Source organism: Hakea prostrata, chromosome 8, assembly GCF_041222555.1.
Source record: "Hakea prostrata isolate BN-2017 chromosome 8, UWA_Hpros_2, whole genome shotgun sequence".
Lineage (NCBI taxonomy): Eukaryota > Viridiplantae > Streptophyta > Magnoliopsida > Proteales > Proteaceae > Hakea > Hakea prostrata.
The window spans coordinates 41,864,336-41,934,613 of NC_142607.1; the positions used below are offsets into that span (position 1 = coordinate 41,864,336).

A 70,278-nucleotide genomic window follows, 5' to 3' on the forward strand; every position below is an offset into this window, starting at 1 on the left:
CCAAAATAAAAAAAAAATTTTTGGGGGAAAAAAAAAAAAATTTCTTCAAAAAAACAAACATAAAAAAAAAAAAAAAAGAAAATATATTAGATACAAAGAAGAAAGACAAGATGAGTTCAATCAGAAGTCATTCATTCAATTGAGTGTATTACATATTTATAGTAGAAGGAACATCTACTCTGATATGGAAATACAATATATGATTCTTGCACACAATAAAGATATTCTTGATATGGAAAGATAGATTGCCGCCCAAGATAGAAGGTACATAGAATGGAAATATTGACTGCCAATATTGTGTAATGAGATGGTTGTGATCTTCACCAATATTGCATCCTGAGGTAATTGAGATCTTCAATTGGAAGTACAATCTCTTTGGGGTAATGGACATCCATAATAAATATTATTTATAACACTCCCCCTTGGATGTCCATCAATAGATAATGTACCGTTAAAACCTTACTAAGAAAAACCTGTGGGAAAAAAATCTTAGTGAAGGAAAAAGAGTATACATATCTAAATAATACGATTGGTAGGCTCATTAAAAACCTACCGGGAAAACCCAGTGGGACAAAACCTTGGTTAAGGGAAAAAGAGTGCAAGCACGTATTTTACTCCCCCGATGATAACATCATTGAGTATCTTTGAATACGTACATTCCATTATCATATACCAACTTCTCAACATTTGAAGTAGGCAACGCCTCAATAAATAAACGTCAAGTTATCACTTGAGCGAATTCAATGAACATAGATTTCACCATTTCATTGAAGATCAAGAGTTGTAAGTTGATATCCACATTCATAAATATCCGCATCTGCAAAACTAGTAAGTTGATATCCACATTCATAAAATAATATCATGTCAATAATTTCGAATATACTAAAATATATGTTTTATAACATTTCGGTGTCTTCGTATTGGAGAATAAATAAATCTTGTTAATACACTTATAGAAAATGCTACATTCGATTGTGTATTATCAGCAAGATACATTAATGCCCCAATTGCACTAAGATATGGTACTTCAGGACCAAGAAATCTCCATGTTTTCTTGGGTGAAATGAATCTTCTTTATATTGAGCGATCTCACAACCATGGGGTACACAATGGATGTATTTTATCTAGATAAAATATCTTCAAAATATTTTCTATATAAGTTGATTGATGAACGAATATTCATTCGTCAAATGCTCAATTACAAATCAAGACAAAACATTGTCTCAAGATTTCATTCAACTTTCTTAAAATAATCTATGCTTTGAAACTCTGGAGTTTGATGATATTTAAATCATCATCATATATACTTACTAAAATTAGATCCATATCCTTTAATAAAGGCACAATAATAAATTGGATCATTTTTATGCTTTTCATTTAGTAAATATCCACTAAGGAGATTACCATATATGCCTTGATAATCTTTGAAGCCTTATTGAACAAACTTCCTAGGAATTTTTATATGCTGGTCATTTTGAATCCTTGAGGATTTTCATATATATTTCACACTCGAGTGAGCCATATAAATAGGCTGTAATAATATTCATTAGACGCATGTCAAAATTTTCATATCTGCCAGTTAATAAGATATCTGAAGGTAATTGCATCCACCACAAGAGAACATGTTTCCATGTAATCAATGCCAGGCATCTGCGAAAATTCTTGTGCCATAATTCATACTTTATATATCACGATTTCATTATTTTTCTCATTTCATTTTATGAGAAAACTCAATTGTACCCAAGGCTTTATACCTTGGATGTTGGACTACGGGTCCAAAAACTTTAATTTTCAAGCGAATTCAATCCGCGAATTGCGTCTCTACATTTTGGCCAATCATTTCTTGATTTATATTCATCAACAAATTTATATTCAAGATCCTCGTCTTGATGTATTATTTCAACAATAACATAATATGCAAAAATGTTGTCGACAACTTTATCTTTTGGTTCCATCTTTTTCTGCAATGACATAACTAATCGAGATCTCTTCATTATTTTCAGGTACTGAACCTCTTGGGTTTCATAGAAAGTTATGTCTTGGGATTTTCATAATCAATTGTCTCCATTTTATGATCATTTTGATCATTTGCTCCTTTCTTTTTCTAGGATTTTATCCTTAGAACCGATTGATCTTCCACATTTAAAACGTGGTTTAATTTCATTTGCCTGATAGATTGTCCTTGGGACATCAATTCTAATTGGAGCATTTAATTGGAATATGAGATTTAGTAACTCTTAGCAGTCAAGCAAATCGGCAATTGATTCACAATATTTATTGCATTATCCTTTGAACTTCAAATTCACGGTGCTCGGTCGAGGATCTAATGAGATAGTGATAATGCATTACAATCAATCTCTTTTTCCAATTGTTTATTCTCTCCCCCTCATGTTGGAAAAACTAATTCATTAAATAAATCTCCTATCATTGGCAATATATTGCATTATATAAGGAGATTTATATCCAACATATATTCCCAACTTTATTTGGGAACTCATCTTTGTCTTATGTGGTGGAGCAATTAGAACATAAGCCGCACATCCAAAAATTTTAAGATGAGAAATATTTGGCTCGACCATAAGCCAATTGTAATAGGGAGAATTTATGACAACATTTTGGCCCGATGCGTACAAATGATGCTTTGTTCTCATAAACAATGGTTTAGCAATTAATTGGAGACAATTAATAAATAATTTTACCAAACCATTTTGGATATAAACATGAGTAACAGGCTATTCAACTGTGATCTCAGTTGTTATACAATAATCATAAAGCCTGAGATGTAAATTCACGACATTATCAAGACAAACTGTCTTTATCTTATAATTCATAAATTATGCTCTTAATCTCATTATTTGAGCAAACAATCTGCAAACACCAAATTGCGAGTTCATAATGAACATACATGTGACCACTTTATAGATGCATCTATTAAAATCATATATTATCTGAATGGTCCACATGATGGGTGAATGGGCCCATACATTTCACCCTCTATACGTTTCAAAAACGTAGAATGTTCAATCTCAACTTTAGCTGGTGAATATTAATAATAAATATTTCTTGAGAACAAACAATACAAGAAAATTCACTTAATTGAAGAATCTTACGGTTCTTCAATGGATGACAATTGAATTTTCAATAATTTTTCGCATCATACTTGATCCGGTATGGTCCAACCGGTCATGCTAAATAATAAAATTATTGGAATCAATGTTCATTTGATTTACCCAAGCATGTGTTTCAACCATGCGATATTCGTGTAGTACAAATTGGGAAAAATATCTAATAACTTTGTATAGATATTTACTTATACCATTATTTGTAGTCTCAATCGATAATAATTTTGGCAAATAGCTTTGAAACTTAATAAGTTTCTTTGAGACTTACTACAAAATAATGAATTATTTATAACCAATTTTATCTCCCGAGATAATAATAGATTAGCTCTTCCGGAGCTTCCAATCAATGTTGTACTACCGATTTTATATGAACATTGGCTTCAGTATCATCAAATAAGAGAAATATGTATATTTTTCTCTCAGTATAATATGCGTCACAGCATATAAGAGAATATTCACATTCTTCATCAAAATGAAACAAAATATATTAAAAGATATATAGAAAGTCAATAAAAAAAAATTTATAGAAGAAAAAGATTAAATTTAAGATAAACTAACATATGAGATGAGATTTGAAGAGAAAAGAATTACATAATCAAATCTTCAACTATTATCTTCAAAGAAGTTTGCAGCATCTAGATATGTAGTACATGTGAGGCCATCAAAATCATTCCTTTTATAGGCAAAAATTGCTCAAGTATCATGATTTTGGAAAATCTAATTTATCTCCACATTATTTTTATTTCTTTAATTAAGGCTTGACAAAGCTTAATTAAATATTGTGGAGTATGATAGATACATGTCTAATAGCTTTCATACCAAATCGGTAAAAAATATTATCTTCACTTCTTGAATTGTTATATTGAGAATCCTTATTATTCTCTTATTTACTTCCATAATAATGACGGTAATTATTCCGTCTTTTGCCTCATCCTCTTCCACAGTCATGACCATAATTTTAATTTTGCCTTCTTTCAGGCATATCATGAATTGTTGCATTCACTTCAGGGAATGGAACAGAACCAATAAGACGAGCTTCATGACTTTTCATTAATAGTCCATTATTTTACTCAGCCACAAATAGGCATGATATCATTCAGAGTATTTCTTAAAACTCCTTTTACAATATTACTATTGTAACAACAAATCTGAAACTTGAAAATTTGCTGGGATATTTTCATGAATAATATTTTCTCCTTATAATTTCAAAAGAGAATTAATTTCAAAAACTACAGAACTGTATTTATTTACAGTTTCAAATCTTGCAACTTCATGTGCATCTGTAGAACTGTATTTATTTACAGTTTCAAATCTTGCAACTTCAAGTGCATCTGCAGAACTGTACTTATTTACAGTTTCAAATCTTGCAACTTCATGTGCATCTGCAAAACTGTATTTATTTACAGTTTCAAATCTTGCAACTTCATGTGCACGGAGGTATTTATTTATAGTTTCAAATCTTGCAACTTCATGTGCATCGTAGAACTATAAACAATACAATTTCAAATCTTGGAACTTCAGATACATTTAACAATCTTTGTGGTGCAAAGCTAGCAGCCACTATATACAATAAATAAAACCACAATCATTAAAGCAACATAATATCTTATTATTTGATTGATTCTTATATTCAATAAAACACATACCTTTTATCATGATGCACTTACATTTCAAGATGGACAAGGTAAACTCCATTGTTTACAAAAACGTGCGAGGAGATCGATCATTATTTTCACTTTGGAATAGAAAACATAATGATACATTGTCTGCTGTCTTTCTTCTCAAAAGCAATACTTCGAGCGGATTCGTTCTTGAGCGGAATCGTGTGATAACGTATTATAAAATAAAGAGAAAATATATTAGATACAAAGAAGAAAGACAAGATGAGTTCAATCAGAAGTCATTCATTCAATTGAGTGTATTACATATTTATAGTAGAAGGAACATCTACTCTGATATGGAAATACAATATATGATTCTTGCACACAATAAAGATATTCTTGATATGGAAAGATAGATTGCCGCCCAAGATAGAAGGTACATAGAATGGAAATATTGACTGCCAATATTGTGTAATGAGATGGTTGTGATTTTCACCAATATTGCATCCTGAGGTAATTGAGATCTTCAATTGGAAGTACAATCTCTTTGGGGTAATGGACATCCATAATAAATAAAAATCGGAAAGTAACCAAACAGGCCCTTAAGAAACGTGAGCAAGCATTTCCATATAATAGTAGGACAAAAGAGACTAAACAACATCTGAACCGTCCGTTTCTTCCAAGTGGGAAATATTGAGCAAAGCAAGAAATCTAAGACTGCGAGGCTTTCTAAGGTGATGACGTAGTAGTACTACGTAATGAGCCTGACGTCACGTGCGTTTGGATGATTCTTCCACTCAATGATTAATTAAAATTAATGCAATTTGTTTATAAATAAGAAGCTTCATTAATTTTCTAATCTGCCTAGTTGGATCTGCTCCCTTATCCCTCTTGTATATATGTACAGTGGTTGAGACTCAGACAGACAAAAAGAAACAGCCCAGTCTTGACTCTTCAGAGAGTAGCCATTCAAATGGATTCTCTGCCCTCAAATAGAAAACCAGCTTCTGCTCGGGAGAAGGCGATAGAAGAACTAGTTCAAGGTCGTGAATTTGCAGCTCAGCTTCAACTTGTTCTCCATGATCAAGTCACTGGAACTTTTCCTGAATCAACGGCAAAGGACCTGGTGACTAAGATGCTGAGATCTTTCACAGAGTCTCTCTCAATCTTAGGTTACACAGAACCCAGCAAGGTTTCTGCTGTGACTTCGCCAGGTTGTCGGAAGCAGCTGAAGAAGCAACAGGAAAGGAGGTGACTCTTTCTATCCATTGCAGATTTTCTAGCGTTGGGTGCTAAACAACTTCATATGTTGCGTCTGTTGGTCGTCCCCACCTCGTCGTTTCATTGTGGAGCAGTCTCTTGTTCTCGCCAGGCAGATCTCCTGGAGCTCTTTTATATAAATTTACTTTTGTTTCAATAAAAAAAATATATATATTTCAGTGATTAGTAACTAATTAGCGAGTTAATTAATCAGGAGGATTTTCTTTTGCGGGGGACCACGGAGATATATATATATGCCTTTTTTGAACTTTGCTGCTATCCTTTGATTTACCAAAATTGGTTACTTTTGATGTATTGATTTTTATTTTGTAACATATAATTAGGTTCTTTTAAGCGAAATTTCTTGATTTGTAGAATGACTAGAATCATGCAAGAGACATGGACAGAAATCACTTATGTTCTTGCTGAAGATGGTTATGCTTGGCGAAAGTATGGACAGAAAGAGATCCTTAATGCCAAACATCTCAGGTATTCAATTTCCTTATATTAATGTGGCTGTGTACTGTGTCTTTGGGGGGAACAAGAAAAAGCATTACCAGGTTTCCATGAATTAACTCCAAACCTATATCGTATCCTTTATAATGGCACATCATGAATCAGGGCAAATTCACTCTAATAACATTTGATAACACTGTTGAGTCATTAGAGAGGATCCAAACTAGCTCTCTGAGTGGAACAAACCCTATTTTGAAATGTTAGGTCATTACATTTGATTTGATTGAAAGGCAATAAGCTAATGAAATATTCTGATGATGCACAGATGCTACTATAGATGTAGCTACAGGTTCGAACAAGGTTGTCAAGCAAGGAAACAAGTACAAAAAACAGAAGATGAGCCACCAAGGTTCTGGACCAAATACATGGGTCACCACACTTGCCATGATATCCTCAAGGCTACATTGAGGTTGGATTCTACTGCTGAAGAGGGTGTTCTACTCAGTTTTAAATTAAACACCACAACTAAACAACGACCTTCTTCCTTCTCATCATCCTTGCCTTCACCCAATGTCTTTCACCAGCTCCACTACAAAAAATCCACTATTCCCTTAATAAGAGAAGAAGGATTCAAACCAATCTTACCTCCTGAATGTCTTTCACCAGCACAAGATCTAGATACCAAATTCAAATCCTCAATAAATCCTCCATCGGCATTTCCTTCAACATCGAAGTGGGGCCTTGAAGATCTAGTTTCAGGGAATACCAGCAGCAGCTGCAGTTTTGATATGGATATGGACTTGATTGACCTTGTTTGTCTCAATAGTTTATTTTACGATGCAGAGCAGTTTTAGCTTAACTCTGTGTTCTCTCACAGCCTAAAGTTCTTTTTTTCCCTGCTCCCCCAATTTTTATTTTAGTTCAATTTAAGTAATTCTGTCCCATACTGGGTTCTCATTGTGGTAGAATGTTTTTCACGGAACAATTTCTCAATGGTGACGGTCTTGATTAATACCCTTGAATACGAGAGTATTTGGTCATCGTTGCCGTTGCCATTGCCAGAGAAGGAGCGGTTTATCACAAAATTCCTACGATTTGGGATTCCCAAATTTTCTTGATGATGCGTCACAGTTATAATCCTGGTTCTGACTAAGCCCCCTCGATCTGCCAGACGATAAGTCCTGCAAGAAAGGTTAAACACGGGCCGGCTCGAATGCCGAGCAGCTGTCTCCGATGGCTAAGTCATATAGTGAACAGATTAAAATCTTGTGCAAGAGCTACACAAGGGTATGTTCAGAATGTATTGGATGCTTAACGGAGGGGCGAATCATTGCTTTTTTATTTTATGTATTACCTTTTCTAGATTTGGTAAGTTTACCCGATGAGGGCTGTTGTTTTTCCTGAGATTGTGCCTCCTTGTCGTTGGTCCCGCTCAATCATTCTTTGAGTTGACCTTCCATCTTAAGTGTTGTTGCCATATAAGTCCAGCGTAAGTAACGCCCTGTCTTAGCCGGTTGGTAACTGTCCCGAACGAGCGTCAGGTTCAGCCCTAACCCGGGCTTAAATAAGTCGGGTAGAAACCTCCCGTGTCACTTGAAGAGGTCGATTTTTCCACGGTGATGAAAAAAGTCCGATTTAATCCAGAAGAAAATCGCAAGAGGGTAGGTAGCTCGAAGAACAAGAGGGGTTTAGTAGACGAAATCGGTTGTACGTTCAACGAAATAGGGTTTTGAATATGATGAGAGGAAGGTTTTCATCGATTTTGATAAGGGGTTTTTAATGTAAATTTAGAAACGTGTAAAACAAATGTGAAAAAAATTACGATCACACCCCGCATAGTTAACAGTGGCCGTCCGATTTCAATTTGCCACATGTCGCATTCGTAGCAGTGCACAATTGGATATCCGCTCTGCCACAAATAAAAATCCGCCTCTTTATGTATATTTGGGACCAAAAATCAAACAGTATCTGACCGTATATTTTCCTAGTAACAAAATTTTATAATCCAGGGCTTACGCAATAGGCCTGACGTCATGTAGCTTATCCTTATCCATCCTCACAGCACGTGCGTTTACCAAATTAATCCCCACCTGCTTCCACCTGCTTTCCTGGGTGTATCGCTTCTGTTGACTCTGTGGCTCAATTATATATAAGAAGGGTAGAGAGAACACAGAACACACACAGAGGTTCAGAAAACAGAGGAGCCTCATTTAGTTAAGAATTAAATGGAATCTTCTATCTCTGCCGGAAATCTAGCTTCTGCTCGAGAAGAAGTGGTAGGAGAACTAGTTCGGGGCCAAGAATTTGCTGCTCAGCTTAAACTGGTCCTTCATCATCAACTCACTGGAACTCCTGATGCATCTGCCACCACGGAGGCAGAGGATCTGGTTGCTAGGATATTAAGATCCTTCAGTGAGGCTCTTTCTTTACTGAATTACACCCACTCCGGCAAAGTTTCTCCGACTGCGCCGCCGCCGCCTTCTTCTCGGAATCAACATGGGAAGCCATCTAAGAGAAGGTAGGTGATCTTGCTTTGTTCCACAGGTTTTTGCTGTGCTTGAGTTATAATACCATTTGTTGATTGATTGATGATGGTTTCTTGATTTATAGAAAACTAGAAGAAACCTGGACCAGGATCACATCTGAGCCAATTGCAGACGGTTATAGTTGGCGAAAATATGGTCAGAAACATATCCTCAATGCCAAACATTTAAGGTACTTAAATAAGGGTTTCAAGAGTTCTACTTGTGATAATTAAAAGCGAATGAAACTGCTATAAGCTGATAATCAAATTCTTCTGATGTACAGGTGCTACTACAGGTGCACCAACAGATTCGATCAAGGTTGTCAAGCAACCAAACAAGTTCAGAGAACTGAAGATGAGACACCAATGTTCTGGACTAAATATGTAGGTCATCACACTTGCCAAGACATCCTCAAGCTCTCCATGGACATGGATTCTGCAGATGAAGAGGGTTTTCTAATCAACTTTCAATCAAACATCACAACCAAACAAGACCCTCTTTTCCCCTCAACCTTTCCTTCAGGTGAAGCAGAAAACGAGAAATCCTGTCACTCAAAAGAAGAACAAGAATGCATCCCATCTTCAGGGGATAGCAGCAGCTCTTCCGGTACCTTTGATATGGATTTCGATCTGATAGATTTTGTTTATCTCAATGATGTATTTTATGATGACGAGCTTTTTAGCCACTAAAATGAAGGAAAGATCAAGGTTCCCAATTGGGATCAGTTAGACCCAAGAATATCTCGCATAAAAAATGAAGACTACAATCTCTCTTCTGCGAATTTTAAGATTTTAGTAACAAATATTTACAGATTACAATTTCACAACAGAAACAAAGCTATACTCAGGGGGAGGAGTCATAGGGAAGGCACAATCACATACACTCATGATCAGGATGCAATCACTCTCATCCTAAAATTATTCAGAAAAGAAAATGCAGAAGGTGCAAGTTTATATTCAATTGAATTTTTAATCCAAATTTGATGCAACATATATATATAAAAAAAAGATTCTTGGGATTTTGCTATTCTTACCAAGTAAGATCTTTGCTGTTCAATTCATCTGAGAACCTGTTTCAGAATTTGGGTTCTCAGTTTCTATCGGTGAACTCCTTGGATATGGTCGCTTCGATTTTGGGTCTTTCATGTTTCATCCGGTGTTATATTTTTCTCATTTTAGGAGATTTGGAGTTTCTGATAGTGGAGAAACCACTTAGTAACTCAGAAGCTCACAGTCGATCACCCGATCCGATTTAGGGGAAATTCAATTGAATATAGTTGAGAGAATGAATTCCCCCATAATGGTTATAGAAAACTTTGAGTGTATCATCATTTTCAGAACAAAGATGCACTAGCTACGAAAGATTCAGTGAGACAGTGAGTAGAAGATTTTTGGCAAGATAAATTGAATTTCAAATCGAAAATGCTAGCTTAGTTGGAGCATTGTGAACAGTACCACTGATAACCTTAACAACAAAACATCAGAAAAAGAAAAAGAAAATTAAGACAGTAAAGTTGATCAAAGAAATTAAGATTGAAGTGTCAGCCATACCGAAAGCATAGTAATTGATGGTCATAAAGCAACATTATCAGGCATAACCTATTTTTTGGCGCAACCCAATCTCAAGCATTAATCGTTGAGTGTCCTTAAAAATGGAAGGGAAAGATTTTTGGGTTTTGAGAATTGTGATTATAGATGAAATATAGGCTAAGTAGAGAGAACCCACACAGTAGGAGAGAAGAGGCATGGAATCCCCAATTCGAGTTCGATGGAGTCGATCATCTCGCATTGAAGAAGAATCCTCCTCTGCTTTTTGGCGTTGTGGGTAATGAAAGGATAAGACCAATCAGATTTATCTCCAGTAGGGGATGAGGGGGAAGAGGGGATCGTGTGGTGGTTGTCGGAGGTGGTGGGCGCTTTTTGGCACGAGGCAGAAAGAAGATGTGGGGGATAATGTCATTTTACTATCCAAAGGGTATTTGGATAATTTGTATTTTTAATTAAATGGAACAAGGGCATTTAGATTATTTTGTTCATCACTTAACATAAAATCTTAAATGTGTATAACTTGTAATTTTACCAATAAATGCCCTGTAATTTGGAAGATAATATTATTAGTTGATAGTAGGTACCGTAGACTGAATTGGTTGGAGAATTCGCCATTTAGTTGAACTCAAAAATACCTAGCGCATTGGAACCTCGAGGGGTAGCTCAGTTGACAAAAGACCAACGCTTCCACATAGGAGGTCAGAGTTTGAATCCTTGGTGCGGGTTTGAACCCTTATCACAATTTCTTCCAATTGTTTATGACTCTAAATATTTTCATTTGTACTTCTAGAATTTGTATTCGGTACATAATTATTCGGTCATTTTAGATAAGATTATTTCAAACCTTCTTATTTGTAGTCTTGAATTTGATGTTTAATTTATTAATTGAGATTAGTCTTGAAGAAAATCTCTTCCTCCAAAATAAGCAATATGACAAGATGTATTTTTTTTTAACAATAATATACTCATGAGCATATGGGTACATGTTCACCACTCTCAGAAAGAGAAAACTCTCTCTTATACAATGTATCTAGTTATTATAACTATATTATTGTAATATAGTCATATAGAGAATTGTTCCTTATTATTATTATTAATTTCTTGGGTTAAATAAAATTGTCCTTGATTGAATTCACCATTTTTTCCTTTCTCTAGGTAGTTAAGTGTGAACTCGAATCTTGTCGATTTGTGTGACCTAATTAATATTAGCAAGTTGCAGTTAGTCGACCGCATCCTTAATTATTACATAAAGGCATAAATCTTATCTTTCTTCCACAGTTCAACCCACCATAGGATTTCAATATAATATAGTGGGACCAAGAGACTAAACAACATCTGAACCGTACGCTTTCTCCAGTGGAAAAATCTCAGAGACTTCTGCGAGGCTTGCTAAGGTGACGATGCAGTGCTACGTAATGAGTCCTGCGTCACGTGAACTTCTTAAACATGACGATTTTTCCATTAAAAGATTAATTAAAAAATTTGATGGAATTTGTTTATCATTGATTTTCAAATCTCCCCAGCTGGATCTGCTCGCTTGTCCCACTTTCCTATCCATCGAGGTTGAGAAAGAGAGAAAGAGATCTGGAGATCTCTTCACCAAGAGATCTGGAGATCAGTCTTCAGAGAGTAGCCATTAAAAATGGATTCTCTGCCTCCCTTCACTGGAAAACCAGTTTCTGCTATGGAGAAGGGCGATGGAAAAATATTGATGTACTTGGTTGGTAAATGTTCATCACTCTTACCTTAATTTAAGAGATAGTTGGGCTCCTCGGCTGTAACTCGTTCTCTTGATTGAATGAAGTTTATTACCCAAAAAAAAAAAAAAACTCATTAAAATAATAATAATTTAATTCATTATATAGTAAATGGGCTTTCTAACAAAATGGTAGCAGCGGACAAAGTGCCGGCATTCATTATGAAGATAAAGCATGGATTAACTTAATTATTACCTTTTCTTATTAATCTACTTATTTAATATATATTATTTTAACTGAATTCGCTATTCTTTCTCGATGCTATAACGTATTCTTGACTTGAGAAAACTAGAGCTAGAGGAACTAGAAGGCGGTAGAGGCAGAGTTGGAGGAATTGAAAATGGCAAAGGGAATAGTGAATGCTTCGTATTTCTTTGCTTCATGGAATATTCAAGTTAACTTCGCACTTAGTTTGGAAATCATTCACTTTTGGCTACCCCACAATCTGGAGTTGTTCTTATTAATTGTGACGGATCCTATGCGAAAATTTTGGTATAATAGAGACGGACTCTAATGATGATGTTGTATTTGTTGCTGCTGGTAAAATAAAGAACATATCTATTGTTTAAAATGAGATGATTGCCTTTAAAACTGATTTACTTTTTGCTTCTCAAAGGGAATTACCAATGTTATCATTCAATCTGATTCGTTGGTGGCCGTTAACTTTATTTTGGGAACCTATTAGACTCATTGATCCGCCTTTGGCATCCTTGAAGACATTCTTCATTTGAAAAGTTCTTTTAATAACTGTATAATTCGTCGTGGAGTTAGGGAGACTAAAGATATATTGATTTACTTGTAGGGCTTCTTAATGTTGAGCAAATAATTGATTTTGACCTTGGCATACTTCCTAACCGCCTTGCCCTCTTCGTTCATGAAAAGAAACAAGGTTGGCATTTCTACAAAATGTAATACCCTTTATATTCAATATAAGTTTCATTTTCTCCAAAAGGAAAAATTGTTTAGATTTTTATATAAAAAATAAATATAAAACTAGGGCTGCAACAAGGTCAAGTTAGGCTGGGCTTTTGTAGTCCCAAGCCCTACTCTATATATTCTAATCTAAGCTCACTTTTTCCCTGACCCTAATTCAGGACTAAAGATTATTATTCATGACCCTAAGTCCTACAGGATTAAGCTAAGCTCATTCTTGCTCTGATTGGCCTTGTCCCTGACCTTGATTAGTCATGTCCTTAGAGGCTCGCCCTTGGACCTAGTCAAGACCATAATATTTTGGTCAGGGCAACATTTTGAGCCCAAACCCTATTTAGGCTTAGGTGGGCTTAGGCTAATCAGGGCCGCACCAGTGCCAAACTTGCACCCCTATATAAAACTATTTATTGTACATATTATTAAAATCTATTGGATCCAAAAAAAAAAAAAAATTTCCTTAATTAATTCACCACTCTTCAACCAAAAAGTTGAATTCACCATTTTTTTTCTTTTCTTTCTTGTAAGTAGTCGAAGGATTTTTGTTCATGCTTGCATGGATGTCGTCGACGCAGCAGCAGGCAACATGTGTATTGAAAATAAACCAACGACTCAAATATATTTAACTTTTAAGATTCTTCATTATTTGCGATTAAGTACCCTTTATTGAAACTAAATTTACAAAAGAGTCCAAAATTTGGGCGAAAGCAGAAAACAACGATTTTGCTTTCATGGGAACAGACAACCACATTCTAGTTTGTCATCCACCTTTACAAATGAAACTCAAGAGCCCAAATTTTCAATTTCATTAAAACTCAAAAAATATACAAGTTTTGCAATTGATTTTTCAGATTTTCAATGTAGACCTGATTGCAAACTCGAATGTAGTTTTTAATATTTTTCTTAATTTGCAATAAGATACTTTTAATTTAAACTAAATTTACACTTGAGCAAAACTGGAAAACATAAACCATAACCCTTTCTTCCGTCTCCGGTAATCAGTCCATCTTCCTCATCGGCATAACCGCTATTCGGATGATTTTGCTTTCCTTGACTCCACGATTGATCTCTTTCTGACATGGTATTGTTCGCTTTTGATCGATGCCTCTCCTGTATTTTTACATCTTTTATTTTTTTGTATTTATGAAATTTATGTTTAGATTCTTAAGCTTGAATTCCAGTTTTTTTTTATTTTTATTCTTCATCGGCCATCGGTCATTTTGATAATCTTGTTCTCTTCAATAGTATTTATTTTAAGTAAAGAAACCGAACAAATTCAGAAATCCTGCATGGTTCCTTGAATATTTTTGTTGGGTATCTTGCTGCCTGCAAGGTACGATATCCACACCGACAGCGAACAAAAATCCGTAATCTAATGCGAACGGTGGAAATTGGAAAACTAAAATTTAATTATACTAACAAGTTGCAGGTAGCTTTAATGACGTCATGAATTATTAAGTTTATATATATCTCATTGTTTTTCACCCGCACCATTTTAAAACACGTGAGTTTGACTAAAAGAAGGGAAAAGGAAAGTGCCCTAGCATTTCAATATAATACAGTGGGACCAAGAGACTAAACAACATCTGAACCGTACGTTTCTTTCAAGGGGGAAATATCGAACAGAGCAAAAATCTCGGACTGCGAAGCTTTGTAAGGTGATGATGCAGTACAACCTAATGAGCCTGACGTCACGTGGGTTTCCCAACCTCGGTGATTCTTCTACTCAATGATTAATTAAAAATTAATGTAATTTGTTTATAACTAAGAAGCTTCATTAATTTTCTAATCTACCTAGTTGGATCTTCACCCATATCCCTATATGTACAGTGGTTGAGACAGACAAAAAGAAAGAGCCATTCAAATGGATTCTCTGCCCTCAAATAGAAAACCAGCTGCTTCTGCTCGGGAGAAGGCGATAGAAGAACTAGTTCAAGGTCGTGAATTTGCAGCTCAGCTTCAACTTGTTCTCCATGATCAAGTCAGTACTGGAACTGCTCCTGAATCAACGGCAAAGGATCTGGTAACTAAGATGCTGAGATCTTTCACAGATGCTCTCTCAATCCTCGGTTACAAAGAGCCCAACAAGGTTTCTGCTGCAACTTTGCCGGATTGTCGGAAGCAGCTGAAGAAACAACAGGAAACGAGGTGACTCTTTCTATCCATGGCAGATTTTCTAGCTTTGGGTGCTAAACGACTTCATATGTTGTGTGTCTAGTGGTCGTCACCACCTCGTTTCATTGCGAATCAGTTTCTTGTTCTGGCCAGCAGATCTCCTGGAGCTCTTTTATATAAATTCTCTTGTTTCAATAAAAAAAAAATTCCAGTGATTAGTAATTAATTAGCGAGTTAAATAATCAGGAGGTTTTTCTTTTGCCGGGGACCACGGAGATATATATGCCTTTTTTGAACTTTGCTGCTATCCTTTGATTTACCAAAAAAGGTTACTTTCTGTGTTTCAGCTATGATGTATTGTTTTTATTTTGTAACATATAATTAGGTTCCTAAAAGCGAAATTTCTTGATTTGTAGAATCATGCAAGAGACATGGACAGAAATTACTTATGTTCTTGCTGAAGATGGTTATGGTTGGCGAAAATATGGACAGAAAGAGATCCTTAATGCCAAACATCTCAGGTATTCAATTTCCTTATATTAATGTGGCTGTGTACTGTGTCTTTGGGGGAACAAGAAAAAGCATTACCAGGTTTCCATGAACTTAACTCCAAACCAAGATCGTATCCTTGTACAATGGTACATCATGAATCACACCGATGAATACACTTTCATGTGGGTCTCATAGCAGATTCCCAGATCTTTCTTTCAACCCACAAAGACCCAGACGAACAGTCATAAAAATACAATAATTCATTTGCATTTTGGATTCACACTCCCTTTGATATTCCATTTATTTGATGGAAGGTTGGAGGTAATCCGAGTGGAAATCAGGCCAAATTCACTCTAATGACATTTAATAACACTGTTGATGATTATTAAATGTCATTAGAGAGGATCCAAACTAGCTCTCTGAGTGGAACAAACCCTATTTTGAAATGTTAGGTCATTAAATTTGATTTGATTGAAAGGCAATAAGCTAATGAAATATTCTGATGATGCACAGATGCTACTATAGATGTAGCTACAGGTTCGAACAAGGTTGTCAAGCAAGGAAACAAGTACAGAAAACAGAAGATGAGCCACCAAGGTTTTGGACCAAATACATGGGTCATCACACTTGCCATGATATCCTCAAGGCCACATTGGGGTTGGATTCTACTGCTGAAGAGGGTGTTCTACTCAGTTTTAAATTAAACACCACAACTGAACAAGGACCTTCTTCCTTCTCATCATTCTTGCCTTCACCCGGTGTCTTTCACCAGCACTACAAAAAATCCACTACTCCCTCAATAGGAGAAGAAGGATTCAAGCCAGTGTTACCACCTCAATGTCTTTCACCAGCACAAGATCATAATACCAAATTCAAATCCTCAATGAATCCTCCACTGGCGTTGCCTTCAACATCGAAGTCGGGCCTTGAAGATCTAGTTTCAGGGAGTAGCAGCAGCGGCAGCTTTGACATGGATATGGACTTGACTGACCTTGTTTGTCTCAATAGTGCATTTTATGATTTAGAGCAGTTTTAGCTTAACCTCTCTGTGTTCTCTCACAGCCTAAAGTTCTTTTTTTCCATACTCTCCCAATTTTTTTTCTTCCTCTTTTTGGATCAATTAAGTAATTCTGTCCCATAGTGGGTTCTCATTGTGTAGAATGCTTTTCTCATATAATAGCTAGAGTCTAACTATATAATTGAATTTTGAACCCGAATTTGATGCAAGATCTATAAAAACTTTAATCATTTTCTTTTTTTGGTCAACAAACTTTATTCATCTTATTCACTGATTTAGATTTACTTCAATGGTATTCCATGACATTAAATTCATTATCTGGAAACAAATCAGTTGAACTAGTTGAGATTGATCATGAGTTTGAGACACAATTGTTTATTGTAATTTGAAATTCTCAAATTGTCGTTCTCCAGTAACTACGATTCATCCTGAACAAGGTTTCTGGATAAGTGCTTTGTATCTTGAATTTGAATTTGATTTCACTACATACAATCTTTCTAAAAAACCAATATGATATAAATGTATTAATTTTCTTGTAATTTAGAAAAGGGAAATTTCAAAGGGCACCTTAAAGATAATTGGGGAAAAGTAAAGACATTTCAAAACTATGCCAAATTGGCAATGACCCCCCGAAAATGTCTCTTAAATTTGCATAACAATGCACCCTGTTAGCAAATTCCGTTTAGTCAGGATAAGATAACTTTATAATGTTGCACCTAATTAAATAGAATCCTAAGTTTCATCTTCTTACTTCCTCCTTTTTTCATCATAATATATAGAAGGTGACTGTCAATTTGGCATAGTTTTGTTGTCTCTATAGCTTTCGCCAATTATGTCAATGTGTTCCTAAAATTCTCTTAAAAAAATATATATTTATCCTCATGCTACATTTTTTTTTAATACTTTGATAAAAGGAAAATTTGTTGAATAATTAAGTCTATAGCAATGGAATCTGTTATATATAGCTGAATGATCCAATGAAGGGCAATGGACAGAATTTCGATGTTTCATCCAAAATAGCTACTTTGCCAAGGAATTAAGTAGTGCTGCATTTCCATTAGCTGGTACATATTCTGATGGTCACCATTCTTGAATGAGAAAACTGTTCTTCTCTTTGCCCTCTCGCGCAAGATGCGATTCTTGGAAAAATAAAGGGATCGGATCAACTTTGATGTCTTGGAGCTCCTTTTGGTCCTTGCGGGGGGGCCACCCCGAACGCGGCTATCCACACTCTTTGCTGCACTACCGACTTTCATTATCACTAGCAATTCTCCCATCTTTTATGATGAGTTATGAAGTATGTTATTGACTCAAGAAATTTGATTTAGAGATGAACTAACAACTGTTGATTCTTCTTCTCCAATGATAAACATGACTACTAGCCAACCCACCCCCATTAGGCCTTCGTGTCAGCCGTACAGGGGGCGTTTTTATCCACGAGGTAGATTTGGTTGTGGTCATTTTTCTCCTCATCGTGGCTCTCCTACACATCAGCCACTTTATCAGATTGGCAACCGTCTTATCTCTCAGATTTGTGATAACAATTACGAGGATGAGTTGCACCATGATTGAATGAGATATAAGAGAAGGCATGGCATCAGAAGGCTGAGAAGATACTACAACGGAGGATATAGAGAGAAGAGAAGATGAACAATGATTAAATGTGGTTCGTTTTGACAGTCTGTCTCTCCATAACATAAAAGTAATTTCTCTCTATTATTCCTTGAAGATCGAGATGATATTATTGGGGTTTTGTGACCAAATTGCTTGAGAATTCGTGATTTAATTATATTTAGAAAAATGTCCTTGATCTACATGTGAAATGAGGGTTTGAACCCTTACTATAGTTTCTTTTGGATATTTGTGACCTCGAATTATTCTTACTTGTAATGCTAGAATTTTTATTGTAACTGCCTATTGCCTTTTCTTAAGATAAGATCATATAAACTCTTATTATTTATAGTCCTTTCAAGTTTTATTAATTGTGATTGGTTTTGAACTAGATTTCCATACTTGTGTTTTGTGTCCCGAATTTGAGTTTGATTTCATTCTATACAATTTCTTTCTCTAAAAAAAAATGACAGAAATATATTGTTATAATTAAAAACAATATATATATTCGTTGGCATGAGAGTAAATGTTCACCACTCTTGGAAAGAGAGAACTTTCTCTCGTTCAAATAAATTAAAATCCTAAATTTGCTTAGTTTCATATTACCAATGCTTTCATATTAATTATTTGCTTAATTCCATTTTACCAATGTTTTCATATTATTTAATGGTTTGGATTCGTTTGAGACACGCCATGTGAGAAGCAAGAAAGAATTCATAAGAAGAAAAAAAATCGAAATTTTGTCCTCCATTGAATTCATCAGTTTTTCTTTCCTTCTAGTAGTTAAGTGTGAATGGAAGCTAAGATAATCATTGTTAGGTCAACTTAATTTGAAACAGACTCCAATCTTATCGATTTGTGCGACAATTAATATTAGCAAATTACAATTAGTGTTAATGACCTCGTTATTTATTATGACTAATTATATAATATCTTATCTTCCTTCAACCCTCACATCTGAACGGTACGTTAATCTCTTCCAAGTGGAAACATCTCGAGGAAAGCCAAACCATGATGCAGCGCTACGTAATGAGCCTGACGTAAGATGGGTTTCCCAGCCATGATGATTCTTCCACTCAAAGATTAATTAAAAGGTTAATAAAATTTGTTTATGATTAAAGAGTTTATTAGTTTTCTAATACGCCTAGTTGGATAATTGGATCTGCTCCCTTGTCCTTCTATATGTACAGAGGTTGAAACAAAGAGAAAGAAAAAGCTAAGTGGCCATTAAAATGGATTCTCTGCCCAGAAAACCAGTTTCTGCTCGAGAGAAGGCAATAGAAGAACTAGTCCAAGGTCATGAATCTGCAGCTCAGCTTCAACTTGTTCTCCATGATCAACTACTCACTGGAACTGCTCATGAATCAACAACGACACCAAGAGATCTGGTAACTAAGACGCTGAGATCTTTCACAGAGGCTCTCTCTATCCTGGGTTACACAGAGCCCAGCAAGATTTCTGCTGCGACTTCACCATCTCGAAAACTGCTTAAGAAGCAACCGAAAATGAGGTGACCCTTTCTATCCATTAGTGCTTATCCTTAAGCTCTGGAATCTAGTGATTAGTAATTAATTAGTCAATTTTTTTGGTAAAATTAATTAGTCACTTAATCAGGGGCATATTCCGGGGGACCACGAGATGTATATATTTTTGCCTTTTTTGATCTTTGCTGCTATCCTCTGAGTTACCATAATTGGTTAATTCTTATGTTTCGGCTTTGGTGTTTTGATTTTTTGATTTGTAACATATAAATAGGTTTCCTTGTGTGGAATTTTTTGATTCACAGAAACATGCAGGAGACATGGACAAAAATTACTAGTGAGCTTATTGAAGATGGTTATGCTTGGCGAAAATATGGACAAAAAGAGATCCTCAAGGCCAAACATCTCAGGTATTCAATTTCTTCAATATTGTGATTGTGTGTTTTTGTGGAGCAACAAAAAGAAAAGATTATTAGGTTTTAATGCATGAAGAAATATTATTGTTGTGGGTTTCATAGCAGATTCCGAGATCTTTCTTTCGATCTAAGCTATCAATCTCCGCCAACGCACAATCAAAGAAATAAAATTATTCATTTTTATCTTGGATTCACACACCCCTCGGTGTTTTGAGCTTTCCGGAGTCTTTTAATATTCCTCTCTTTTTTCCTTTTTCTGTTTTTGTTCTTTATTTAATGGAAGGCTGGTGCTAGGAAGTGGATGAAATCCATATCCATTCTAATGACATTTAATAACACCATGGACGGTGGTGCCTACACTTATCAATGAACAGTTTGGATTATTAAATGTCATTGGAGAGGATCCAGGCTAGTTCATCAGGTCGACAGGACTCTATTTGGAAAATTTTGCTCATTCTGTTTATTTGATTGAAAGGCAATAAGCTAATGAAATATTTTGATGATGTACAGATGCTACTACAGATGCAGCTACAGGTTCGATCAAGGTTGTCAAGCAACGAAACAAGTTCAAAGAACAGAAGATAAGCCACCAACGTTTTGGACCAAATACATGGGTCACCACACTTGCCAAGATATCCTCGAGGCCACACTGGGAATGGATTCTACTGTCGAAGAGGGTGTTCTGCTCAGTTTTGAATTAAACACCACAAAGAAACAAGTACCTCCTTTCTTCTCATCATCCTTGCCTTCATCCAATCCTTCATCCCATGAAATACTCTACAAGAAAACCACTATTCCTTCAATAGAAGAAGGATACAAACCATTCTTACCACCTGAATGTTTTTCCCCAGCACAGGATCTTAATAGCAAATTCAAATCTTCGATGATTCCTCCATCGGCATTACCTTCGACTTCCAAGTTGGGCCCTGAAGATCTTGTTTCAGGGAGTAGCAGCAGTAGCAGTAGCTTTGACACGGATATGGATTTGACGGACCCCGTTTGTTTCGATAGTGAACTCTATGATGAAAAGTGGTTTTAACTCACCTTCTTGGTTTTCTCTCAGTCTCATTTTTTTTTCTACCAATTTTTTCTTTTCTATCTATTTCAGTTCAATTACTAGGTAATTGTGTCCCATACTGGGTTCTTATTCAAGCAAAACGCTTTTGATAATTGCTAGAGTCTAATTATATTTTCATTTTAATGTTTCTATTTCTCTTGAAACTCCATCTAAAGCTGTAGAAATGGATTTTACTTTGATGCTATAATGAGCTGTTTAATTTATTGGAAAATTTACTGCTAGAATTGCAATACCAAGTTCATTCCCAATTAGGAGCGTTGGCACTTTGATAGGGTAGATTAACCAATTTCGTACGTACTATTGCTAAAGAATTTACAATTTTTACCTAGCTCAATCAAGGCTGGTTAGGGTGAGGCTTGGCCATGTAAGGTTAGGGATTTAAGCTCAACAGGTTTAGGAACAAGGGTCAAAGACTTGTCTCAGATATTTAGGGTTAATATCCCAGTCTAGAAAAGCCTGACTTAATTCGACCTTGTTACAACCCAACTTAGAATTATGTTGAGTATGACTCATGCTTCTCATTATGTTGCCGACAGATACGGGATCCCACTCATTGGTGAGCGAGCGGAGGTTTGGGGAGGCTGCCTCAGCAGGGATGTGGGGGCAGCGCCCCCATAACCTATAGAGGGTCCATGTTTATGTGGGCCTTGGATTTTCTTTACCGTTTGGGCATGAGCCCATGAATAGCTATGGCTTAGGATTTCTAAGCGCTTATATATATTCTCTTGTGATAGAACATTGAATATAGTGGAAAAAAACTTAATACTGGACGTAGCTTCACATTGAGGTGAACCAAGGTAAAATTTGTGTCTCTTTCTTCTTTGTTTTCTATTCGATTGTGTGTGATTGATCACTCTAATCCTAACATCATGGTTGTCAATAGGTTGGGCTACCCCTAGCCTAACCCAACGCTATGGACTAAACTTGAACCCATGCCTAGCCAAACATTGCTAGGGCCTAAGATGTACTTGACCTAATTCTGGTCCTTCCTGGATTCTTCTTAGCATGACCTAGCAAGAAAGCAATTTTCATGGGCAGTATAAGCATAGGTACAAAAGTTTTTTTTGCTTGTAACTCACTTAATTGGAATTGAAACTCTTGTTGCCTCCCTTTAGTGGAAAAAAATCACTTGTAACTCACTCGAATATTTTTTGGAACTCACACATAATGGATTTAGTTAATCTCAGTTAAGTCACAAAATGAAATGACTTAAATATTATCTTAGATATTAGTTTACTAAATTACGCTTGTGTCTCATCCCATACCCAACCCTTAAGTGGGTGAAAGGATTCGCCCTTTACCCACCTTCTTCATTTCTACCTTACTTGCCGGAAACCACCTGCCACCGTTGGAAACCACCACGTCCCCTTCCTTTTGCCCCTCCTGCTTAAACTTTCCGGACATATTAGTATTAAATTCGACGAACAACATTTAAACTTCATTATTAATGAAGACATAAATAAGGATGACAATTTAATTATAAGGTATAGAGGACCATTTTGTGTTTTTTTTTTCTTTCTTTCTTCCATTAAACGTATAATGAAATTGAAAAAATATATGTTTTTGAGGCCTCACATTTAAACTCTATATGTCAATATTTCTTATTAATCAACAACCAATTGAAATACAAAGATTTAATGTGGTTCACACACCAATGCAAGGTGCTACATCCACAAAAGAGAAGAATAATTTTTACTATTGTACCTACAAAAAAGAAGAAGAATTTTTACTATATGAGAAGAATGTTACAATGGAGATCATTCAACCAATCGTCAAAACAACATTACGAAAACTCTCAACCAAAACTCTCTGCTTCAATCACAGATCCCACAAGGCCACAAATAGGATCATTCAGTTACCAAAATATATTAGTACAAATCAATCTTCAATACAAATACAATAATTCAAATCACACATAACAAAAAAACTGAAACTATCTCTATCATGTATATGGGCATAGAACTTTTTTCTTTTCTTTTTTAGGGTTTACTATATGGCCATGGATGATTGTATATGAAACCTCCTTATTGCCTTCAAATAATTTTGAGTTATTTTTGAGATAGAAATCCACTCGTTACTTGATATTAGGATTTTTTTGTTCATCTTCAATTGAAGGAAAAGAATGTTACAACCAATTTTTTGTTCATCACTCCAGAGTCATAGAAGAGTTCTCCTTAACTACTGGAAAAGTAAACTATAAGTGATTACTCCAAGTATTTAAAATCTTCTGGCCAAACTTGACCCGTGAAAACAGTGCGACCTTAGTGATGACCTTTAAGGTAAGCCACTATTATTATAATTCCAACTAAAAGAGATACATATGAATGTGTTCAACACTTAATTAAATAATACTCCAATTGGAATAAATAAACCAAATCAGTTCTGAGTTCATGATCTAAGTCAATCTGGGCTTGGCTATCCATTGTTGAAGACTTGAATCTTCCATGGCAGGAATGGCAGTTTTTAAAAGCACGTGATTAAATGTGTATATAAGAGTTTTCATCAGCTAGTGGCAACATAAAAGATTTCGCAAGTTGTAATAAAGAAACATGGATTAGATTATTTATTATATTATCTGTGGGATTCACGCATGGCCAAACTATGTTGACGCCTAAATACTCTGGAGCTTAAGAAAAAAATGGTTTAACGTTAAGGTGGTTTTGATTAAAAAATGTTAATCGAAGACTTCAACGATCATAAGAAATGTCCAAGCATCTTCCTCTTTATTGTTTGTGTTATATAAGAAACAGAAGCCATAGCAGAGCTTCAGAGGGTGAGAGGCAATGGAGTTTCCTCTAGCCGGCGTTCAGATAAAGGTGATGGACCAACTTATCCAGGGTTGTAAATCTGCTGCTGAGCTTCAGATAATCCTTCGTGAGCTCAACAGTTTAGGTCATGATAGGTCAATCATCGCTGAGGATCTGCTGAGAAAAATACTGAGATCATTCACTGAGGCTATTTCAAAGCTTAGTTCCATTGATCCTGGCGAGATTCCTGCAAGGACCTGTGAGGGTTCTGAAGATAGCAAAACAAATTCTACCAACAATGGACACAAAATGCAAGCAAATGAGAGAAGGTGATTTTCCAAATGAACTGTCATTATGTTATTATATTCAATTTTATATATAAAAAAAAATTGTATATTTTTCAATGCCCATAAATAAATATGTAAGATAGCGACAGAAGAGTTTTTTTTTTTTTTTTTTGCTTTAAATTCTTTATCTATTTCAGATTTTGGATTTCAATTGAGATATTCATTTGAGTGTTTACTCATGATTTAATATCTAAATGTCGAAATGTCAAGAGATATGAACTAAGATTACATCTATTCCCATAGTAGATGGTTTTACTTGGCAAAAATATGGACAAAAAAAGATCATCAATGCCAAACATCTAAGGTCTTCATTTTCCTTGTTACTACAAGACAAGCGAAAGATTTTGCATTCTTTTTGGGAATTTTTGTTAATTCAATTTCTTGATTTTTAGGTGTTACTTTAGGTGTGCCTACAAGGATGATCAAGGTTGTAAAGCATGTAAACAACTCGAAAGAATTGAAGTTGAACCACCAGCATTTCGAACCAAATACATAGGCTACCACACATGCCAAGATCTCATCAACAAATCGTTCATGGAGTCCACAGATGAAGAGGGTCTTCTAATCAAATTTGCATCAAACACTGCAACCAAAACAAGAACCTATTTCTTCTTCATAATTCTTATCAAAACAAATCTTCAAAAGAACAAGAACACTGTCCATCATCCTCTTTAGGATATCTTCCACGACAAAATTCTATCAACTTCAAGTCACTCATGGCAACATCAACATCATTGTCATCGTCATTGATCTTACATGATGATTTTGTTTCAGGATGTCTCATCAGCTCTCCCGCCAGTAGCTTTGATATTAATATGGAGTTGATAAAATTCCTTCATCTCAATGATTTATTTTATGAAAAATAAGATGTTTCATTATGTATAAAATTTGGGTCATTTTTGTTCTCCAAATGCTTATTTAGTGTCATGTACCCATGCATATTCTACTTACTACAAATTCGATGCTCATGTATGGAAGCAAAAGGGACAAAAGCACAAGCTTTTGAAATTAGATTACAAAAGTTGGCAAAAGAGACAAAGCACTTACCTTTGAAATTAGATTACAAAAGGTTTTCAATGCAGATCATCTAGACATCTACCGTGGCACGCAATTTTAAAAGAAGAAAGAAAATGAAAAAAGAAAAGAAAGAAAAAAAAAAGAGAAGCACTGAATTCAAACCTTATTTGCCAATAAAGAAGAATACCCCTTTTTTGGTAGAGCCCAAAAAACAGAAAATCTAACCTTATTGTTGACTGAAAGAGAAATAATTATATTTGCAAGTTGCAACTAGGGAAAAAAATTCCAGTGCACTTTTATTTCAAATAATTGGTTGAGATTTAAAGTTTGATTTTAAATTTAAAAAGTTCAAAATAGTCTTATAATTTTTTTGTTTTCTTAGCAAATAATTTGGCATATATGTGCATTACTGTGCACAGTTTTAGGAATGTGTGAGTAAATATAATTTTTTTAATAAATTTAAGGATTTCTAAGCTTTTAATTTAAAAAAAAAAAAAAAACCCTGGCTCATTCTCGATTTTAAACCTCATTTCCAAACCCAAGTTTGACTGTAACTTCATCCAGAAAAAATGAAAAATAGAAATATGAGCACAGAACTTGCAGAAATCTAAAATTTGAAACCCAATTTGCCCAATTTGCCTCAGTTACTTCCTCTTCTTTTTCTCAATTTTCCCGATTTGAAACTAAGGACGAACACAGTTTCAACAAAGTAGCAGATCTTTTTTAGCTATATATTTCTTCAGTCTGTTTTTTTTATCCAATTGGGAATACTGCGTGTGAGATCTTATCAGAAGCCCAAGACTCACCAGCTAAAAGCCTGAAACCGTTTAAATCACAGCTCTTTACACAAATTTTAGATGGATGCTTAAAATTTTCTAACCTTTAAGAAAGTTATCTTTCTTAGCAATTCTCCTTGAGAAAAGTTTTTAAGCGAATAGTAAAAGTTAAAACCATAAGCACACGCAAGTAAGTCAGAAAATTCCAAGATTCGAACCTTACAAGGAAAGAAAAGAAAAAGGAGGGAGGGACCAGGAAGATAATGAGAAACAAGAATCCACTACATTGACAAATGTAATGAAATAAAAGAAACATGGTTGGATCAAGCAAAATCCGTGTGGCTGTGTGTGATATTTCCTTAATTTTAACCCTAAGTATTTTCCCTTAAAGAAATGGTGCAAATGGAAAATAAAAGCACTGCATATGTGTGTGAGGAGGAGTCATGACATGCGTTAGAACATGGAAAAGGTTTAATTAATTTTTGACGAAACTCTATAAATTTGAACAGAGATCCAAATTCTACAGTGTAAGATGACAATATTCTTTGCGGTCTGCAGATTAAGAGCTGACCCCAAAACCTGCATTCCTCTACTTCCCCTCTTGCAACCACGTTTGTTGCTCCCACACTGCTCATTGTAGCTGTGTTTTCCGTTCTAGTATTTAATTTTCCAGTAGATTGCAGCGTTGAAAAGATCACCAAACAACAACTAAGAATGCCCAAATTTGCAATCTAGGTATGGGAACGAGTTTTAAAGTCAGGTATGAGCCTGGGACTTTTTTTCGTGTGGTAAATTTACACACTTGAAACCCTTAAATACAAAAAGAAAAAAATTTCTTTCCTAACACACCCTTTAAAGTTTTATTTAAGCCGTTGGATGCAAATTTGTATATGTGGTGCGATCTCAATCATTGGCTACAAGCAGGGCAGCCGCAGCCCTGCAACAAATAAAAATATATACATGATTACTTACCCTTTAATTTACAGGTTCAAACTAATTTTGAAACTTAATATAGACGACCATGAGGTAATGGTAGTTATGAGACACCATGAGTAAAGGAGGCCCTTCATGACCTTAGTTTTGAAGCTCTTCATAACATTGATCATGGGTCTTACAGGTCTTGATCATGATGATGAGGTGGGCTTACTTATAGGAACTATTGACCTTCGATTCTCATTTCAACTTCATGACCATTCATGGCCATTACCATGAGTGGGGTTAAGATTATTGAATGGATTAAATCCAATTCATACAAAAGAGGTGAATATGAGAGTTAATTCTCCAAGTAGTGAGGAGGTTAGGTTAAGGTGATTTATTCTTATTAGTGGAGAATGGACAAACACATTGATTCTCTATTAGTAGGGAATTGATTCTCCACCTTGTGAGGAGGTGAGTCATTGTGATTTAATGATCCAATTCATTGCCTTGAGAATCTCAAGGGGTGTGAGATGTGGTTTGGGCCGATATAAACCCAACCCCTTCCTTGCATGTGGTGTATAATAGAGAGTCAGAGACACTCTTCACACTTGCATTATTTATTACTTATTTTAAAAGTGTCTTCCTTTGAGTTTGTCTAAGTGTTGTACTGTAGCTTTCGGCTCCTTAAAGGGACTAGAAAAACTACCTCATCTTTTAGTTGGAGGATGCTTTATTTTGGAGGTGGTGGTGCGAAAAATCATTGGTAGTATGGTGCATCAATTACTTTAAAGACAACACTCAAAGTGTGACTGAACTTCATTCATCGGTGGTTCGTTTGATTGTAACATCAAGCTCTCCGGATTGGCTAAGGATCTTCATCTTTCAATTGTATTGCAATTTCATTATTGTGTTTTGTAGAATTTGTAATATAATTACCCCAACAACATCCTCTACAATTGTCACCCTTTGTAATTTCGTGTAATTTCTATTTAGGATTGTGACACATTAGGGGTATCAACGATGCGGTTTGGGGCTGAAAAACACTTAGCCGCCCAAACACGGCCCATTAGCAAAATAACGATCTCGAGCGGGTTTTGGTTTGGTGCGATTTATATTCGAGCTAAAGGTTTAGACTCAGATTGACTAACAATTTATGGTGTGCAAAAAAAAGAATAAAAGGAAACAATTGAGCATCCTACAGTAAAAGCCAAAATTCCATACAAAGAAAAATTGCTATTAGTCAATTTTGCATTAAAAAAATTAAAAGTCATTTGACGTTGTAGAATACCCACCCACCCTATAGAAATCAAGAACCTAGAATGTAAGTAGTAACATAGAGACTGCAAGCTCATTCCTCAGGCTTCACTGAATGGTCCTCCAGAAACAAATCCTTTAACAAAATACCCTTTCAAATTTAATTTTGTGCTATGATTGATTGTTTTGAAATTGAGTTCTTGTCTAGTGAGAATGTAGATTTTTTCCCCCTTTCTATGAAATTCATATCTTTTTTGGGTTGGTATTTAGTTTGATATGCAAAATAAATACAATTTGATTGGATAAGTATTTATTCAATTTAAACAAACTTAAAACATTTAGTTGGACATTCATAATTAATCCTTTTGATTGTCCCTTACAACTAGTAGAATGATTATTTGATCTTTCATGCTTAATTTTTCTAATTGTCTATACCAACTATCTAGCGGTAATATGATGATTCAAATACTATTTAATGTAAAACTACAAAATGGGTTGTAAAATGAATTATAATGAGTTGCGGTTTGGTTTTGGATTGGTGAGGGTTCTGCGTCTCTCAACTTAAACACAACTCATTAAGGTTCAGTTAGACCCGGTTTGGGATATAACGGGCCGATGTGGTTCTGTTTAATAATTCGGGCTACAAATTGACACCCCTATAACATATGATAATTAATTATCCCTAAATTTTCTTTAAGTTTTGTCTGTTTTTTTCTTTTTCTTTTCTTTTCTTTTTCTTTCTCTTGAGGTTTAATTTTAGTAATTTATTAGATTTAGATCTTAATTGAGTTTCAATTTTGACCCTTAAATGATTAACTACCACGTGCTACAATCCTAGATAGGAATTACAAAGAATTTTAACGAATGCAAATTGGAGAGGATGTAAACCCTTAGTTTACCTAAAAATAAAAACCCCCAGTGGGTTATCCAAGCATTTCAACCTCACACATTAACAAAAATGAGAAATTTGAACCATACGTGGTGATACCCCGAAGCCAGATAGATGTAAGGTAGCACTGAAGTGTACGTTGTATAGACTTTCTGCGTTGGGCTGAGGTCATGTATATTTTCTCAAACTCTAAAGTCTAAAGTATAGTTTGTCCAACCCAACAGAATTTGTCAATTCAAATAAGTGTCAATCTCTTAGAGCTATGCAATTTACTTTTACTTAAAAAAAAGAAAGAAAAAAATTAAGCAAATTTTCAATCTCCTATGAGATAAAAATATATTTAAGATACCTACTGAACTACTGTCATTAGAATATTGTAGTTAAGTACACAGAAGCAAGTTAAATATTTAAGAACAATTAGAATCTTGAACTAAAAATCAAGGCTAGCTTCTGTACCTTTAACACGTTTGTCAAAACCAATTAATGGTATAGCTTTTTCAATTGATTATTCATATTAGATCTATAGAAATCTGACCATATATTTTTTTTAATTATCTTTGCTAGTATCTATCCTCTGAGCTACCATATTGGGGGTTACTTTTTGTGCCTTAAGGCCGTCTAAAATAAGTTAATGATGGTCGCATGATTTCATTTATGGGTGTTTTGATTTCTTTACAGGTTTGCTTATACATTATTTTTTTTTTATTATTTCTAGAAACGTGCAAGAGGCATGGTCAAGAATTATTTTTGTGTTTGTCAAAGATAATTATGCTTGATTAGAGTAGAATGATAATGAGAGTGATGAAAGAGAGAACAAAAAAAAAAAAAAAATGCAATTCAATACTTCATATCTTTTAATGAAAAGCCTAATAGTAGAAAATTTCCAACAATCTTAATGAGAATGAGGTTGGGAGATAAAGTTGAATGTCTGTGACTCCATGTATAAATCTTTTCATATCTTTGTATGATATCACTTGAATGATTGTTGTAATCACAATATTTTTTTCAGAGCTGAAACATACCAAATGTACTTTCTTTATGGTATTTAATGTAACACCCCAATCTTCATGTAAGGAGAAAGTCGTCATTGATCAAGGATCGACATTACTTAGGTAGTGAACCCAAATACACTAAGAGGGTTTCCATAGATAATGTGAATAATAAAATCCTACCAAAACTACAAATGATTGCAGCGAAAAATATTCAAATATAAATCAAAATGCTTCCATGAATTGTCTCATAATTTTAATGAAATCCAAATAAAGGTCTAGAATCCAAGATTTACAACTAATAGGAAATTTCAATATTTATCTATCCTAAGAGATGTAATAGACATGATCTTGATCTTCATCCTCTGAATATCCATCATCCCTCTGATCAAGTCCATCATCTGTAGAAGTAAGGGGTAAATTTCGGGAAGAAATTTAGCAAGTACAACCTAACACATATCAACAGTTTCCTTTATTTTTATATTTAATATTTAATTAAATAGAATCTTATACAAATAAAATTAACTAACATGTATAAATGAGAAAATAAAGTCATGACATGCCCAATGATATGAATGAGACTCAATGATGCCAAAAAGATATAAATAAATCACACCCTCACTGGTCTAGGGTCGATAGGATGTCCCATGCCGTTACATGGCCTGCGCGCGTTACACAGCCTTAACATACATTCTCATCCAAAAACACAACTACCATCTCTCATGCATACATGGTCTAAGATAGATCGGATGTCCCATGCCGTTACATGGCCTACGCGCGTTACACAGCCCAACATCCATCTACATTAACCAAATGTTTTAAAATCAATATATGTTCCATGCCATTACATGGCATGCGCGCGTTACACAGCCTTAACATACATTCTCATCCAAAACATTTACTAACTCAACATCACACATAATGCTAATATGACCATGACATGTCTTGATGAATCATATGCAAACAATGCAAGATCATTTGAAAATGATGAATTTTGGATAGAGTCCATTATAAAATCAATGCATAATACAATAATAAATAACCCAATGAAACACAAATATAAAGATACATTCATGCTTATAGAAAAGATTAATAAATTCAAGGGAGAGATTAGTTATTGATAGATCATAATAATTTCATAAAATATAATCTAAAAGAATACATATTTATATACTCAAAGACAAGATACTAATAAATCAAGATAGACAAAATCTAAAACGTATTCATACTCAAAATCAAATTATTAAATCAAAGAAATAAATCATATACTAATAAACTATGTAAATCATATAAAACGTATTATTAATCAAGATAAGTTATAAATTCAATAAAAGAATTAATCACTAAGAAGTCACGTAAAACTATAAATTAGATCATAGAAAAAGAAGACAATAACATATTGCAAGTGTGAAGATTGTACTTACAGTGGAGAAATCACAAAAAGAATATCACCCTTCGATAGAGGGCCTTCAATGCTCTAAATTATCTTCTTCTTTTCTCTACACCATTGTCTTTCTTTTTTATTATTGCTTAACCAATATAGGCTCTCAACTATCTTCTTTAATATACCACGTTCTCATCATCTTCTTCTCTCCCCTCAAGATTCCTCAATATTCTCTATTCCTAAACTCCTCCACCTAAACTCCATGTTTCTTTCACCATCAATTTCTCTCTCCTCTCAATATTCCTCTTCTTACCATCCATTTCTCTCTCCTCAATATTCCATCCTCCTAACTCCCGTCCTCACCTCCCCCCCGCCATATCATTTAGTTTTTCCTCAACATTGGACGTCCCAAAGATTCTAAAGTAGATCCTGATGAGGTTAAAACAATATCAAAATGTGTAATATAATTTATGTAGCTATGAGGCATTAAACCTTGAACCTCTTTCTTTATTCAAGCTGGTTGTTAACCATTTAACTAATACTCAACTTATGAATGAATTTAGCAAATAAATTCTAGTAACTATGTTAATCCCATACTAGTTCGGCTTTTAACGGTAATTATTTGAATATCAATACAAAATGCCAAGACTACCCCTATGCTTTAGTTGCGGGTGTTACATTTAAACACCTAAATTGTACAATACGGATTTTAATTGTGTCTTCACCTCAAGATCAGTCAGCCCAAACCTTTAAGGTTGTACCTTAAAAAAGTTACTCAAGATGTAATCAGGTTATGTTCACTGTAGAAAGAAAAAGAGGAAATTCAATGTGAAGAATGAACTTAAAAATAGGTTTATATAGAGCCTCAAAGACTGTGGGTGAAAAGGTAAGATCACCTCTTTTTGTGAGGGTACCTATTCAGTTCAACTCCCTATAGAAAGGTACCTATTATGACTTCTCTAATGACATTTTCAAGTTTTCACTTAGCAGTGGTTTTCTGGAATAAGGCCCATGACAAAATGGACATTCCAGATCAGGACTATGACCCTCGACCCACGTCCCAATAGGGTTTAGGTTGATTCACGTTGCAAAGGTTCGATAATTAACCAAAAATATATAATATTACATAGATCTTTACTATATATAAACGATATAATCAGGTCCTCTCAACCCGATGTGGTATTAAATAAAAATCATAGGATAAAATATACGATTAAAAAATATATTTATATAAAAATATAAAATAATATTAATTAAGTACCGGGTCTCATAAATTCTAAGTTTTTTTTTCTTTTATATATTGGGGGTATTGTGTTTTACATATACTCCCTTAAAATTTCTACCAAAAAAGTATATTTCTCTTAAATAAGCTCCTCAATGCATAAAATATTCTTAGATAAACCCTCATGATGGAGGGTACATGAATACTCGACAAAATCACTCAATGAAAAGATTCCTAAATTACTTTATTTTTTGGGGGTTTCTAGGAAATAAACATTTCTAAGTTGCCCACTTGCTTTTGGCGGTATTTACTAGAAAATATGTTAAAAAAAAGAGACCTGCTTTCGGGGGTCGTGTTACTCGTGTACGTCATTTTCATTCATCGAGGTTATAAACTAATTATAATTTGTGGAATCAATTTATTTATAGTGGAAGACCTAGCTCTCAGTTCCGTCAACTACTTGCTTACCTTCTAAATCCATTTTATAAAACAGAAGAAGCAGAATTCATCATTGGTAGAAGTTGAGAAGTGGAGAGCTTTTGTATACTCACTAATGGAGAATTCTTCTTCTGATGCCCGAAACTTAGCTTCATCTGCTAAGAAAAAGGTGATAGAAGAACTAGTTCGAGGCTCTGAATTTGCTGCACAGCTTAAACTTGTCCTTCATCATCAACTGATCACTGGAACTACTGATCATGAACCTGTCAAGGCGAAGCATCTAATAACCGAGGTGCTGAGATCATTCAAGGAGGCTCTTTCAATACTAAGTTGTGCTGAGTCTTGCAAAGATTCTTCGACGCTGCTGCCTTTTCAGAATCAATGTGGATTGAAATCCCAAATAAGGTGATATTCTTGCTTCCTTCCATTACTATCTTCTTTATTCTATAGAATCCAGTAGATTAGGTTGCCTTGGTGCCTTTGTTTTCGTTTTAAACTCCCCTTTTATGTGTGCACATAGGTTTAAATTTTGAGATTTCTATGAGTTTGAGTGGATTAAAAGAGCAACTACCGTTGCAGGATTGAGTGTTTACTTTGGTTCTTCTAAACTTGTACATGAATTTATGTTTATAAATATTTTTGTTTTAATCAAATGACTTTTTAAGCATAAAAGAAAGTCCCTGGTGGTTAAGTAACTATAGAATAGAGGGACATTAGATACGGAGAGAGAAGGGTCTTTCTATCATGGAGGATTAATCAAGAAAAAGACCAAAACCGTAAAAGGAAAAGAGAGATTTATATTTAATTTTGCCAATTTTTTAAAAATCTTTGCTGGTATACATTGAGTTACCATGATAGGTTAATTCTAGTTTTTCACTCTTTTTTTTTTGTCCAAAAGATTTGTCTTTGACATATGAATAGGTTTGCTCACCAGTAATTTCTTGATTTATAGAAACACACAAGAAACATGGACAAGAATTACTCCTGTTCCTATCGAAGATGGTTATGCTTGGCGTAAGTATGGACAAAAAGAGATCCTCCATGCCAAGCATGTAAGGTATTCAATTTTCTCATTATTATTATTATTGTATGTGTGTAGTCTTTATTTGGGTTTTATAAACTTCCTTCCCTACCTTAATCAAATGATGTCCATATAATTTTTAAAATGAAAAAAAATTATTTATTATCAGTGTCTTGATCCATTCTGATGATGAGATTAATATGTAACACCATCGTCAGTGGCATTTATAGACGTTGAGTTGTGATTATTAGATGTCATTGGAGAGCATTCAGGCTCTCCGGATGGACTGAACCCTATTTTGAAATTTCAGGTCATCTAGTTGATTTGGTCGAAGTTGAAAGAATAAGCTCACAAAGTCTACCATTGATGTGCAGATCCTACTACAGATGTAGCTACAGGTTCGATCAAGGTTGTTATGCAACAAAACAAGTTCAAAAAACAGAAGATGAGCCACCAACATTTTGGACCAAGTATATCGGTCACCACACTTGCCAAGATATTCTCAAGGCCAAATTGAAGATGGATTCTACAGCAGAAAAGGGTGTTTTATTGAGTTTTGAATTAAACACCAGAAACAAACGAGGACCTCCTTCGTTTTCATCATCCTTGCCTTCGTCCAATGAAGACCACCACAAGAAATCCACTTCAATACGAGTAGAAAGATACAAACCGAAGGCAAGAGCGCGATTGCACAACACGTCTAAATGATAGATAACGAAGCCCAAAACGAATGGATGGAACAGACTTGATGTGCTCATAATTTTATGTCTTCTTCTTTCTGGGCTCATAATTTTGTGTTTTATATACCACAAGTACTAAAAAGAAATAAATATGGAAATTATTGTAGAGGATGTGAATTTGATTTGAAATCGAAAGAGGCCGGATGATTACAAAATTTTTACAAATAATATTAAAAAAAAATACTATGTTTTGATTTAAAACCTAACTTCTTAGGTAAACAAGCACAAGTAAAAAACTATAAATACAATAACCTTCCAATTTATTGTCTTTGTCCCGAAACATTTTCCCCAACAAAAAGAGGGGCGAGCACAAATTTTATAGGCTGGTGATGGTAGAGTTTGGCCGAAGCGATTGTACAGCATATGATGCAAGCACGTTCTTTGTCACCCCACAATAAGAGTCCCCTAAATGCACAGATGCAGAGACAATATCATGTAAAATATTTCAAGGAGACAATATCATGTAAAATATTTCAAGAAGTCCTAATATTTGATTTTTTATACCAATTACAAGATACATCACATGTCTAACAGACTATAATTTTCAAGAAAACATGTCTTACACACAAACAAGTGAAGCAAGAAGTACTAATAAGTACCAGTTAAACCAGATTGAAGGTACAAATTAAACAAAATAAAAGAATGGCTTTTGAGAAGTTGAGAAAAGTAGTGTACCTGGTGGGCAATGTGAGAAATAAAGGTAGAAGATACCTAAAAGGATGAAGGATGAGGTGAGATGGGCCATCACCAAAGATGGAAATATGGTTTGCTGGAACCAAACACTACATGTTGATGACTACTAAAAATTTGGAATATTCTGGATGAAGGTCTGTAGTTTATTAGGGCACAATCCCTCAAAAGATGATTTACTGGGCGTACAACTCTGAATAAGATCAATGGATCTTCTTCAGAGTATAGTGAACCCAAAACAGTATGAGTCCGGATCAGCTACCCATCGGGGTAGCACTCTATGCTCCCAACGGCTTTTCCACCATAAATACAGGGGGACCCATGGTTGGGTGATGGAATTTTTTTATATTTTATTATTTTTATCTATGGGTCCCACCAAATTTGTGGTGGTAAAGCCATTGGGGAGCACAGATTGAAGGATGATGATCCGGATTCAAACAATATTGGAAAGGCGATCAACCAACAACCAAGAATGCAAGTATTAATAGTTAATTTTCAAGCTAGAACAAGAAAATTAGAAACTATGACTGAAATTGATACGGGAGGCTTTGTACCCAACCGTCGTCGGACCCGGGTGGGGCTAAATTAGACGTTTAGTCGGGACCTTTACCGACTAACCAAGGAAGAACGTCACTAATGTTGGACTAATATGGCAACAACGCCTAAAATAGAAGGTCAACTATAAAAATGATTAAACGGGACAAACAACAAGGAATCGTTGTCTAGGGAGAGATAATGGCTCTCGCTAGGAAACTTGCCTAATCCGGAAAATGTAACACATACACTATTTAACCGATGATTCACATCTCCGATAAGCATCCAATACATTCTGAACATAACCTTGTGTAGCTCTTGCACGGGATCTTAATATGTTCATTGTCTGACTTAGCCATCGGAGGCGGTTGCCCAGCACGCGAGGTAGCCCACATCTAACCCTTCTTGCAAGACTCATCGTCTCCGGAAACCAGAAAGGACTTAGTCAACATCTGTATAATAACTGAGACGCATTAGTAATCATGTCATGATATAGTGATATTAAGGGCACCACTTGATACTTTTTTTTTTAATTTTTAAATTTTTTAATTTTAATGTACACGTTGGCTGTCAAGAAATATAATATGCGTTCACATTACCCTCTTAAGACTTCTTGAATCATCCTCCCACTGGGGAATATGTGCTCTTTTGACTGCTTTTTTACCTACAAATTTAAGTAAAACCCCAATTTAAATGATAATTAAAAAATTAAAGTCAGACTACAGTGGTTGGTGGTCCTACCTAAGTGTGTGGGAAAAGAGATATTAAAGGACCACATAGTACCAAAAAATATTATCTACTGTGCATATTTTACTGATTTACAAAGTTTCACTTATATGTCAAATAAAAAGCGGAGATTAAAATTAAATAAATAATAATAATTATATTTTTAATTTTTTAATTTAAGATTAAGCGTATAATCCTAGACTTTGATTTGAGATAGTACACAAATGTCCACAAGAGACAAATGTGCACAGGAGAAGACTTTGTTTTTCACTTTTTTTCTTTTTTACCACATCAAGCTGACGGAAAGGTGATCGAGAGTCAAAGGAAAAATCCCCAACAAGATACGCTCCCCAAGACATAAAATATATTTTTAATAAAACTCACATGATGGAGGGGACAAGATTTCCCGATAAGATCAACTCAGCATGTGAAAAGATGCCTTAATTATATTTCTTTTAGGGGGGTTTTTGTAAAATAAACATTTAAGTTGCCCACTTGCTTTTGGCGGTATTTATCAAAAATATTAAAAAAAGACTTGCTTTAATTTTGGGCGGTTGAGTGCATTATTTTCTACCCATAAAAGGTTATAAAAATAATTGATTATTATTTATAACTAGTGGAGTCAATTTATTTATCGTGGAAGACCCAGCTATCGATTCCCTCAACCACTCGCTTACCTTGTTGTTAATCCATTTTATAAAACAAGAGAAATAGAATTCATTATTGAGCAGTAGAGAGCTTTTATATACTCATCAATGGAGATTTCTTCCGGGAGCTTAGCTTCATCTGCTAGGAAAAAAGTGATAGAAGAACTTGTTCGAGGCTGTGAATCTGCTTCCCAGCTTAAACTTGTTCTCGATCATCAACTCACCGGAGCTGCTGATCGTGAATCTGTCACGACGGAGCATTTGATAACTGAGGTATTGAAATCGTTCAAGGAAGCTCTTTCAATACTGAGTGATGCCGAGTCCAGCAAAATTTCTTCAACGTCGCAGCCTTATCAGAATCACTGCGGATTGGGATCTCAAACCAGGTGATATTCTTGCTTCCTTCCATTACAATCATCTTTAATCTATAGAATCTTGTGATTAGTAATCGGTGGTTAAGGAACTGTGGATTAAGGGGATCTCTGACATATATCGTTGCTGCTCTTATGTTTCTTGTTTCCTGTCTCCTTTGAATTTTTTTAATTGATTTTGGAAATAAATCAACATTTTGACACAGTTTTGAATCCCCTTTTGATGATCTCATAAAAAATTCTTTGACAAAGGCGAAGGATATTCATATGAAAACAAATTCTGTTTTATTTTCCTTTTTTTTGGTATAAAAATATTTTTTAATCAATTTAACCATTCATGATTTTAGCATTCAGAAACACTGTAAAACAATGAAACCATACGACTGATTGATTATTGATGATTTATTGATTTGTAGAAATATGCAACAACATACATGGACCAAGACTCAAGCATGTCGGCCAACTAAAGACGGTCATGGTGGGAGAAAATCCGGGCAGAAAGAAATCCACAACGCCAAACATTTAAGGTACTTGAGATTGAGAAAGAAAGAGTTTTCTTCATGCTAGTCATAACATTAGTTAAGTTTTAAGCTATTTAATCAATTCTTCCGATCTTCAGGTGCTACTATAGATGCACCCACAGATTCAATCTAGGTTCTCAAACAGCAAAACAAGTTCTAAGAACAAAAGATGAATCATCAATGTTCTGGATCAAATGCATAGATCACCAAACTTGCAAAGATATCCTCAAGCTCTCATCCATGGACAATGGATTCTGTAGCTAAAAAGGATTTTATGCTCAACTGTGACTCGAACCCCACAACAAAACGAGGCCATCCTTTATTTTTGTTAGGATTAGAGCGATCAATTACATACAATCGAATAGAAAACAAGGAAGAAGGAGATACAAATTTTATCATGGTTCACCTTAATGTGAGGCTGCGTCTAACATTAAGTTTTTCACTATATTTTTCTCAAAAACAACTACATCAGATTTTTGTTACAAGTGAATATATATATGCGTTTAGAAACCTAAGCCACAGTTATTCATGGGCCGAAACCCAAATTATAAAGAAACTTTGAGGCCCAAAGAAATATGGACCATCTGCAGGATGTGGGAGCGCTGCCCCCACACCCTCGCCTGGGCGGCCTCCTCGGATCCCGTGTATGTCGGCAACACAATGTGAAGCATGAGCCATCCTCAACACTTTTCAACCTTCCAGTCTGGCAAAGAAGAACAAAAGAATCCTTTTGCCTCGATAGAGCAGCAATTGTTAGGAGATTCAAGTTATTTTATTTTTAGTCCAAAAAAAAAAAAAAAAAAAAAAAAAAGAAGAAGAAAAAAAGAAAAAAATATTTTGCATGTCTCCTTTGTGGCATCTAAAAGGACCAACGTACCCTTTTTATGTTGTGATCAAGATTGTAGTATGTATGCCCATTTCGATTCAACGGTTTATATTAAAAAGGTGACCTATAGTTGTAATTGTACTTTTCTTTTATTTTATATTTAAGGGTCTTAAAATTTCAAATTCACAAAACTATATACTTGGTTGAAAGTCGATGAAAGCCCCATTCCCATCTCTCAAGAAAACTCTAATTTCAAGAATACCCAAGAATAGATCTTGAGAGGTAACCATGGTTTGGGGCATAGGGTTATGTGAACTTGGGGTTTGGTGTGGGTTGAGAGAGAAGAATGGTTGATCCGGTGGGATACATTTTAGATTGCAGGTTCTGCAATGGTAGTGAGGTGGGATGAACAGAGGTTGTACTGGTCAAAGGTTGAGAGAGCAGACAACTCGTTTTCTGCATGTACTGGCACAATCTCGTTCTTCCTCTACTCCGGTGGTCTCAGATAAGTTTCTTGATTTTAACCTTGATACAAAGGGAACTATAAGGTACAAAAATAAACTCTGTGTACCAGATAAAGAAGTAGTAAAACAAGAGTTGACTTTGGAAGCTCAAAATAGCCCTTACACAATGCATCGTGGTGGTACAAAGAAGTATCGAGACTTAAAGGAGCACTTCTGGTGGAACGATATGGAGAGGGAGATGCGGATTATGTTAAAAAAAATGCATGACTTGTTAACTGGTAAAGGCTAAGCACCAATGACCTTCAGGTTTACTACAACCTCTGGATATACTTGAGCAGAAGTGGGAGCACATTACCATGGATTTTGTTATTACTTTACCAAGGACTCCACAAGACTATGATGCTATTTGGGTAATTGTGGATAAACAGATTAAGTCATCCCATTTCTTGCCCATCCAGGTTGATATCTCCCTGGACAAATTGGCCAAATTATATGTGGAGGAGATTGTACAATTGCACGAAGTACCTCGTTCTATTTTATTGGATTGTGATCCTAGATTTACTTTGAGATTCTGAAAAAGTTTGCAGAAGGTGTCGGGCACTCAATTAAACTTGACCAGAGCTTTCCATCCTCAAACTGATGGAATCTGAAAGGACTATTTAGATATTAGAGGAAATGCTTAGGGTTTGTGTGATTGACTTTAAGGGGAGCTAGTGTAACCACTTATATCTATTAGAGTTTGCATATAAGAACAGCTACCGGTCTACTATTGGAATGGCACCCTATGAAGCATTTTGTTGGAGGAAATATGTTGGAGTGAAGTTGGTAAGAAGGAAGTTTTCGAGCTAAACCTTATAAAAGAGCTCCGTTAGAAAATAGAATTGATTCAATGCATGATTACCACAGACCTAAAAGAGCTATAAATGACACGGTTGTGTTCAACAAAGACCTATAAATGCCCTTGTACCAAGAAGTGATATAATTCAGATTGAAGGAACTAAAAGAGCTAAGGGCAAACTTAAAATAACCTTAAGAGAAGTGGTGAAAAAGGATATGCATAGCTTAGGCCTTGTATCTAGCATGACCTTAAACAAAATTGATTGGAAGGCAAGAATCCATGTAGTTGGCCCCATCTTGTTGGGACAAGGCTTATTGTTGCTGTTGGTGTTGTTGTGCTCATGAGAGAGAAAGGAGGAATGGCAATTTTGCTCTCCTCTAGCCATTTCCATGGATAATGTGGAGGTGGGGGAGAAAAAGAGAAATAAAAGGTGATGAGGTTTCTTATTGTTATTAAATAAAATTTTTTTTTTTTAATTTTTTTATAAATGAAGTGAAAAAATATAATCTTGATTTATACCTATAAATAAGGAGCATGGGATGCTTTGTGAAAAGAAAAGCCCGTGGCTTTCAACATAAAGAGAAGAGAAGAGAGAGAAATAGAAATAGAGAGAGAAGGGAGATAAAAGAAGAGAGACAACACCTTGCATTTCGAGGAGAGAGGAGAGAGGAGAGAGAAGAGAGAGAGAGAGAGGAGAAAGAAGAGAAAGAGAGAGGAGAAGGAAAGATAAAATGAGAAAGAGTCTCATTTGATTTCCCATATGTTCTAGAATAATAGAAATCACTCGGTCTCAAAGGAATAATTTTTGATAAGGGAAGACATGGGAGTATTATAGTCTAATTCATGCTATGGATGAAAACATTGTTTTAATGACTATCATGAGCCGCTTTCAAGATTTCTTTTTGTATATGGTTTGTTTCCTTTATATTTTGGATTATGTATTTGATTACTATGCCTCTGATTGATTTTCATACTAGGCGTTTGTTTTGCTTTACATACTATGCATCTTATCTGAATTGACACGTGTATTGGCTTGTATTTGTAAAGGAATTGAGTATTTTATTTTGAAACATGTGCATGTCATGTTTTTAGTATTTAGCACGATTGTTTTATAATATTCACTGGGCTAGTTTAGCTCATTCCCTCTTACTGTGTAGAGACAGGTGATTTAGGACAAGGGTAAGGATATTGCAGTCCAAGAAAATGACTGAAAGCTTAAGTTCTGATTGGAATCCAATAATTTAGCTTGTGTCTCAGTTCGAGGGTTATGTTTTGAAGTTTTGTGTAAGATAGTAGAGATCTATTTAGATGATACAACACTATTGGAAACTATAACTTTGAATAATATATTGCAGTAGTTGCCATTAGATAGTATAATTATAATGCAGTAGTTGCCATTAGGTAGTTTGAAGTTTAAACCAAAGCACAAATAGTTATGCATTTTCAGTTCTTGCGACTGCACTTGACCAACAATTGAGAACTGGGTTGTTTTTTTGTTTGAAAGTACCAATGCAAGATGTATTCACTTGTTACAGAGCCATGCGTCTTTGGTGAAGTTGCTGTTGATAAATCTTTTGCAATTAGGGAAGTGCTGCAACTTTGTCTTCAACTGGGATTCAATTCTATGTTTGTCTTCTTTGATTGCCAACAGATGATCTCTAATTTGTAGTACTGTGGTGCGTCAGTCCCTCTGATTTCTCCACTAGTTTTGGATGATGTAGTGCATTTATGTTATCAATTTATCACTTGTAATTTTCTCTGTGTTCCAAGGGAGGATATTAAGCTTCGTTGACTCCTTGGCCCGAAAGGCCTTATTTGTGCTGTGTTTGACAGTTTGGTCTGTTCTAGTTCCTTGGCTCACGTGTTTGGTATAAGTCGACCTTGTGTTTCTCACGGCTTTCTTAACATCAGATTTTTCTACCGAGAAAAAAATTTAATATGAGATGAGACATTAAACATCGAGGGGCTAGTGGGCAATGTGTTATGCACATGTGAGAATTAAACAATGAGGAAGCAAAGGCCAACCGACCAAATCTGTAGAAGGAAAAGAGATTTTTTTATATTTTTGTCATTTTAAATCTTTGCTGCTATTCTCTGAGTTAGCATAATTGGTCAATTCTTGTGTTTTTGTTATAGTGTTTTGATTTATTTTTAACATATAAATAGGTTTGCTTATTGCATTTTTTTGAATTGTAGAAACATGCCAGAGACATTGACAAGAGTTACTTCTGTTCCTATTGAAGATGGTTATGCTTGGCGTAAGTACGGACAAAAAGAGATCCTTAATGCCAAACATCTAAGGTATTCAATTTCTCACTATTTCACCAAAAAATGTTTTCCTCCTTATTGTGATTTTTTTTTGTTGGGGGGGGGGGGGTAGGCATTATGTGATTTGTATATATGTGTAGTCTTTGTGAAGAACCAAAGGAAAAAAGAAAAAAGAAATTGTTATTAGGGTTCTATGAATTTACTTCCGTACTTGAATCCATTGTGCCCTTGTACAATAACGTCAAGGGTATAATATGAACCATACCGGAAAAAAAAAACACTTTTCTACGGGTCTCATAGTAGACTCCGAGATCTTTATTTCTACCCAAACTAGCAGTTCGTTATTGAGCCCATTTCTAGAGCCGCCAACACTGTTGCGGATGCTCTAGTCTGGAAGGCCTCATCCTTGGTAAGTAGGATGATTTGGTCGAATTCCACTACTTGATCTTTGTCGCCAAGATACCAATGGTTTCTCTTGTCCTTTTGAATGAAATCACTTGCTAGCTAGCTTAAAAAAAAAGCAGACAAAATAAAATAATATCATTTTATTTTGTTTCTTTGACTGCTAGTTTGGGTAAAAAGACAGACCTCAGCATAATTCATTTTTATTTTGGATTCACACTCCTTGGTGTTTTGAGCTTTCCAATGTATCTTTTAATATTCCATTTCTTTGGATAGAAGGCCTGGTGCTGTTGGTAGGAAAGTTCTAACAAACTAGGTGAAAATCTGGGTCCAATCTGATGAGATTTAAGATAGCATCGCTGATGATGGTACTTAAAAATGATGAGCTGCGATTATTAAATGTGAGGATCCAGGCTCTCCGTATGGACTGGACCCTATTTTGAAATTAAAACCATAAGCTAATAAAATCTTCTTTAATGTACAGATGTTACTACAGATGTAGCTACAGGTTCGATCAAGGTTGTCAAGCAACAAAACAAGTTCAAAGAACAGAAGATGAGCCACCAACGTTTTGGACCAAATATATCGGTCACCACACTTGCCAAGATATACTCAAGGCCACATTGGAGATGGATTCAAATGCTGAAAAGGGTGTTTTACTTAGTTTTGAATTAGACACTCAAACCAAACAAGGACCTCCTCCTTCCTTCTCATCATCTTTGCCTTCATCCAATGAAGACCACAGCAAGAAATCCACTACTCCTTCAATAGTAGAAGAAAGACACAAACCAAAGGCGAGAGCGCGGCTGCTAATAGATCTAAATAATAGATATACCCACCACGAATTGGATGGAATAGACTCTGTATGTTAATGATTTTAAGTTTTTTTTTTTCAATGCTCATAGTTTGGTGCTTTATTTACCACAACTACAAGAAAGATATATGAATACTAGTAGGTTTCATGAACTACTTCCATTTAAACTTTATTATTAATAAAGAGATAAACATGGGTGAGAATTTTAATTTTAAGGTATGGGCGGATCATTTGATGCATTTTTTATGCTTTATTTTTCATCAAAGATATAATGTAATTGAAAATTCCCATTCACATTTAAACTTTACTGGTAAACACTAACAGGTTCAGATGCGCATGCTCATCTGAACATACAAGACAGTTTTTCGCCAAAAAAAAAAAAAAAGAAAAAGAAAAAAGTGACCATATGAGAGATTTGGAGAGGAGAGATAAGAAATGGGGGTTGAATTTAGAAATAGTATTTGAGGAATAAGTATGTGTTTAAGTCAATAGTACTGTCCTATACTTATGAATCTCAAGTATTTTCTTATGCTGCAAGAAATTATTTGATGCATCCTTCCAATTATACATACAATAATCAACGAGATGATTTTTTTCTCGCAAAAAGGATCATTTTGTTAAGAGAAATAGAAAAAACCCATCTTGAATTGTACAACAATTAGTACCAATTGATTGGGACTATATAGCTAAGTAGCAACTGACGGTATAACAGCTCTATCCTTAACACGCCTCTTCAAGCGAGACAAATCCATGATTGTAAGCTTGTCACGTAAAGAGAAGAAACGAGGATGAGGAAGTCCTTTAGAAAGAATGTCAACAAATTAATCGATAGTAGAGACATTTCGAACAAAAAATTGGCTAGAAGCAACTAAATCTTTGACAAAATGAAAATCAATTTCAATATGTTTAGTGCAGGCATGAAAAATAGGATTAGTTGTCTTATAGGTGGCTCCAATAGTGTTACACCAAATAGTTGGAGCAGTGGGAAGATGAGCACCAATCTCACATAATAAAGAATGAACCCACACCATCTTAGTAGCTACTGAAGCAATAGCACAATATTTTGACTCAATAGAAGAATGAGAAACAGTCTTTTGCTTGTGAGAACCCCGAGCAATAAGATTATGACCAAGAAAAACACAATATCCAGTTGTAGAGCGACAACAGGCCATCCAATCCAATCAAATCAGCATTAGAGTAATTGGCAAGAGAGATCGGAGAATCAGAATAGAGAAACGAACCAAAAGTGAATGTATCATGAAGATAACGAAGAATGCGCTTGAATGCATCCCAATGCAAATTAGTGAGTGTGTGCATAAACTGAGCAACATGACTAACAACAAAAGTGATATCTGGTCTAGTATTGGCTAAGTATTGTAAGGCTCCCACTGTGTGGCGATATTCAATACCATCCTCCAAAGGAGTTCTATCAGTAATAGATAATAAAGCACCAAAAGCAAGAGGTGTGGCAACAAACATAGCTTCATGCATCTTTGTATGAATAAGAAGATCATTGATATACTTTTGCTGAATCAAGAACATGCCATGAGAGGTACGCAAGACCTCTAAACCATGAAAGTAATGTAAATTAGCAAGATCTTTAATTGCAAAAGCTATGGCCAAAACTTTAATGAGAGAAGAAATAGCCGAGATATTGTTTTCGGTAACCAAAATATCATCCACATAGATAAGAAAGTATAAGGTCACATCAGCCGATTTATAAAAATAGAGAGATGTATCAGTGTGTGAGCCAACAAATCCTTGGGAAACAATAAAGTTTGTGAGCTTAGTATACCATGCGCATGGAGCCTGTTTTAAACCATAGAGTGATTTTTTAAGGAGACAAACATGAGAAGGTTGGGCCATGTCCACAAAAGCAGCAGGTTGCTACATAAACACTTGCTCTTGGAGATTCCCATGTAGAAAAGCTTTAGAAACATCTAGTTGACGAATCGACCATTGATTGGAAATGGCAATGGAGAGAATAAGTCTAATGGTAGCATGTTTTACCACATGACTATAAGTTTCACCAAAATTAGAACCATGGCGTTGATGAAAACCTTTAACCACTAAATGAGCTTTTTAGCGATCCACCGTTCCATCAGACTTTCGCTTAACATGAAAAACCCACTTGCATCCAATGATGATTTGAGAAGAAGATGGAGGAATTAAAATCCATGTGCCATTTTGAATTAGAGCATTATATTCTTCATGCATAGCATGTCTCCAATGTTCATGTTTAGCACCTTGAACATAAGTAGTAGGCACAGGAACATCTTCATGTAAAGATAAAAAACTAAGTGGTAAGCGAGGCTTTAAGGAAACAGTTTGTGACCGAGTGACCATAGGATGCTGAGAACCAGTAATTGCAGCAGTGGTAGGTATGGTTTTATGATGAGAAATCTCAACATTTTCTATGGGGATAGCTGGAAAAACATGATAAGGCCCATCAGTAGTAATTGGATTTATAGCTGGACTACTAGTAGAAGGCCCAACAGACTTGTGACTAGGGCTAGGGAGATGTTTACTAGTAGGGGCCCGTGGGCCATTATTATATAATATATCAATATGGGCTCTAATATCAGTAGGGGATCTTACATTGGATGAGCTATTACATCAGTATGGGCTTGTACATCAACTATATCTTTATGGGCCCTTACAAGAGGAACAAATGAATGTGGAACAACATCAGAAGAAATAGCCAGCCACTTAACAGCCGAATAAGATGAAAAAGCTGATTGTAGCATATGATGATAAGGAAAATCGACCTTCATCAAAAACCACATGCCGAGAGGTATAAGTCTTCCCTGTAGATGGATCAAAGCATAAATAGCCTTTGTATGATGTAGGATAACCCAAGAAAACACACAGTGTTGATCGAGGATGAAGCTTTGATTGTGCATATGGTCTCAATCAAGGATAGTAGAGACATCCAAATACTCTTAATTGTTCATATTCTGGTTTAAGCCCAAATAAAAAGCTTCAAGAAGAGATTTGTAGCCTAACACTTGCAGTGGAATACGATTCATAAGATAAACAGCAGTTTGAACAACATAAGTCCAAAATGACAGAGGCAAATGAGCTTGAAATAAAAGAGCTAAACCTGATTCCAAAACATGCCTATGTTTCCTTTTGGCAACTCCATTTTGGGAGGGAGTGTAAGGACAAGAAATCCTGGATGCAATCAAAAACTTTGGACAAACTTAAAAATTCAGTACCACCATCTGCTTGAAAAGAACAAATTTGTGTTTTAAAATGATTCTCAACAAGAACTCTGAATCTATGAAACACAGCAGACAAATCTGATTTTTGCTTTAAAGGGTACAACCAAGTGTACCGGGTGAATTGATCTATAAAGACAAGATAGTACCTAAAACCTTCAAGACTAACAACATGAGCAGGTCCTACAAATCACTATGAATAACATCTAATGGACCTCTACAAGAAGTAACTGCTATATGAAATGGAAGACGATAACTCAATTGTCCTCCATCGAGAGAATGAACCGGGGGGGGGGGGTGGTGGTTCCAATAGGGCCCCTTGGCTTCAGGGAGGCTCCACTGTACCGCTGTACAACATAAAATTTTCCTTCTCCCTTTGTTACAATCAACACGGACTCTGCCGATACCATGATTGCCTCAGTGATCAAAATTTAATTGTTCTTTTTGGAAACTTCAAAATTTAATTGTTCTCCTTGGAGACTAGGGACGACGTATTGATACCTGAAAAGCCATAATGTAAGAGACTTTAGAGTAAAAAAAGAATTGTATCTAACTACTCACAGGAATTTCAACACAGTGGAATTGCATGAATGTAACCTAACTGACAATTCCAAATAAGTCTAATCTTCAGTCCAAACTTGACCACGTGAAAACAGTGCGACCTTAGTTATTACCTTTAGACTAAACCAGTATTATTATTATTATTATAACCATAACATAAAAAGATACACTTGAATATTTTCAAATTTTAATTAATTAATACTCCACTTGGAGTAATTGAACCAAACTTGTTGTAATGAAATCTATCTGGGCCTATACGAATCATGAATTCACTCTTAAAAAACTTGAATCCTTCTTGGCAGGCAGTCAGACACGGTAGTTTTTCAAAAGCACGTGTTTAAATGAATTGTATATGGACTCATAAACAAGAGTTTGCAGCTAGTGGCTTAGATTATCATATCAGCTGTGGGATCCATGCATGACTATACCTTGTTCCCTGCATAAGTTATATCCCTGCATCTTCCTCTTCACTGTTTATGTATTAAGACAAATCTCTACCATCGTTTGTGCTATATAAGAAAAAGAAGTCATAATAGATGTTCAGAGGGTGAGAAACAATGGAGTTTCATTCTCTGGCGGTTCAGAAGAAGGTGATGGACGAAATATTTCAGGGTTGTAAATCTACTGGTGAACTTCAAAGAATCCTTCGTGAGCTCAGCAGTTTAGGTCATGATACGTCAATTATCGCTGAGGATCTGACGAGAAAGATATTGAGATCATTCACTGCAGCTCTTTCAAAACTTAGTTCCATTGATTCTAGCGAGGTTCCTGCAAAGACCTATGAGGGTTCTGAAGATAGCAGAATAAATTCCACCAACAAAGATCGACGAAAAAAACCAGTAGCTGAGAGAGGGTGGTTTTCTAAATGACTTATCTATTTCTTATTATAATTAATATTATCTTTTTGTATATATTTTTCAATGCACGTATATTCTTTATCCAATTCAGATTTTGGATTTTTAATTGAGATATTCATTTGAGTCTTTCGATTTGTTTACTAACGATTTCATATTCACTTCCAGAAATGTGCAATAGACATGGACGGAAATTACATCTGTACCCATTGATAATGGTTTTACTAGGCAATAATATGGGCAAAAAATATCCTGCCTGTTAATGGCTAAAATAGTCATTCTACACCCCGGTCCGACCAACGGGTTCAATACAGTTGTCTCAACCATAGTGTTAATAGACGGTCCGACCATCGTGTCAAGAGTACCCGATCAGGATAAACTTCTATCATCTGCCAACTTCTTAGAAAGGATAAATTAGGTAAGAGACTCTTTCTAGAGTTACTTTCCTAACAACTCTTCTTAGAGTTAAATTCGGAGTCTAACTCTGATATCTAAAAGCTATATAAGCACCTCAGGCAGGCTTTATGTAGTAAGTATTCATACTTTGTGTGATTAATTACTTGAATTCTCTATTGAGTAGTTGAGATCATATCATTGGTACTGACTTGCTCGTCGGAGACGTACCTCGACCACACAAGGTTGCAGGTTATTCGTGACAGGGAAGGACGAGCGAACCAACCCCCAACCAAGGTCAACAACCCAAAGCAAGGAGAGTTCCACTCGGGAATGTTAATGAGTGTGGGGCCCAAGGGCCCAAGGACGGGCCAACGAGTGAAGAAAAGGCCCACCAACATTGGTCAAACGGCCCCCCCAAGATCCCGGCCCACGGCGGGGGGCTCCCCCCCACACTTTTCTCGTCCGCGGGCGCCATCTCCCCGAAAAGTACAAGAATACAGTCCATCGTCCTATTTGGGAGACCTTCCTCTACAATATCCGATCAACTTAAAGCCACCCAAGACAACATCATCGTCATCAACCTTTTATGAAGATTTTGCTTCAGGGTGTCCCATCAGCTCCGCTAGTAGCTTTGATATTGACATGGAGCTGATAGAATCCCTTTATCTCAATCATCTTTTCCATGATGAATGCATATAATTTTGTTCCCCAAAACTTATTTAGTGTCATGCCTAAACATGTTTCACTTCCCTCTACAATAGAAGCAAAAGGAATAGGGTTAACACCAGCTGCCACATGCTTGCAATGGAACTGAACTCATGTTTTGTTGCCTTTGGAATTAGAATAGAGAAGGAATTCAATGCAAATGACAATGAGAATCCAAATGGATGCCATCTGTAGTTAATTATATTAAGGTTTTTTTTTTATTAACATCCATTGAGTCATCAATTTAATTTATAATTTCATGCTGATTTGGTTTATGAAAATATGTCTCTATTTATATATGTATTGTATTTTGTTTCCAACAAAAATAATGGATTAAAGTTTCAAGTACGAGTTTCAAGTATTGTATCGATCAAGTGATTTTAGGGGACTTATTATCTCGTATTAGGTATTATATCATGTCAATCAATACGACATAGTGAAATCCAATGTGTTAACCCAAGAAAAAAGAAGTAAAAAAAATGTATTCAACATATTTTATATGAATTGCATAGATAAATATTAACTAGTATTGTGTCCTATTGTGATATACTTTAAAGTTTAAACATACAAAAAATAAGTCTAGTGGACACCAACTCAACTCAAGCCTTATCGATTGGTGGAATAATTAATATATACAAAAGGGACAGAGGAATAATTTAATGTTTGGAAGTTGCTCTTGGGCTGTGATTCCATCTTTAATTAATTATATTGCCCTTAATTGCGTGAGTCTCCATAAACGTCCGCATTCCAACATGTCGTGCCGCGAACCAGATAACATGATAGGGCTGACGTCATCTGGGTTGATAGGGCTTACGCCATCTGGGCTTTCTATTAAAAAACATTATGCAATTTGTTTATAAATTTGTGGTCATTAAATTTTCCAAAAATTCGCAGACAGATCAATCTCATTCATTGTTTCTTCCACCAAGCCCTCAGCTTTTGTTTTGAAAACTGATTCAACGAGCTACTTCATGGTCGTGAAGTTGTAGCCTAGCTTCAACTTTTGCTTCATGAATACTCATCTAAACTGTTCATAACTCACAATGACGGCAGAGGTCTGGTAACCTAAGATGTTGAGATCTTTCATGGAGGTCCAACAAGCTTCCTGCGACTTTGCCAATATGGGAAGCACTCAAAGAGAAGGTGACTTTTTCTATCTATTATTCATCTTTGATCTATAGAATCTAATAAATAGTTGGTTAATAAGCAAAGGGCGTACATGGAGGACCACTGATATTATTTTTACCATATTGGTTTCTCCTTGTGCTTCAAGACCATATAAATTAATTGATGGTTGTTTGATTTCATTTGTGGGTGTTTTTATTTCTTTCCAACATATAGACATGTTTTCTTACATTCGATTTTTTGAAATCTAGAAACGTGCAACATGGGTGGTCAAAAGAATTACTCTTGTGTCCATCTAACCTAATTACGCATGGCTAGAGTAAAATGAAAATGAGAGTGCAAAGAGAAAAAAGAGGTGAATGAATGTGAATATGAGCGTCCATGAGCTTTCCTCAGAACCCGGATCATGTCTTCTTGTAAAATGACCTCAAAGGCACACCATTAATCACGTGTAAAGGAATACTCGATGTTGTGGGTCTCACAGGATATTCTACGAAATACCCTTTCACCCAGCTGGGAGTCAAAGAGTTCAAATAATTTATTCTCCACAAATACCATTTGATATTTTACTTCTTTTGATGTAACCCGTGGTAAGAGTAGATAAGTTTAAACTACTAGGCTAAGAATGAGATTGAGAGATAAGAGAGTTAAATGTTTGTGATTGCATAAAGTGCCTCTGTGTGAGAAAGACTTGTTACCAGATTCGATGAATTTTCCTCCAAGTCCATATATTGTTCTTGTCCAATGATGTAAAGGGCACCACCTTAATCACACCAAGGAAACACTCATAGTAGACTCCAAGTTAATTTTTTCCTTCAACACAGCACAGGCTGGCATCAACGAAATGTTAAAAATTTTATTTATTTTTTAGGGTTCACAAATACCCTTAAAATTCGTGTGTTTTCTAAGATAAAATTTAAATATTCTATTTCAAGGATAGGGTTATTTCAAGAACTAAACTATCCTTGTTCTTCTAAAAACTCTTTGCCCCTAATGTTGCTTAGTCTATAAAACAAGAATACATTCAATCTTTTTTTGTGGATTATCTTTCAAAACAAGATTTGATCAACTTTAACACAGGCATTGCAACATCAGCGTTATTGTCTTCAACCATTCATAGCAATTTTGTTTTAGGGTGTTCCACTATCTCTTCTAGCAGCTTTGATATTGAAATGAACTTGATGGGAATCGCTTTCTATCAAAGATTTGTTCTCTGATTAATTAAGTCAATTTTGTTCCTCAAAACTTATTTGGAGGATTGTAGAGAAGAATTGTCCTATCACATTATACACATCGGGTTATGAAAATAATGTTAGATTTATTACATGCACTTCGAAAGAAAAAGACTAATTACAAGGAATCCTCTTCTAACCAACATTTTACATTTATGTCCTGAATACTGATATTGTTATAAGCTAAGGCCTTATAGCAACCTTGATGCCCTATTCAATTTTCCTTTTCTTTTCCCTCAACCTTGTCTTTCACTTCTTTGACATGTAGGCTCCGACTGGCATACATTGCTTTTCCCTCTTGTCCTAGATTTTGGTAGGATAGTGCCGTTGATGTGGTGGTGCCTACTATTGGATGATCGCCTCGTAAATTTTATTAAATCTCGACTACTCAAAGCTTAGTTCAAAAATGATTTTTTTTTTCAGGTGTTTTTCCCCTTTTTCTTTTCACTTAAGTTAATAACAAGTGTGCATGATATTTTGAACAGCTGAAATTTAATAAAATTTGTGCAACGACCCTTTAAGTGTGGACATCACAAGAACCATCGCGTCAACAATACAACCCTAGCAAGATCTATCTTCTTTTCTCCCCTTATGCGACGTATACTCTGAACCAGCAACCATTGCCTTTTCTTTTATCTGTCCCTTGGTTGCCTCTAGCAATGGCAATTGCAGGGTACCATCATTTATTGGGAATTTCCACAAGAAAAATCTCGAATAGAGAGAAAGGCAATTAATTATTAATTAATTAATTAATTAATTAATTAATTAATTAATCAATGACAGAAAAGGGTAAAGTGGACAATGTCAAGTAACATGTGACACCTACAAGTAAGTCTTATCGATTGTTGGAATAGACAATTAATTAACATTTGCAAGTTGCATGTTGTAATTTATTCCTAATTAATTCCCATTAGGAATTAATTCCCATTATGTTTTAGGCTCATTTTGGTATCAATTATCATTGTCAATTATGAGAAATTTTCATTATTTTAAATTGTTTGGCATCTATTCTGAATTTTATTTTTATTTAAAATAATAGAAAAACCTCCAAAATCTATAATGAACTTTTTGTCCATTATGGATTATGATGAGAATTTCATTATCTTCATTTGTGTAATTTTACTTAAAGTTCTATAAGTAAGCTGAGGGTAAAATGAGTTCATACACATTCTTTTATAAGCAACCATTACTTTTTCCTTCGTTTCTCACTTGTTTACTATCATTTTTAACAATTTTTTATCTTGACACCAAACTTATTTTCCATTTCCTCATTTAAATTCACCCAACCATTTTTCATTCTTGACCAAAAATGAATTCTCTTCTATTTATTTTAAGTAGGCGTAATAGAGAATGAGAATTGATACCAAAAAGAGGTCCTTAAGAATCACCAATCTCAGATATTATCCTTCATTCCGCCAATCCTCGGAAACGACCGATCAAGTTCCAGCAAGGAACTCCTGAGACACAGTAACTCCAAGCCTAAATAGAGAAAATCGGAACCAATCGACCAAAGAACCCTAAGCCAATTAGTAATTTCCATCTCCTAGTCATACTGACGTCATTAGATTCAACCAGCCTAATAAGTAGTCACTAATTTGGAATGCGACCACAAGACAGTCCCTATCAACATTTCTTCCACCAAGCCGTCCTTCCCCATTATGCAGCTCCAACCTTTGTAGTAAACTCAGCTTCTATTCTACAGGTTGTACGTGTCGTGAAGTTGCAGCAGACAAGCTTACAAAGGTCCTTCAGGATCAACAACCCAGATGTTAGAGATATTTCAATCCTCAGTTACACTCATTCCAGCAAGGAACTCCTGCGACTTTGCCGCCTTGTTGGAACCAATCGACCAAAGACAAGGTACTTTTTAATTTCCATCTCCTATTCATCTGGTATTAGTTAATTAGTAAAGGACTAATATGGAGGACCACAAGACACCTATATTTTCTTCTTTTTTGCTGCCAGTTACTGGTATCCTCAGAGTTACCATATTAGGACAGCTTACAAAGATTCTAGACATAAACTTTCCTTCAAATCCAGTTCATGTTCTTGTAAAATGACCTCAACGGTACAGCATGAACCACATAGAGGAATACGCTATGCTATAGGTCTCACAACATATTCTAAGAAATATCCTTCTACACAGGCTGGCAGTCAAAGAATTCAAAGAATTTATTTTCCTTTCAGATTCATAGCATATACATCGTTGTAAGTTTTGGTGTCTATAGAATACAATTTAATACTTTATTTTATTCAGTGGAGGGCCTAGTAGTAAGAAATTTCAATTAATGCCAATGAGAACGAGGTTGAGAAATAGAGTTGAATGTTTGTAACTGCATATGTGACTCTGTGAGAGAAAACATTATTGTTAGCAGGTTTGATTTCTTCCTGCAATTTCTGCTGTCGTGTCCCCTCCAAGTCTGCTGTCATGTCCTTGTACGATGACATCAAGGGCACCGCCCAAAACACCAAGGAATCTACTACACCGAGTGTCTCAAAATAGATTCCAAGTTGATTTCTTCAAAGAAATGTAATGATTTGACTATTTGGCTTTTGGGTTCACATATAGGCTCTCAAGTTTTCGAAATACAATTTAAATATTTTATTTTTATGGATCAAATTATTTTGAGGACAGAGTATTTAAGTTGTTGTGATTTTGTTGCTTCCAAAAGGTTTCAATTGCTAACTCTATCATTGTCTATGAAATTAGGTTGCAGCTCATGTGGTCTTCCCATGCATGATAGCTGACACTGTCTCAGATGCTCCTACCGCTTGATCCTTCTTCTTTAGGTGAAGTACTGGTTTGATCAATGTTTAATTCAAAGCACACAATTAAAATAAGCCCCCAAATACACAGTAAAATCCTTGGATTAACCCTCATGATGAAGGGTATATACGATTACTAGATTAAGACCACTAGCATGCGAAAAGATACCTTCACTATTTTTTTATTGGGTTTCTTAAGAAAAAGATACTCAAAAACTCTTATCTCTTATCTATTTGCGTGGATGTGTTACAATAAACATTTGCAAGTTGCTTGCTTTTGGCGGTTGTGTACATCCTCTTCTACCATCGAGCTAGGTTCTAAAATTAATTTATTATTAAGTATAATTAATGGAATTAATTTACTAATCATGGAAGAGCTAGGTATCAATTCCCCAAACCACTTGCTTGCCTTCTTAATCCATATTATAAAACAGGAGAAACAGAATTCATGATTGGTAGATGTTGAAGTAGCAGAGAGCTTTCATACAGTCATTAATGGAGAACTCTTCTTCCATTGCCGGAAACTTGGCTTCATCTGCTAGGGAAAAGGTGATAGAAGAACTAGTACGAGGGCGTGAATTTGCTGCTCAGCTTAAACTTGTCCTCCATCATCAACTCAATGGGACTTTTGATCATGAATCTGTCACATCGGAGCATCTGGTAACCAAGGTATTGGGATCGTTCAAGGAGGCTCTTTCAATACTGAGTTACACCGAGTCCAACAAAGATTCTTTGACGTCGCCGCCTTTTCAGAATCAATGTGGATTGGGATCTCGGACAAGGTGACATTCTTGCTTTCTTCCATTACTGTTATGTTTATTCTTTAGAATCTACTGATTAGTGATCAGTGGTTAGGGACCTATACATTAGGGAGACCACCGACATACATATATCTTTAACACTCTTAATTACCATTGTTTGCTTATTAATGATTTCTTGAATCGTAGAAATATGCAACAAACATGGACCAGGATTAGAGCATGTCGGCCAATTGAAGATGATTATAGTTGGAGAAAATATGGGCAGAAAGAAATCCTCAATGCCAAACATTTAAGGTACTTCAGATCGTAAGAGAAATTAAATGTGTTAATTGTGTCAGTCGTAAAATTAATTAATCTGTACTCAAGCAATTTAATCAATTTTTGTGATCTCCAGGTGTTACTACAGATGCAGCCACAGGTTTAATCTGGGTTGTCAAGCAACGAAACAAGTTCAAAGAACAGACGATGTGTCACCAATGTTCTTAACCAAATATATAGGTCACCACACTTGCAAAGATATCCTTAAGCTCTCATCTATAGACATGGATTCTGCAACTGATGAAGAGGGTTTTATAATCAACTTTCAATCGAACACCGCAACAAAACAAGGCCATCCTTTCTTCTCAACCATCTGCTCTAGCAAAGAAGAACAAAGGAAACCCTTTGCTTCGGTAGACCAGCAATCCACAGGAGATTGCAGCAGGTTTCACATGGATATGCTGATGAATTCTGGTTATCTCAATGATGTATCTTATGATGATGAGTTATTTCACCTTAAAAATGAGAGCAATTAAGGGTCCCAATTGGGGTCAGTTTGACATAAATTTCCAATTTGTAAATGGAAGCTTGGACTGTTATCTCTTTGTTAGAAAGTAGAAGGTGATGTTGTCCTTGTACGAAGAAATCTAGAACATGTTATGACAATAAAATGATTTTGTTTTCAAATCTTGAAGGATGATTCAGAGGAAAGTCATGTAATTTTTGGTTGGACCCTTAAAATGAGGTTGGGCCATGGAACAGGTCAAATATCGAGTGACAATTCGGCCCAGATTCAGTGTTATAGGTTGATTACACAATGTTGTGAATTGAAGGATCAGGATGATGGATGGTTGGACAATTAGAAGAGTAAATTAAAAAAAAGGACAAAATAGTATAATTAGGTGTTTCTTCTACACTTCAAGGGTCAAACTTAACGCAAAAACACCAAGACAAAATTCTGTAAATTAAAGTATAATATCCTTTTCTCCCTCTTGTTCATAGCCATAGCCAAATAAATTTATATTATACTTGTTAAGGATAAGATATAATCTGCTAGAGTCTCTTAAGTAGTTGAGTTTGAATTTACACACATGAGGCATAGTTCATACCAAACACAAATATCTAATTTGTGTAATTCAAACTCTTGAGTAAGAGTCCAAGATTAATGTTGCACAAGACTCTTATAACTATAAATATGTAATCGTACAACAATCAATCTCAAGGAAGCAAATCACATTTTCGTGGACGTAGGTTGCAAAAATCAACTAATCCAGGCATATCCCTTGTCAAACTCTCTCACCCTCTATCTCTCCCTCTCATTCAGGAAAACGTCGCTCTCTCTTGGAAATTATGAACTTTAGCAGTACTCTACATTCAATATGAGTTGCGATGCTTTGCAACGACCTAGATTTTGGTTTGGGTGAAGTTTTGCTCAATTTTTTTTGTAGGGGTTGTTGACTGAGTTGCTGGCTTTTGTTATTTTCTATTTCTATGTCCTTTAAACACTAAAGGAACTTGTGATTTTGGGTGTAATAAGGACAACCACTACTTCTTTGATGAGAGTGTTAGTTCCTTTTAGCCTTTTTTTTTTTTTCTTCCCCTAGTACTCCTCATTTCATCTAATTCAAAAAAGTGTAATCCTTTTATTTAAAAATAAAAATACAAGTTTCGGTCCTCTTCCAAAAAATTAGTTAAAAGTTTTAGTATTCTTTGAAAAAGCCAGATTAAATCATGCTACAGGAATCACTGTATAGAAATTTCAAAAAACTTGAAGAAGGGGAGGGGGGTGATACGGCCCCTTGGGCGTTGTGGAAGCACAACATCATTTTTTCCTTCTCCCCTTTGTTACAATCAACATAGATTCTACCGTTACCCATGATTGCCTCAATGGTCAAAATTTGATTGTTCTCTTTAGGAACTACGGATCAAATATTAATAACTGAATTGAAAGACGGTAACATAAGAGACTCAAAAGTTAAAAAAAAAAATAAATAAATAAATTTCTATCTAAGTACTCAGTGTAATCAGTCCAAACTTGACCACGTGAAAACAGTGCGACCTTAGTTATTAACTTTAGACTAAACCAGTATTATTATTATTTGAATATTTTTTAAATTTAATTAATTAATAGTCCACTTGGAGTAATCGAACCAAATTGGCTATGAAAATCTATCTGGTCCTATACGAATCATGAATTCACTCTTAAAAAACTTGAATGCTTCATGGCAGACACGGCAATTTTTCAAAAGCATGTGTTTAAATGAATTATATATGGACTCATAAACAAGAGTGTGCAGCTAGTGGCTTAGATTATTAATGTTATATCAGCTGTGGGATCCATGCATGACTGTACCACCATGTTGACGCCGAAATAGCCTAAACTTAAGAAGAAAACAAATGGTCTAATGGCAAGGTGGGCTTGACTTAGAGTTGTTGATGGAGGACTTCAACGACAACAAGTTATATCCCTGCATCTTCCTCTTCACTGTTTATACATTAAGACCTCTCTACCACCGTTGTGCTATATAAGAAACAGAAGCCATGATAAATGTACAGAAGGTGAGAAGCAATGGAGTTTCATCCTCTGGCGGTTCAGAAGAAGGTGATGGACGAAATATTTCAGGGTTGTATATCTACTGCTGAACTTCAAAGAATCCTTCGCGAGCTCAACAGTTTAGGTCATGATAGGTCAAATATCGCTGAGGATCTGACGAGAAAGATATTGAGATCATTCACTGAAGCTCTTTCAAAACTTAGTTCCATTGATTCCAGCGAGGTTCCTGCAAGGACCTATGAGGGTTCTGAAGATAGCAGAATAAATTCCACCAACAACAAGCGACGCAAAAGGCCAGTAGCCGAGAGAGGGTGGTTCTCAAAATGACTTATCATTATTTTATTATAATTAATATTGTCTTTTTATTCTTTTTGTATATATTTTTCAATGCATGTAATGTTTAAGATGGATGAGTTTTTTGTTTTCATTTTTATTTTTATTACTCTTTATCCAATTCAGGTTTTGGAATTTAAGTGAGATATTCATTTGAGTGTTTTGATTTGTTTACTAACTATTTCATATACACTTGTAGAAATGTGCAAGATATGTGGACAGAAATTACATCTGTGCCCATTGATGATGGTTTTACATGGCAAAAATATGGACAAAAGAAGATCCTCAATGCCAAACATCTAAGGTCTTCAATTTCCTCATTACTATATCTAAGAGACAAGAGAGAGATTTTGCATTCTTCTTGGAATTTTCATTAATCGAGTTTCTTGATTTGTAGGTGCTATTTCAAGTGTGCCTACAAGGATGATCAAGGTTGTCAAGCAACTAAACGAGTCGAAAGAATTAAAGATGACCCACCAACATTTTGGACCAAATACATAGGCCACCACACATGCCAAGATTTCCTCAAGGCCTCATTCATGGAATCTACAAATGAAGAGGGTCTTCTGATCAAATTTGCATCAAACACCTCAACCAAACAAGAACCCATTTTCTCTCTATCATTCTTATCAACTAGAGAAGAACACAGACAAATCTCTACCCCAAAAGCACAAGACTACAGTCCATCATCCTATTTAGGAGACCTTCCACTACAAGATTCGATCAACTTCAAGCCACACATGACAAAATCAACATCACCATCGTCAACCTTGCATGACGATTTTGTTTCAGGGTGTCCCATCAGCCCCCCTAGTATCTTTGATATTGATATGGAGTTGATAGAATCCTTTAATTTATCTCAATCATCTTTTCCATGATGAATAAGATGTTTCATCATATAATTGTGTTCTCAAAAACTTATTTAGTGGCATATGCCTAAACATGTTTCACTTCTCTCTACAATAAAAGCAAAAGGAAAATGGATTAACACCTGCCACATGCTTACAATGGAACTGAACTCATGTTTAGTTGCCTTTGGAATTAGAATAGAAAAGGATTTCAAAGCAAATGACAATGAGAATCCAAATGGATGACATCTGTAGTTAATTGTATTAAGGTTTTTTTAATAACATCCATTGAGTCATCCAATACAACTTACATGATGATTTGGTTTCTGAAAATATGTCTCCACGTACAATATGCATTGTATTTCATAAAATGTTCTCGACGACAACAATAGAATAAAGCTTCAAGTACAGGTGTCAATTATTGTATTGGTCAAGTAATTTTAAGAGACTTATTATCTCGTATTAGGTATTGCATCATATTAATCATTACAATATGATGAAATCCCATATATATCATTAACCAAAAAACGAAAAGAAAAATTAACAATATATTTTATATGGATTGCATAGATAAATATCAACTAAGTATTATGTCCTATTGTTACATACTTCAAAGTTTACACATACAAAAGATAAGTCTAGTGGACACCAACTCAACTCAACTAAAGCCTTATCGGTTGGTGGAATCATTAATATATACAAAAGGAACAGAGGAATAATTAATGTTTGCAAGTTGCTCTTGGGCTGTGATTCCATCCTTAATTGTTTCCATTAGATTTTAATAATCCCAATGTCATAATTGCGTGACTCTCCATAAACGTCCGCATTCCAGCATGTTAGTGCTGCTTCTACCAAAAAAAAAAAAAAAAGAAGAAGAAGAAGAAGGAAGGAAAGGAAAGAAGAGTATTGTGCTGCGAACCAGATAAGGTGAACCTGAAATGCAACGTGATAGGGCTGACGTCATCTGAGATGATAGGGCTTACGCCATCTGGACTTTCTATTAACAAACATTACGCAATTTGTTTATAAATTAGTGGTCATTAAATTTTCCGAAAATCCGCAACAGATCAATCTCATTCATTGTTTCTTCCACCAAGCCCTCAGCTTCTGTTCTGAAAACTTGATTCAAGAACTACTTCATGGTCATGAAGTTGTAGCCTAGCTTCAACTTCTGCTTCATGGATACTCATCTAAACTGTTCAGGACTCACAATGACGGCAGAAGTCTGGTAACCTAAGATGTTGAGATCTTTCATGGAGGTCCAACAAGCTTCCTGCGACTTTGCCAATATGGGAATCAATCAAAGAGAAGGTGACTTTTTCTATCTATTTTTCATCTTTGATCTATAGAATCTAGTGCATAGTTGGTTAATAATCTAAGGGCATACATGGAGGACACACTATTTTTTTTCTTTGATATCCCTGGAGTTACCATATTGGGTTTCTTTTTGTGCTTCAAGACCATATAAATTAAATGATGGTTGGATGATTTCATTTATGGGTGTTTTGATTTCTATCCAACATATAAACATGTTTTTGTCAAGAGTTACTCTTATGCCCATCCAACGTAATCACGCTTGGCTAGAGTACTATGAAAATGAGAGTGATCAAAGACAAAAAAGAGGTGAATGAATCTGAATATGAGTGTCTCTAAAAAAAAGATTTAGGCCTATGAGCTTACCTCTAAACCTGGCTCGTGTCTTCTTGTAAAATGACCTCAAAGACACACTATCAGGCGTAAAGGAATACTTATGCTGTGGGTCTCACAGCATTTTCTAGGAAATATCCTTTCTCCCAGGCTGGAAGTCAAAGAATTCAAAGAATTTATTCTTCTAAAATACCATATGATATTTCACTTCTTTTGATGTAACCCGTGATAGGAGAGGAGCAGGGAAGTTTCAACAACTTGGCAGAGAATGCCATTGAGAGATAAGAGAGTTAAATGTTTGTAACTGCATAAAGTGCCCTATGTGAGAGATTTGTTGTTACCAAGTTTCGATTGATTGACGTCATTGGACAAGGGCACCACCTTAATCACACTAAGGAAACACCCATAGTAGACTCAAGTTAATTTTTTTGCCTTCTACACAGCATAGGCTGGCAGTCAACGAAATGCAAAATTTTATTTATTTTTTAAGCTTTAGGGTTCGCAAATGCCCTTAAAGTTCTTGCGTTTCCCAAGATACAAGTTAAATATTCTATTTAAAAGATAGGGTTATTTCAATAACTAAACAATATTGTTCTTCTAAAAACTCTTTGCCGCTAATGTTGTGCAGTATCTTTCACGATTGCAAATAAAAATAAATAATTTGGTTTACTATGCTTGAAATTTCTTTCCAACATAGTCACATTCAGTGCATAATGACCTAAGTCTTCCTCAACCCATACTTAATCTTGGTTTGCTGGGGTACCTTAATCCTCTACCTTTGAGGGAGTTTATCCCCTAGATCTAGACAAGGCACAAGGGATAAGTGCCAAATCTTAGAATATATATATATGAATCCCACACTTACCACGTAGGGCTTCCTTGGAAATTCATCCCGAGTATATGTACTCTTTTTTTCTTTTCTTTTCTTTTTTTTTTTCCCAATAATATGGGGAGGTAAGGGGGGGGGTGGTTGGGGGTGTGAGAGTGGCGACGATGGGTTAGGAATTGTGGTTGGTGACTGCGGAAGGTAAGGTATGACTATCATGGGTATTGAAAGTAATTCCTCCAAACTTGTCAAATTTTAAGATATTGCAATTAATGAATCAGACATTATTACCATTTTTATTAACAATTAATTAAGCAAATCCATTCCATGCTAGCAGCCAAAGCTGTCACCAAAATATGACAAAGGCTTGCACATCATGTGGGCTTCTAGAGCATGATGCATTAGTTATAATTTAATTATTGATGAAAAGAGTATAATTTAATTTATCCATCACCCTCAACCACCGAGGTTCTACAAATTATTGACTATTTATAATTTGATAACAATATGTTTATCTATTATGAAACAGCTATCAGTTCCCTCAGTCCACTTGCCTTCTTAATCTAAAAAATAAGAAATGGGAGAAACAAGAAAATCTAACAGAACTCATGTTTGCAAGAAGTTGGGAAGTAGAGAGCTTTCATATTCTCAGAAACTAATGGAGAACTCTTCTTCTCTGGCCAGAAACTTAACTTAATCTACTAGGGAAAAGGTGATAGAAGAACTAGTTATAGGCCGTGAATTTGCTGCCCAGATTAAACATATCCTCCATCATCAACTAACCAGAACTGCTGATCATGACTTTGTCATGGTGGAGCATCTGTTAACTAAGGTGCTCTTTTTTCTGGTAGGAAAGAATTTGATTTATTTGAAGGGAGAATCCCCTAGTACAACCTATACTTAATATGTAAAGCCCAGAGTTCAACGAGGCTCTTTAACCAAGGTGCTCGGATTGTTCAAGGAAGCTCTTTCAATGCTGAGTTACACTGAGTCGTCTTTTCAGAATCAATGTGGATTGGGATCCCGGACAAGGTGATATTCTTGCTTCCTTTCATTGCTACTCGTCTTTAATCTACAAAATCTAGTGATTAGTGACTGGTGGTTAAGGAACTATTAGAGGGACCACAGACATACACCTTTTCTGCACTCAGTAACCATTAGTTGCTTATTGGAGATTTGTTGATTAGTAGAAAATATGACCACAAACATCCTCAAGGTACCAGAGATTGAGAGAGAATCACGCCAGTTTTTCAAAAGCACGTACTTAATTATGCCACACTTCTTTAAATTATCTAGTGGCAACATTTTATAATTTTTTGGCAAGTTGTAATATAGAAACATAGGTTAGATGATTACATCATCTGCGGGATCCATGAATGACCATACCATGTTGATGGATGACTTTCAATCATCTTAAGCTATCACCATGCATCTTTCACTTTATTGCTTATGCATTGATCAGAAAAATCTCCAATTGATAGAAACCATTGTTGTATTATATAAGAAACAGAAATTGCAGTCCAGATCCTCCTTATCTAGCCTGCTCCTTCACCTGTTCTCCTACACTTACATGAGGTAGTAGGACACTCACAAGACCTGCCCATGTCAAGCCGGAAAGTGTGAATCCTACACTATTGTCATGAGTATGAAAAGATGGGTGAAGGGGCAGACTGGGTACTACAGAAGAGGTGCCGAGAATGAGAAGCAATTTTTTTTCTTTCACTAGTTCGTTACTCATTTGATTTTAATTTTGAGATTCACTTGAGTTGTGCCTTGAAACTAATAATTCGATATTGATTTATAGAAGTATCCAAGACACTTGGACATGGATGAAGATAACGTCTATGCCCATTAAAGATGGTTTTACTTAATGAAAATATGGGGAGAAAAGTATTCTTAATGCCAAACATCTAAGATTCTCATTTTTCTCATTGAAGAGGGAGATTTCTGGTTTTTTTTTTTTTTTTTTTCGGGGAGGCGGCTGGGGGGAGGAACTTTTGGTAATCAACACTGTTGTTTCCTTGTCCCTACTTAAGGTGCAAGTACAAGGACTATCAAGGTTGTGCGGCAACTAAACAAGTCGAAAGAATTAAGGACGAACCACCAACAGTTTGGATCAAATACATAGGCCACACACATGCCAAGGTCTCCTCAAGACCATCTTCATGGATTCTACAGATGAAGATGGTCTTTTGCTCAACTTTGCATCAAACACCACAACTGAACAACAGCCTATTTGTGCTTCATCATTTTCTCAACTAGAGAAGAACACAAGCAATGGTTTTAGAATACATTGCATCTTCCTCTGTGGAATATCTTCCACAACAGTATTTGATCGACTTTAACACACGCACGACAACAGCAGCAGCATTGTCATCAACCATTCATAGAAATTTTGTTTTAGGGTCTTCCACTAGCTCTTGTAGCAGCTTCATATTAATATGGACTTGATTGAATCCCTTTTTTATCGATGGTTTGTTCTCTGATGAATAAGATGTTTCAGCACATATATTTAATGTAGTCAATTTTGTTCCCCAAAGCTTATTTGAAGGATTGTAGAGAAGAATTGTCCTATCATTTGACACATAGGGTATGAAATCAATGTTAGGTTTGTTACATGCACTTCCAAATAAAAAGACTACTTACATGGAATCCTTCTCCTTTCCCTTAACCTTGTCTTTCACTTTTTTGATGTAGGCTCCGACATCGGCACACATTGCTTTCCCCTCTTGTCCTAGATCTTGGTAAGGTAGTGCTGCTGACATGTTGGTGCCTACTATTGGATGGTCGTCTCGTGAATTTTATTAAATTTCAGCTGCCCAATACATGGTTTAGTTCGTTTAAAAGAAAAACTGATTTTTCCCCCTTTTCACTGAAGTTGGTAACAAGTGTGCATGATTCTTTGAGTGGCTGAGATTTAATAAAATTTATGTAATGACCATCCAAGTAAAAAAAACAGCCCTAGGAAGATCTATCCTCTTTTCTCCCTTCTGTAACTCGTGAACCAGCAACCAATATTGCCTTCTCTTTCATCTATACCTTTGTTGCTTCCAGCTATGGCAATTGCAGGTACCTACCATTTTTTGGGAAATCTCCACAAGAAATATCTCGAATAGAGAGAACGGGAATTAATTAATTAATTAATTAATTAATTAATCAATGACAAAAAAGGGTAAAGTGGACAATGTCAAGTAACATGTGACACAGTGACACCAACAAGGCAACAAGTAAGTCTTATCGATTGTTGGAATAGACAATTAATTAACATTTGCAAGTTGCAAGTTGCAAGTTGTAATTTATTCATAATTAATTCCTAATTAATTCCCATTATGTTTTAATAATCCCAATTTCCTGTTTTCCTTCATTCCGCCAGTCTCGGAAAACGACCGCATTCTAAGTTTCCAGCATGGTATCGGGAGACACGGATAACTCAAAAGCAAAAATAGAACAAATCTGAACCGTACGTTACAGAACCGGAAACCAATTATAGATGTAAGGTGACGGTGAAGTGCTACGTAACAGGGCCGACGTCAGATGAGTTAACCAGCCCTAAATTTACTTGTCAGTAATAAATAAGTGAAGACAGATCTCATCTCCTTCATCATTTCCTCCACCAAGCCGTCCTTCCCCCATTATGCAGCTTCAACCTTTGAAGTAAACTCAGCTTCTCTTCTACAGTTTGTCGTCGTGAAGTTGCAGTAGCCAAGCTTCAACTGGTCCTTCATGATCAACAACTCAGATGTTAGAGATATTTCAATCCACAGTTACACTCATTCCAGCAAGGAACTCCTGCGACTTTGCCGCCTTGTTGGAACCCATCGACCAAAGACAAGGTACTTTTTAATTTTCATCAACTATTCCTCTGGTATTAGTTAATTAGTAATGGACTAATATGGAGGACCACAGGACATCCATATTTTCTTGTTTTTTGCTGCCATTTACTGGTATCCTCAGAGTTACCATATTAGGACAGCTTACAACCGATTCTAGACCATCCACCCACCCAAAAAAACTTACACATGATTTTTTGGGTTGTGGAAACATGGAAGTTGAGAGTACTGTTGTGCCCATCCAAGATAACTATATGCTTGGCAAGAACACTGTGAGAATGAGAAGGGGGGGGGGGGGAGAAGGGGAAATTTTGTTCAATGTAAGTGAATATTAGTGTATACGAGGGGAAATAATTAGGGTTTCATGAACTTTCCTTCGAATCCAGCTCATGTTCTTGTAAAATGACCTCAACGGCACAGCACGAACCACGTAGAGGAATACACTATGCTGTAGGTCTCACAACATATTCTAAGAAATATCCTTCAGCACAGGCTGGCAGTCAAACAATTCAAATAATTTATTTTCCTTTCAGGTTCATAGAATATTCATCCTTGTAAGTTTTTGTGTCTCAAGAATACAATTTAATATTTCATTTTATTCAGTGGAAGGCCTAGCAGTAGGAAATTTCTAACCAAGCCAATGAGAACGAGGTTGAGAGATATAGTTGAACGATTTTGACTACATATGTGCCTCCATGAGAGAAAACAGTATTGTTATCAGGTTTGATTTCTTCCTCCATGTCTGTTGTCATGTCCCCTCCAAGTCTGCTGTCATGTCCTTATACAATGACATCCAGGGCACCGCCCAAAACACCAATAAATCTACTACACCAGGCGTCTCAAAATAGATTCTAAGTTTATTTCTTGAAAGAAATGTAATGATTTAACTATTTAGCTTTTGGGTTCACATATAGCCTCTCAAGTTTTTATAAGTTTTAAAATACAATTTAAATATTTTATTTTTATGGATCCAATTATTTTGGGGATAGAGTATTTAAGTTGTTTTTGTGATGTTGCTTTCAAAGGTTTCAATTGCTAACTCTATCATTGTCTACGAAATGAGTTGCACCTCATGTGGTCTTCCCAAGCATGATAGCTTACCATGTCTCAGATGTTCCTACCGCTTGATCCTGCTTCTTAATTCAAAGCATACAATTAAGGTAAGCGATGGAGGGTGTAAGATTTACCAAAAAGAAAACGATGGAGGGTATAAGATTCCTAATTAAGACCACCAGCATGTGAAAAGATACCTTCACTACTATTTGCGTTTCTTAAGAAAAAGATACTCAAACTCTTATCTATTTGCGTGGATGTGTTACAATAAACATTTACAAGTTGCTTGCTTTTGGCGGTTGTGTAGATCATCTTCAACCATCGAGGTTCTAGAAAATTAATTAATTATTAATTATAATTAATGGAATTAATTTACTAATCATGGAAGAGCAGAGAGCTTGCCACTTGCTTGCCTTCTTAATCCATATTATAAAACAGGAGAAACAGAATTCGTGATTGGTAGATGTTGAAGTAGCAGAGAGCTTTCATACAGTCATTAATGGAGAACTCTTCTTCCGTTGCCGGAAACTTGGCTTCATCTGCTAGGGAACAGGTGATAGAAGAACTAGTACGAGGCCGTGAATTTGCTGCTCAGCTCAAACTTGTCCTCCATCATCAACTCAATGGAACTTTTGATCATGAATCTGTCACAGTGGAGCATCTGGTAACCAAGGTACTGGGATCGTTCAAGGAGGCTCTTTCAATACTGAGTTACACCGAGTCCAACAAAGATTCTTTTACGTGGCCGCCTTTTCAGAATCAATGTGGATTCGGATCTCAGACAAGGTGACATTCTTGCTTCCTTCCATTAATGTCATGTTTATTCTTTAGAATCTACTGATTAGTGATCATTGGTTAGGGAACTATATATTAGGGGAACCGCCGACATACATGTATCTTTGCTGTTCTTAGAGTCTTAGTTACCATGTTTTGCTTATTAATAATTTATTGAATCGTAGAAATATGCAACAAACATGGACCAGGATTAGAGCATGTCGGCCTGTTGAAGATGATTATAGTTGGAGAAAATATGGGCAGAAAGAAATCCTCAATGCCAAACATTTAAGGTACTTCAGATCGTAAGAGAAATTAAATGTGTTTTTTGTGTTAGCCGTAACATTAATTAATCTGTAATCAAGCAATTTAATCAATTTTTGTGATCTCCAGGTGCTACTATAGATGCAGCCACAGGTTTGATCTAGGTTGTCAAGCAACGAAACAAGTTCAAAGAACAGACGATGAGTCACCGACGTTCTTAACCAAATATATAGGTCACCACACTTGCAAAGATATCCTTAAGCTCTCATCTATAGACATGGATTCTGCAGCTGATGAAGAGGGTTTTATAATCAACTTTCAATCGAACACCTCGACAAAACAAGGCCATCCTTTCTTCTCAACCTTCTGCTCTAGCAAAGAAGAACAAAGGAAACCCTTTGCTTCGGTAGACCAGCAATCCACAGGCGATTGCAGCAGGTTTCACATGGATATGCTGATGAATTAATTCTGGTTATCTGAACGATGTATATTATGATGATGAGTTATTTCACCTAAAAAATAAGAGCAATTAAGGGTTCCAACTGGGTCAGTTTGACATAAAGTTCCAATTTGTAAATGGAAGCCTGAACTGTTATCTCTTTGTCAGAAAGTAGAAGGTGATTTTGTCCTTGTACAAAGAAATCTAGGACATGTTAGCTAGGACAATCAAATGATTTGGTTTTCAAGTCTTGAAGGATGATTAAGAGAAAAGTCATGTAATTTTTGTTTGGACCCCTAAAATGAGGTTGGGCCATGGAACAGGTCGAATATCGAGTGACAATTCGGCCCACATTCAATGTTATAGGTTGATTACACAATGTTGTGAATTGAAGGATCAGGATGATGGATGGTTGGACAATTAGAAAAGAAAGTGAGTTAAAAAATAAATAAATAAATAAAAAAAGGGACGAAATAGTATAATTAGGTGTTTCTTCTACACTTCAAGGGTCAAACTTAACACAAAAACACCAAGACAAAATTCTGTAAATTAAAGCATAATATCCTTTTTCTCCCTCTTGTTCATAGCCATAGCCAAATAAATTTATATTGTACTTGTTAAGGATAATTCTAGTTTTTTGCATTTTGAGGGCAAAACAGAAAACCTACGTACAGGCAACCCTAGCTGAACCTAAGGGTGCCCTTGCCCCCACTACTCCATGTGTGCAAGGCTTCAAAAACTCTACTCAAACTCAACTACTTCCTCCATGCATGCAAGGCTTCAAGAATCAAATTCAAACTTAACTACTTAAGAGACTCTAGCAAATTACATCTTATCCACAAGTGGATCAGACTCACAGTTGCACACACATGAACTCAGATTTATACACACATGAGGCATAGTTCATACCAAACACAAATATTTGATTTGTGTAATTCAAACTCTTGAGTAAGAGTCCAAGATTAATGTTGCACAAAACTCTTATAACTATAGATTGTAATCGTACAACAGTCAATCTCAAGGAAGCAAATCACATTTTCGTGGACGTAGGTTGCAAAAATCAACTAATCCAGGTATATCCATTGTCAAACTCTCTCACCCTCTATCTCTCTTGGAAATTATGGACTTTAGCAATACTCTACATTCAATATGAGTTGCGATGCTTTGCAATGACCTAGATCTTGGTTTGGGTAAAGTTTTGCTCAATTTTTTTTTAGGGGTTGTTGAACTGAGTTGCTGGCTTTTGTTGTTTTCTATTCCTATGTCCTTCAAACGCTAAAGGAACTCGTGATTTTGGGCGTAATAAGGACAACCACTATTTCTTTGATGCAAGTGTTAGTTCCTTTTAGTGTGTTTTTTCCCTAGTACTCCTCATTTCTTCTAAATCAAAAAGAGTCGATCTGATCATTTTATTTAAAATAAAAATAAAAATACAAGTTTCAATCTTCTTCCAAAAAATAAATTAAAAGTTTAAGTATTTTTTGGACAAGCCTGATTAAATCATGCTTGAAGAATCACTTTATAGAAATTTCAAAAAACTTGAAGAGGCGGGGGGGCATTGGGGAAGCTCCACCCCTAT

The 70,278-nt window shown here is 35.5% G+C and overlaps 9 protein-coding genes across 10 annotated transcripts; all 9 read left to right on the forward strand.

The window, feature by feature from the left end:
- Window positions 1-5,696: 5,696 nt before the first annotated feature.
- Window positions 5,697-7,293, forward strand: LOC149007962 (putative WRKY transcription factor 62). Its single transcript, XM_089167183.1, has 3 exons — window positions 5,697-5,974; window positions 6,359-6,472; window positions 6,765-7,293. The coding sequence occupies exons 1-3, from the start codon at window positions 5,697-5,699 to the stop codon at window positions 7,291-7,293; spliced, it is 921 nt and encodes a 306-aa protein (XP_089023309.1).
- A 1,341-nt stretch (window positions 7,294-8,634) lies between these two features.
- Window positions 8,635-9,826, forward strand: LOC149007963 (WRKY DNA-binding transcription factor 70-like). Its single transcript, XM_089166552.1, has 3 exons — window positions 8,635-8,957; window positions 9,050-9,154; window positions 9,248-9,826. Exons 1-3 carry the CDS (start codon window positions 8,665-8,667, stop codon window positions 9,651-9,653), a joined length of 804 nt encoding a protein of 267 aa, XP_089022678.1. The 5' UTR covers window positions 8,635-8,664; the 3' UTR covers window positions 9,654-9,826.
- A 5,236-nt stretch (window positions 9,827-15,062) lies between these two features.
- On the forward strand, window positions 15,063-16,841 carry LOC149007964 (putative WRKY transcription factor 62). The gene is made up of 3 exons (XM_089167184.1): window positions 15,063-15,346; window positions 15,730-15,834; window positions 16,319-16,841. The coding sequence occupies exons 1-3, from the start codon at window positions 15,063-15,065 to the stop codon at window positions 16,839-16,841; spliced, it is 912 nt and encodes a 303-aa protein (XP_089023310.1).
- Window positions 16,842-19,643: 2,802 nt separating this feature from the next.
- On the forward strand, window positions 19,644-21,547 carry LOC149007965 (putative WRKY transcription factor 62). The gene is made up of 3 exons (XM_089166954.1): window positions 19,644-19,944; window positions 20,221-20,325; window positions 20,842-21,547. The coding sequence occupies exons 1-3, from the start codon at window positions 19,667-19,669 to the stop codon at window positions 21,368-21,370; spliced, it is 912 nt and encodes a 303-aa protein (XP_089023080.1). The 5' UTR covers window positions 19,644-19,666; the 3' UTR covers window positions 21,371-21,547.
- A 2,645-nt stretch (window positions 21,548-24,192) lies between these two features.
- Window positions 24,193-35,455, forward strand: LOC149007966 (uncharacterized). Its single transcript, XM_089167185.1, has 5 exons — window positions 24,193-24,485; window positions 24,896-25,160; window positions 33,440-33,795; window positions 34,343-34,447; window positions 34,786-35,455. Exons 1-5 carry the CDS (start codon window positions 24,193-24,195, stop codon window positions 35,117-35,119), a joined length of 1,353 nt encoding a protein of 450 aa, XP_089023311.1. The 3' UTR covers window positions 35,120-35,455.
- Window positions 35,456-37,767: 2,312 nt separating this feature from the next.
- Window positions 37,768-44,471, forward strand: LOC149007967 (putative WRKY transcription factor 67). Its single transcript, XM_089165584.1, has 4 exons — window positions 37,768-38,134; window positions 38,536-38,646; window positions 42,965-43,069; window positions 43,923-44,471. The coding sequence occupies exons 1-4, from the start codon at window positions 37,857-37,859 to the stop codon at window positions 44,308-44,310; spliced, it is 882 nt and encodes a 293-aa protein (XP_089021710.1). The 5' UTR covers window positions 37,768-37,856; the 3' UTR covers window positions 44,311-44,471.
- Window positions 44,472-54,100: 9,629 nt separating this feature from the next.
- On the forward strand, window positions 54,101-56,808 carry LOC149007968 (putative WRKY transcription factor 54). 2 transcript variants are annotated; one of them, XM_089166648.1, is made up of 5 exons: window positions 54,101-54,206; window positions 55,057-55,136; window positions 55,547-55,894; window positions 56,060-56,167; window positions 56,268-56,808. In XM_089166648.1, exons 3-5 carry the CDS (start codon window positions 55,608-55,610, stop codon window positions 56,665-56,667), a joined length of 795 nt encoding a protein of 264 aa, XP_089022774.1. In that variant the 5' UTR covers window positions 54,101-54,206; window positions 55,057-55,136; window positions 55,547-55,607; the 3' UTR covers window positions 56,668-56,808. The 2 variants fall into 2 exon arrangements, with proteins under 2 accessions (XP_089022774.1, XP_089022773.1); XM_089166647.1 differs by lacking the exon at window positions 54,101-54,206 and having other exon boundaries at window positions 54,494-55,894.
- Window positions 56,809-58,664: 1,856 nt separating this feature from the next.
- LOC149007969 (WRKY DNA-binding transcription factor 70-like) lies at window positions 58,665-60,023 on the forward strand. Its single transcript, XM_089167325.1, has 3 exons — window positions 58,665-58,996; window positions 59,218-59,322; window positions 59,416-60,023. The coding sequence occupies exons 1-3, from the start codon at window positions 58,701-58,703 to the stop codon at window positions 59,894-59,896; spliced, it is 882 nt and encodes a 293-aa protein (XP_089023451.1). The 5' UTR covers window positions 58,665-58,700; the 3' UTR covers window positions 59,897-60,023.
- A 7,377-nt stretch (window positions 60,024-67,400) lies between these two features.
- On the forward strand, window positions 67,401-69,005 carry LOC149007970 (putative WRKY transcription factor 54). The gene is made up of 3 exons (XM_089167443.1): window positions 67,401-68,008; window positions 68,182-68,289; window positions 68,390-69,005. Exons 1-3 carry the CDS (start codon window positions 67,722-67,724, stop codon window positions 68,724-68,726), a joined length of 732 nt encoding a protein of 243 aa, XP_089023569.1. The 5' UTR covers window positions 67,401-67,721; the 3' UTR covers window positions 68,727-69,005.
- Window positions 69,006-70,278: the final 1,273 nt, after the last annotated feature.

Coding starts and splice junctions, on each gene's coding strand:
- LOC149007966 (XM_089167185.1), top strand. CDS start 24,193: ATGGAGTTTCCTCTAGCCGGCGTTCAGATAAAGGTGATGGACCAACTT. Junction 25,161..33,439: donor TTCAAAAGAACAAGAACACT/GTCCATCATCCT, acceptor ATCCATTTTATA/AAACAGAAGAAGCAGAATTC. Junction 33,796..34,342: donor GGATTGAAATCCCAAATAAG/GTGATATTCTTG, acceptor CTTGATTTATAG/AAACACACAAGAAACATGGA.
- LOC149007965 (XM_089166954.1), top strand. CDS start 19,667: ATGGATTCTCTGCCCAGAAAACCAGTTTCTGCTCGAGAGAAGGCAATA. Junction 19,945..20,220: donor AAGAAGCAACCGAAAATGAG/GTGACCCTTTCT, acceptor TTTGATTCACAG/AAACATGCAGGAGACATGGA. Junction 20,326..20,841: donor CTCAAGGCCAAACATCTCAG/GTATTCAATTTC, acceptor GATGATGTACAG/ATGCTACTACAGATGCAGCT.
- LOC149007962 (XM_089167183.1), top strand. CDS start 5,697: ATGGATTCTCTGCCCTCAAATAGAAAACCAGCTTCTGCTCGGGAGAAG. Junction 5,975..6,358: donor AAGAAGCAACAGGAAAGGAG/GTGACTCTTTCT, acceptor CTTGATTTGTAG/AATGACTAGAATCATGCAAG. Junction 6,473..6,764: donor CTTAATGCCAAACATCTCAG/GTATTCAATTTC, acceptor GATGATGCACAG/ATGCTACTATAGATGTAGCT.
- LOC149007970 (XM_089167443.1), top strand. CDS start 67,722: ATGGAGAACTCTTCTTCCGTTGCCGGAAACTTGGCTTCATCTGCTAGG. Junction 68,009..68,181: donor GGATTCGGATCTCAGACAAG/GTGACATTCTTG, acceptor ATTGAATCGTAG/AAATATGCAACAAACATGGA. Junction 68,290..68,389: donor CTCAATGCCAAACATTTAAG/GTACTTCAGATC, acceptor TGTGATCTCCAG/GTGCTACTATAGATGCAGCC.
- LOC149007964 (XM_089167184.1), top strand. CDS start 15,063: ATGGATTCTCTGCCCTCAAATAGAAAACCAGCTGCTTCTGCTCGGGAG. Junction 15,347..15,729: donor AAGAAACAACAGGAAACGAG/GTGACTCTTTCT, acceptor CTTGATTTGTAG/AATCATGCAAGAGACATGGA. Junction 15,835..16,318: donor CTTAATGCCAAACATCTCAG/GTATTCAATTTC, acceptor GATGATGCACAG/ATGCTACTATAGATGTAGCT.
- LOC149007963 (XM_089166552.1), top strand. CDS start 8,665: ATGGAATCTTCTATCTCTGCCGGAAATCTAGCTTCTGCTCGAGAAGAA. Junction 8,958..9,049: donor GGGAAGCCATCTAAGAGAAG/GTAGGTGATCTT, acceptor CTTGATTTATAG/AAAACTAGAAGAAACCTGGA. Junction 9,155..9,247: donor CTCAATGCCAAACATTTAAG/GTACTTAAATAA, acceptor TCTGATGTACAG/GTGCTACTACAGGTGCACCA.
- LOC149007967 (XM_089165584.1), top strand. CDS start 37,857: ATGGAGATTTCTTCCGGGAGCTTAGCTTCATCTGCTAGGAAAAAAGTG. Junction 38,135..38,535: donor GGATTGGGATCTCAAACCAG/GTGATATTCTTG, acceptor ATTGATTTGTAG/AAATATGCAACAACATACAT. Junction 43,070..43,922: donor CTTAATGCCAAACATCTAAG/GTATTCAATTTC, acceptor TTTAATGTACAG/ATGTTACTACAGATGTAGCT.
- LOC149007968 (XM_089166648.1), top strand. CDS start 55,608: ATGGAGAACTCTTCTTCCATTGCCGGAAACTTGGCTTCATCTGCTAGG. Junction 55,895..56,059: donor GGATTGGGATCTCGGACAAG/GTGACATTCTTG, acceptor CTTGAATCGTAG/AAATATGCAACAAACATGGA. Junction 56,168..56,267: donor CTCAATGCCAAACATTTAAG/GTACTTCAGATC, acceptor TGTGATCTCCAG/GTGTTACTACAGATGCAGCC.
- LOC149007969 (XM_089167325.1), top strand. CDS start 58,701: ATGGAGTTTCATCCTCTGGCGGTTCAGAAGAAGGTGATGGACGAAATA. Junction 58,997..59,217: donor AGGCCAGTAGCCGAGAGAGG/GTGGTTCTCAAA, acceptor ATACACTTGTAG/AAATGTGCAAGATATGTGGA. Junction 59,323..59,415: donor CTCAATGCCAAACATCTAAG/GTCTTCAATTTC, acceptor CTTGATTTGTAG/GTGCTATTTCAAGTGTGCCT.